The sequence below is a fragment of the Pygocentrus nattereri genome, chromosome 30 (assembly GCF_015220715.1).
Source record: "Pygocentrus nattereri isolate fPygNat1 chromosome 30, fPygNat1.pri, whole genome shotgun sequence".
NCBI classification, from domain to species: domain Eukaryota; kingdom Metazoa; phylum Chordata; class Actinopteri; order Characiformes; family Serrasalmidae; genus Pygocentrus; species Pygocentrus nattereri.
In genome coordinates, this window is record NC_051240.1 from 10,114,020 (window position 1) to 10,166,295 (window position 52,276).

General features: G+C 39.3%; 2 protein-coding genes across 4 annotated transcripts; both read left to right on the plus strand.

The window, feature by feature from the left end:
- The first annotated feature begins 6,076 nt into the window (after positions 1 to 6,076).
- Positions 6,077 to 43,389, plus strand: zgc:92360 (uncharacterized protein LOC436988 homolog). Of its 3 annotated transcripts, none has more exons than XM_037536352.1 (11): positions 6,078 to 6,454; positions 16,418 to 16,548; positions 18,596 to 18,687; positions 23,352 to 23,434; positions 23,618 to 23,730; positions 32,399 to 32,545; positions 33,564 to 33,647; positions 33,945 to 34,007; positions 39,330 to 39,401; positions 40,324 to 40,516; positions 42,723 to 43,389. In XM_037536352.1, the coding sequence occupies exons 1-11, from the start codon at positions 6,367 to 6,369 to the stop codon at positions 42,749 to 42,751; spliced, it is 1,095 nt and encodes a 364-aa protein (XP_037392249.1). In that variant the 5' UTR covers positions 6,078 to 6,366; the 3' UTR covers positions 42,752 to 43,389. The 3 variants fall into 3 exon arrangements, with proteins under 3 accessions (XP_017557630.1, XP_037392249.1, XP_017557629.1); XM_017702140.2 differs by having other exon boundaries at positions 6,079 to 6,454; positions 40,285 to 40,516; XM_017702141.1 differs by lacking the exon at positions 40,324 to 40,516 and having other exon boundaries at positions 6,077 to 6,454.
- A 2,545-nt stretch (positions 43,390 to 45,934) lies between these two features.
- LOC108429992 (urotensin-2 receptor) lies at positions 45,935 to 46,987 on the plus strand. The gene has a single exon (XM_017702115.1). It carries the CDS (start codon positions 45,935 to 45,937, stop codon positions 46,985 to 46,987), a length of 1,053 nt encoding a protein of 350 aa, XP_017557604.1.
- Positions 46,988 to 52,276: the final 5,289 nt, after the last annotated feature.

Here is a 52,276-nt window from a genome sequence, read left to right on the forward strand (position 1 = left end):
TGATCAGTTGCTTCACTATTTTTTTACTGTGATCCTTTTATATTGTTTATATTTATGATTTATTGATTGTTCTACTTTAGTCTGCTTATTCATTTATGAGATTCCTCTTCATGTGTACTTCGGCCTGCTCCCACCTGTGGTGGACTGGTTTCCTGCCCGCTCCCTCGCACAACACTGGAAATTAGTGCCGTGCCGCAAAATATCGTGGTGAGTCCCACAGGTCCTGTGGGAATCTGAAGAAGTGCAGACCTCTAGCACTGCGCATTTGATCACCACAGACCACAAAGACTTTTTCTGTACATTAGAAAAGAACAGAAAGCCGCTTGATGCTTGATACTCATTAATACAGGCCTAATGGCAGTTGCTGAACTGTTGTGTTAATTTTTCATTTTTTGTGAATTGCGTTAATTTTTGAAACTGCTGCATGTTACACTTGCTTGATCAGGGCTAGTACCACACCTCCGATACCAAAACATCTGCATGAATTAGAATGTGCTTCATGTAAATGATATGTAAATGAGATGCTGGTAGGGTGGTGCTTGATTTCACACACTGAGTATGGTTCATTAGTTGTGCTCCAATCTCTGCTTTTTTCCACATTGTACAAAAGTATGCAGAGTAGTCAGACGAGTCAACAGAGTTGTTCATATGTCATTAAGGCGAGCAAATCTGATCTTAGGTTTGATGAATAAGGAAAAAAAAAGAAAAGAGAAAAACAAAAACGTGCTAGTGAGTCACTGACAAAAGACAACCAGGCCACTGACTGACTAAATAAAACTAAGCAAACCCCTGCGCCCCTGCGTGCCCCCATGCAGGAGAACATGTATTATTAAATACCTCATAAAGTTTTTTTCAAACTGTTAAACTCAGGAACAACACAAAACAAAGCTGTTCAGATTACTTCCCCTTCTCTAAGAAACCTGTGAAAACTATGCTGGTAACATATTAGCAGAAATTCTTCTATGGAAAATGAGTCTCTAAAAAGAACTAAAGATTCACGACTTCATTTACAAATCCTTTGCATTTTTCAAGACTTAAAAATATATCTCTACTGTCGGAAGAAAACCTTGTATCTCCATTTTTGTCTATTTTTCAGCTTTTGACATAATCAGAAAGTGAACCACAAAAAACGGCCCAAAATGACTTGGAAGAGAGTTTGGTTCCATTGACTTACATCAAAAGGTAAGTATGTTTTTTCATTCTCCTTTAAACTTACCATTCTGGAGATTTTCTTCTGACATCAGCGAAATGTTTTACTGACAGAATTCAGTAACTGCCCAGTGACTTCTTTTATAAAGAAGTTTCACGTCAGTGGGTTTTCTGTCGTTTAGAGGAAATTGTGTTGGCATTACCTTCTGTGGTAACTGACCATACATTACAGACACAACGTAGGACATTAAGTTGAAAGACGCTGTAGAATTCCTTTAATAGAACATCACGTTACTATAACATAACCAATCAAACCATTTTCTGCTGTTTGAACGCTCAGCATATCGCCACGATCTGAAGCATTACAATCAGATTTTCAGATTATTTTACAATCAAAACTTTAAAAACAGAGAATTGCAGCCAACATATGAAACAGAGAGAAAAACAGAGGAGTAGCTGTCCATTTTGAAATGTTTTAAATACAATTTTCAGCTAATTTTGCCAGAACGGAATGGAAGTCACGCATAGAAGACAGCATATGTGATGCGGCACAAGCATCTTAAAAGGCCATTTCCACTAATGGCCAACCTAAGTGCTATTATATATCTGCCATGGCTACTGAGCTTTAAAATGTCACCGTCTATTTGCATATAAATGATATGCGGAGCTTACGTGCGCATTTCATTATTTATTTGCTCATTCACTTCATTTCAGTCACTCAGTATCAACTCCTCTTGGCTGGCGTTAAACAATGGCCAATGGCATTACTGGGCTCTCTCACTCACTCTCTCACACACACACACACACACACACACACACACACACACACACATAGTGAAAGTGCCTTATCCCCCCAGTTCTCCTTGTTGCTTATCACATAGGTGGGGGGCACAAATAATTGCACTAGAGAATTGTTCTCGTTTTGCTTCCTCGTGGAGGGTGGCTGGATGTGTGAAGGGAGGCTGCATCTCTAGGAGTTGCTATGGAGACAGTAACCTGGTCTTCTGCATCCCTCTGGTGTAGTTCTGATCACCACAGGACCAAACGCCACTGATTGGTCTATATGCAGTCTAGTTTAATACAAATTAGCATATGGCTCATGGTTTGGTCATTTCTGAGGAGAAACTGCACAGTGACTGGTGAGATTCATGTACTCATAACCACTGAATTTACTTTTTGCTATTTAAATGTGTACATAATTTCATCATCATCATCATCATCATCATCATCATCTTAAACCATTCAGTCCAGCTCGAGTCACGTCCCCTGCAGACCCCAAGTCATTTCCCTGCCAACTTGGAGATATGGTCCCTCTAGTGGGTCCTAGGATATAATTTCTACATTAATAAAAATATTACAGCTACACAATTTGTGCCAGTAAGTCAGTAAAACTGAAAGACAGAACTGAGTGGATGTATTTTTGACAATTTGAAATGATGTTGAGGGAAATGGGAGCAAATGGCTCCTTTAAGGAGTCCATTGTAGAGGCATACAGTACGAAGGAGGATTAAAGTTGTGTTACTATCTATAAATGCCTATATTATTATGCTTATTTGTAATAGGATATGACATATGATATGAAGTGATCTACTGTGGAGAAACTTATAGACTCCAGAAACCAGGGGTCCCAATGTCTGCAGCACAGATATAGGCATTTTATTTACGCTTCCAAACCAACAGTAAACCAATCAATCAATCAATCAATCAATCAGCCAACCTTTATTTAAACTCAGAATACATTGAGGGAGACCCTCCTTTACAGTGTAGCCGAGTAATGCAGGAATCAGGGATTGAGATGTTGTACAGTACAAAACAAATAAATCAAAGGCTATAATTAAATAATAAAAATCATAAAAGTTACATTTTATAATAAGAAGGCACCAATAAACTGTTAAATCAATAAACCATTAAGATTACAATATAACATCTTATCAAGTAACAGAGCAGATAAGGCTAAAATAAATAAAAACATAAATTAATGATATAAAATAAAAATATATGACAAATTGTCAACAATAAAATAAACAAAAAGAATACCAATAAAAGAAATGCAAAGAATAAAGTGATAAAAAGTAAAGACATAAAAGCACAAAAGTAGAAGTAAAAAGTTTTTGTGACTGTTTTGCCTCAGAACACCTGCAAAGTTTGAATTACATGTTGTGTTGATTGTCTAAGTAAAACTAGCACATTCTCTCCAGAGAACACACTTAAATATGGCATTTCTCTGCACATAGACAGGCATAGATCTTTAAAAATACATTGTAGTCTGAAACCTTCTCTAAACTATTATAGAACAATGTCTCCAGCATCAGGCAGCGTATCTGCAACCATCTCATGTATCAGCATTCCGAGATGCAGCTATTAGAAGTATTAAACTCTAATGACGTGTGGTTCCTATCACCACCACTGTGTAAGTTTAGACTAGATCATTTCACACCAAACCACTCTGAGTGAGGGTTTACATCTTAACGATTGTCTTATGGATATTTTTATGAAAACTTGGTGGAATTATGTTTTAATTAGTTAGTGCCATGAATGCCCTCTCATACAATCTTACCTGCAGCAAGATGGTTCAAAGTGATGAAGCTAGTGATGGCTTTGACAAGCATTTAATAAGTGAGATAAACACAATTCCCTATTATCCAATGACAAAAAATGAGATCACTGACCCCAAAACAATGTTTTATGTTAATGTGGACAATAAATCCCAGGAACGCAGTGATCCGGATGAAATTTCAGAATTAATTAGATCATAGCCACCCAGTAAATGTGTTGAGACTTGATTGATCAGGACAGAAAATAAGATGGAGGATGGTGCTGCCCTGGGGGGCTTCTCCCCCCAAGTCACATATGGATTTTTTGTTTGTTTGAGTGTCTGGCTTTGACCTACAGGGGCCTCAAAGATGAAGCAGTAAGAGAAACGCTGCTGCAGTCGAAACAACAAATGTGCTGCGCGGTGTCAGGCCTCATTTGCCCACTCGGGTGTTAAATAAGAGCGATTCATCTTATTTAGCTGACATCAGCTGCCTAACATTTTCAATAAACAGCTACCTCCCTCTGTGTGTGTGTGTGCATAGTCCAACATTTGGGAGTTGTTCCAGACAGTGTCTGGAGAGCTACACTCTATTTACACATAAATCTAGAGTAAATTTGTTTAGATCGCACTATTTCAGCAATCCACCTTTCAGTAACACGATGAGCTCACCAAGCTCATGAATATCCTCAGTTCGTCCTTCAGCCTAAGGCTGCCCAAAGTGTAGCACACGGGTCAATGCTGGCCTGTTTAGACCACCAGAAAGTTACCGTATGCCATCACTTACTGAAAGAAAAGAAAAAAAAAACACTTCCATAATAAATACACCTTATTCATTTATAATTTGTCATATAAAACTTTTTTTGTGAAGAAGCAGTAATATAAATGTTATAAAATATGTGTATTGGGTTACCTGTTTGGCCCTCAGCCCACCACAAACATTTCATTTTGGCCCCCCACAACAAAAAACGTTTGGCACCCCTACCAGACAGAGACTTCATAGGCATGCGCACCATGAATGAGAGGCTAATCTCAACACTTTTTGTTATAGGCTTGCAGGGGATCTCCACTAATTTTTCAAAAATTCTACACAATTAAAAGGCCGAGATGTGAACGGAGCCATTCAGAGTGGTTTGGTGTGAAATGCTCTGTTCTAGAGGATGTTGCGGAGTCAGAATTGTTTACAGTGGTGGTGACAGGAACCAGACGTCTGAAGAGTTTACTGCCACTAAAAGTTTCCTCTCATTTACATTTACACTTACATTTACAGCATTTGGCTGACGCTCTTATCCAGAGCGACAATTTGATCACTTTATACAGGTAGGCGAGGGTGGTGTTAGGAGTCTTGCCCAAGGACTCTTATTGGTATAGTGTAGGGTGCTTGTCCAACTCTCAGAGAGTTATTACAAGAAATGCTCCTGAATATGTGGCCTCATGTCTGAAACAATGTTCTACGATAGCTCTGTGATGAAGCTTTGGCTTAAAATATATCAGAATATATTAATTTTAATGGTGGAAGGGTACGCAAGGCATTGTAAGGCAAATCAGCCCCCAAAGAAAACTTTTTTCCCCTTTTTTTCAGATTTATGACCATTTTACCACCATTGACATTCCATATCAAAACTCAGAAGACACGTGTAGGTTCACTTGTGGCTCTGGATAGTAAATGAAATGGCTTTATTTGAGCTCTGGTTCCTACCAGCCCCATTGTAAAGAAATCGGCGTCTCTAAAACGAACCGTTTCTCGTCAAACCACTCTGAATGCTTTTGTTTACAATCCAAGAACTTAATTATTCAGAACTTTTAAACGGTTGTTGGAATTCCCCTGTTAAAATCTATCTATCTATCTATCTATCTATCTATCTATCTATCTATCTATCTATCTATCTATCTATCTATCTATCTATCTATCTATCTATCTATCTATCTATCTATCTATCTATCTATCTATCTATCTATCTATCTATCTATCTATCTATCTATCTATCTATCTAACCGCATAAATCAGTGATCAGTGGTCCCATGATGATTTGCTGCCCCCTAGTGTTCACACAGCGACAAATACGCCACCGCTCATTGTGTCCCTTTAAGAAAACGCTGTGAATGAACCCAATACACTAACCTAATACTTGGGTTACACTTTGGTCTGTAACGTGTAACTAAACGAAATAGCATTAATAATTAATAAGATAAGTTATTATTTTTCACCTTAATATACTCGGATGTAACTGTGTGGAAGTCGTTTATCTTCCTCAAGTATGTCGATACAATATGTAAGCAGCGAAATCCCACACTGTGGATGATCCGACAGAAAGGCTCCTCCGCTACTGCAGGGCCTGATAACGCCGCGCTCAGGAGGAACAGCAAGTCAGAACAAAACCCGCTTCTCACTTCCGAGTGTCTGAGCCTCGCTAAACACTCCCCTCTACACTTCCGAGAGTGTTTGAGCCGCTCCATACACTCCCTACCTTCCTCTACCCCCTCCCTCTCTCCGCAGCGCGTACCTGCCGTCCCGCCTATCCGAGCAACTTCTCACGTTTGTTTAGAAGACTTTCTCAAACTGCTAGGATTAGCCCGTTTTTGGACGCTGAAGGGGTTTAAAGTGTTCTCTTCCCCTCTAAACGCGTGGCCAAGAGCTGCTCGTCCTCCCAGGTGCTGCAAGGAGACTTTGGAGACTTTGGAGCATGGCCGTGAACGAGAGAGCTGCCAGGGCTCTGAAAGAGATCCTCAAACGGCCCGGGAACCATACATGCGCCGACTGTGGAGCTCCAGGTGAGGAGATCAGAGCAGTGATTACGAGTTAAGATTCTAGCACCGATGCTGAGTTTGGTCATGGAGTTTAGATGATAGCAGTGATTGTGATGTGAAGCATGGACTTTAGAAAATAGTGATTATGAGTTGGGCCAAAGAGTCTGGATTGGGCTATAGTAGTAAATGTGAGTTGATCCATAATTTCGTGTCCCATATGTCAGTGAATGAGTTTGGGTGCAGCAGTTATCATGTGTTGAGTCAGAAGTTTAGTTATGAGTTGGGCCATAGAGTATAGGTTACACTATAGTAGTGATTGTGAGTTGGGTCATGTAATTTAGCATAGTGTATTTCAGTGACTGAGTTTGGGTGCAGCAGTTGAGTCAGAAGTTTAGTTATGAGTTGGGCCATAGAGTACACTATAGTAGTGATTGTGAGTTGGGTCATGTTAGTTTAGCATATTTTAGTGACTATATTTGGTTACAGCAGTCATAAGTTTACTTATGAGTCAGGCCAGAAAGTATAGGTTACTAAATAGTAGTGATTGTGAGTTGGGTCATGTTAGTTTAGCATATTTTAGTGACTATACTTGGTTACATCAGTCATAACTTTAGTTATGAGTCAGGCCAGAAAGTATAGGTTACCAAATAGTAGTGATTGTGAGTTGGGTCATGTTATTTAGTTTAGCATATTTTAGTGACTATACTTGGTTACAGCAGTCAAAACTTTAGTTATGAGTCGGGCCAGAAAGTATAGGTTACCAAATAGTAGTGATTGTGAGTTGGGTCATGTTATTTAGTATCGCATATTTTAGTGACTGAGTTTGGCTACAGCAGTTATCAGGTGTTGAGTCATAAGTTTAGTTATGAGCTGGGCCATAGAGTATAGATTGCACTCTAGTATTGATTCTGAGTTGGTGTTTGTATCTTAGTATAGCATATTTCAGTGACTTAGTTTGGCTACAACTGTTATCAGGTGTTGAGCCATTATTTCAAGCAGTAGTTATGAGTTGAGACATAGAGTCCAGGTTTGGCTGTAGTAGTGACTGTAAACGGGATCATGCAAATGAATGTAGCACGTTTCAGTGACAGTTTGGTTACAGCAGTTATGATGTGTTGAGTCATTAGTTTAGGCAGTAGTTATGAGTTGGGCCATAGAGTCTAGATTAGGCTATAGTAGTAAATGTGAGTTGAGTCATGCAATTTAGTGTCACATATTTCAGTGACCATGTTTGATTACAGCAGTTATGATGTCGATGTCGAGTCATAAGTTTAGTTATGACTCAGTTAGCAGTGATAGTTAGCAGTGATTATGCATCAAATAGTTGTGAGTTGGGCCGTAGAATGAAAATAAAGTATAATGTTATAAAATACATTATAAAATCTATTTAAAACGTCATTTAAAGCCTTCTTTCTTTGTTTGTATATTGTCTTTTTGACCCTAAGCTGACTGCAAACATTGAGGTCAAAAAGTTTTGGCAACAACATTTCAATTAAGCAACTTACCATATAAAAGTGACAGATTTTGCTGATGTAAATTAGCATACAGTGGTTGTCCAGTAGATCATATAACTTAGTTTAGCATATGGTAGTGACTGGTTTTGGTTACGTAGCGTATGAGTTAGTGCTGATTTTCAATGATGATGTTTCAATTACGAAAGTGAATTAGCTGGATCACTGAATGGAGCTCGTGTTAATGTTGGAGAGGGACAGCATGTTGGTGAGTTGGGTTAAATTTATGGAATTGATTGAGTGTGGAGTTCCTTTTATGGCAGTGTCAGAGTTTCATGGGGCCTATTATGCAACTGTGGGCTGAAATGTGCAGTTTGGTTTTGGCCAATAAATGAGTTTGGTCATGTTATTCACTTCGCGGCAGTGTTTGAGTTTGATCACAGAGTTTAGCTCAATACAGCAGTGCTGGCTGCAAGGCCAGACAGAGGCGGCTCCCTGCAGCAAGCACCAACACGCCAAGGAGAAAATACCTCCACTCCGATACGAACCATACAGGAGGAGCCACAGATCCTCAAAGACCACGGCTTTGCAGCTTTCAGACGTCCCAGAAATGTTGCAGAAATATGCACGTTTGTTGAGTTCTGTTCTCTTAATTGCTCCTAGGGGTTGAAATACTAGTGAGCTATATAATAACAACATATGGCTGGGAAGAAATGCAATTTGTTAACCTACACAGCTATAAAATGTTCCTATATTTGCAATAAAATCAACTAATCATTGTATGCTTTTATTTCTCATAGGATTTAGAGACGCCTAACTCATTGTAAATGTTGGATATAAATGGAAAATCCGATGAGTTTTCAAAATTTCTGAATAATGAATAAATTAAATTGACATTAGGATGTATGTAAACAAAGTAAGAGTGCTTTGATGTGAAATGCTCCATTCTGGAGAAACTTATGGAGTCAGAATTGTTCACAGTGGTGGTGAACAGTGGCACAAGAGGTCTGAAAAGTTTAATGCCTCTGAAGACTCCCTTACCGAAAGCTATCGCATGAAATAGTTATGAATATGCTGCATGAAGGCTTAAACATTGCTTTATGATAGATAAGATTTTGGAATAAAACATAAAATACTCCCCAAAAAATCTTCTTATTTTCAGATAGAACACTTTTATCATCATCAGCATTACATATAAAACATTTAGCTTCACTGGTGGTGATGGGATAGTAAATAAAACTGTATTTGGGTTGTGACTTCACTACCACAGTGAGGAAATCTTGAGTTGGTAAGGTTCTCTATAATGAAGCATTTCATATCAAAACACTCTGAACAACTTTGTTTGCATCTAGTTTTTTTTCCATGGAATTCTGTTTTAACTAAGCGCAATAAATCAACTTTGCTCTTAATTCCGGTATTAAGATTAAGAGACCCTTATTAGACCCCTAACGGTGAAATTTCACCTCTATAATCTAACCCATCCATGCAGTGAATCACCACATAAAAACTAGTGGGCAGTGAGCACACTTGCCCGGAGTGGTGAGCAGCCCCATCCACAGCACCCAGGGAGCAGTTGGGGGTTAGGTGTCTTGCTCAAGGGCACCACAGTCAGCTTAGTGGGATCAAACCAGCAACCGCAAAGCTGTTTCCCCAGCCTCCAGCCCACGACTGCTCCCATGCTTATAATGGACAAATTTCTCTGTAAACATTTGGGACCGATTATATTATAATTGTTGGACTTGAAACAGTCAAGCTGGCTGAATGCTTTTAAACTTGGTCAACATGAAGACAGCTGACGGGTTCAAAGCTGCATACCTACTGGCGCAGAGATTCTTTAAACTCGCTCTAGCTGAAGTAAACCTACCTTAGAGGTATGACAGGGACTCGAGAGTTATGTAAGTATATTTAGCCTGAAGGAGACTTTATGAATGAAGAGAAAACAAGCACTTCTGGGTATTTGTGCATGTGTGAGAGAGATTTGGTGCCTCTTTGGAACACAGTGGTGCAAAAGAGCGTGCAAGATAAAACTCATAGGTGTGGCCTCAGTAAGATAGCAGGAAACTGGTTCACACAGCAAAAGTCAGAGGCCTGTCCAAACAGCCTTTAAATGTTATTAATTAAATGTGGAACCTTTAATGCCTGGAAAAATAGCAGAAAACATGTATTTAATGATAATTTTACTGAACAACTATATATATATTTTTTAGTATTTAGTGTTTCCACCCTTTGCCTTTTATTAGAACTTGAATTCTTTTTGGGAGAGTTGCTTAAAGAAAAATGGAAAATATTGTTCTACTACTGCAAAGTTCAGTCTTAGAATTTGGTTACATTCACTGCTTCTTAGGATGTAAATAATGCTAGTCCGTAAAGTCTTACCTGTCACACATCCTCCAAGTATCCTCCTAGATTCGGACTCAGCATCTTCTGGGAGATTACCTGACTGGTAATCACACAGACTACAGGCAATGATACTTATCTGGACTCAACTTCCCAGACCTCCCCGGGAGGTCACCTGACTCCTCATGTGACTGAGCGCTTCTATTAACGATCTCGCCCTCCTGAATACTAATTCTTATCACCTGTGTTAATGTTCACATGAAAAACTTAGCTCGGGATTTAAGCCCAGGCTTTAGTTTGGGTCATTGTGATGTATTGCCTCCTTTTGGGGAGCCTACTGAGCGTTTATTCTGTTCTGATTACCTCGTGTGACCTTTGCCTTGCCCTTTTGGGTTGTTTGCCTGATTGGTGTTTTTTGGATCTTGACCCTCTGCCTGTGTTTTTGACTGTTTTTTCCTTTCCCTTATTGGACTGGTCACCATTGTGGTGTGATTGTGTTTTTCTTATTTTTAAGCTTTCTGGAACTGGCCCATGCCTGTGTTTTGACGACGGCCTTGGATTGTGTTACTATCAATAAATCCTCTTGTTTTTACATCTGCGAGTGTTTGAATCTGTTTGACATGTTATGTTGCCCCATTACAAGCTTTCTTGTTTCTATCTATCTCCTTTTCTCAGTGAGGCTTCTTAACAGCTACGCATTCTTTCAGACCCATAGTGCTGAGTTGTCTTCTCACAGAGGAAGGATGGACAGAAAAACCTGTGGTTTTGGTGTCTACCAGTTCTTGCACATTGTTAACAGTCTCATTTTCCATGTAGTGTTTAAAGTTTTAGCAGTTTTTGAATTTCGAATTTGCCAGCTTGCGGTCTGAACAAGGCCTTTTTGATTTCCTCCTTCCTAATGCAAGTGGACCGGCTTACATCTGATCACAGAAATATCTCCTTTAGCCATTTTAGAAGAACACAAGAAAAATATGTCAGGCAGGTCAGGTGAGTTTGCGTAGTTGCTTGTGTGAACGAGTGTCTTTAGAGGGGAGCATGATGTCACTGCCTGCTTTGAGGAGAGCTTTTGTTGGGAGGACTTTTATGCAGTGGATGCCTAAACAAGTGGTTGAATTAAATAATTCCATATTGCTATTTTTGAAATTATATTTTGGTTTAGATATTTATGATTTTCCACTTAACTATATATTTCTATAAGCAAATATGTAAGGATGGTCTCTGAATTTTGCGCAGTACACTAGATAATAGAGGTGGAAAACTAGTCACCTGAGAATTTTCTTCAGGGTTCCAAGATGTGATTTTTAGGATGTTTTTGAAGTTGTGACTGCAACCTGTACATTCGTGGCTATTTCTTCTCTTGAAATCATGCACAGTAAAGGGACTTGAGTGCTAATAGGTTCTCCTACTGGTGAAAGTTCAGATTGCAACACAAGCTCTTGTAAATGAGGTTCCAAGCCATGTCCAGTCCATGTGCTTCACAGAAGAGAAAGCGAGGTGTTTTCCATTGTTGTAGTGAGGGCACTCTGGAATTGAGTTGTAGGTGTCTCTGGGAGACCATGACGTGTTATATTTTCAGGACTTCACAACTCATCTGAACACTTGCTGTAAGGAAAATGCAGAGAATTTTCCTCAGGTTGTCAAACTCTTGATTAAAACCTAAATTTGAATAATACAAGAGTAGCCGGTGAGCTGGTTCTTATATAGAGAACATTTACAATGTGTTCAAGCTTTCTAATTCAGCTAAAGGACATTTGAGATTGGAACTGTGTGTATATATTAGTAACAATCTTGCATTTTCTTTCCCCCTCCAAGCTAGGCTACACCAAAGTATCCTCCTTTACGAAGTCAGGAACCTGATTATGACATGTTGTGACCCGATTCAGAATCTTTTTTGAAAGTACAGTCTTCTTCTGAGTTGACGCCACAATATATATTAGGGCTGCAACTACCAGCAACTGTATAATTCATAATTGACTAGTTGGCTCATTATGACTTTGATTAATCGATTAGCTGGGAACAGAAATCCTAAAGTTGGGATAAATCCCGTGGTTGGTGTAGTGTAGTGGTTAACACCTCTGCCTTCTACACTCTAGACTGGGGTTCAATCCCCACCTGGGTGAACACCCTACACTATACCAATAAGAGTCCTTGGGCAAGACTCCTAACACCGCCTTGGCCTACCTATGTAAAATGATCAAATTGTAAGTCGCTCTGGATAAGAGCGTCAGCCAAATGCCAGAAATGTAAATGTAAAGATGACTTGATTAACTGATTATTTGGGAACTGAAATCTTGCAGATACAGGCAATAATGTTTCATTCCTCAAATTAAGATACAACAATTATTCTTCTTTAATATGTAAAAACATATCATGTAAAATCGCAGCGACCGTGCATATGATGGTATTTTTAAGTAAACTCATTTTTATCAGGTCAGAAAACAGAGTTGCACATCTCACTGAGCAAAGCTGATTTTATGCAGACGAGAGGCTAAAGTGTGGAGAGAAAGCTAAAATGACGCTGACGACCGTGTAGTTTAGCCAGTTTCGAACGGTTTTGATGAAGTTTTTAAATACGGCTCTTCCCTTCAACCACCACTGCTTTGCTTAACTAAACAAGATCAGCTGCAGTGGGTGCAATGTATAGTGTCTCACATACTTGCACATGACACTGGCACTGCCCACCATGCCCACCTGTCTTTTTTTTCTGCACGGATGATGTTGCAGTCATGTTTCCATAGTTTTGGGAGTTTTTTCGGTTGGGGCCAGACCTTGACCTGCAGCATGTATAAACAGTCTTTGCTTTTTCCTCCTTTCAACCACATGATGTAAATAAGAAGTGGAAATGTCAAGTCAAATAATCAATACATTGATCTAATTTTATTAACAATGTAATCAGTAATGCCACTTAGTGTGTGTATATAGTTTATATGTATATGTATGTATATAGTAATTATTTATAGTGAATAGACAAGTATGTATAGTTATACATGCGCAAGTATATATATTTACACACAGTGGTGGACCATGAATATTAGAGCTAGGCTTCCGTGTAGGCCGGAGGTCTTCAAATCCGGACCTTGAATTGTTTCCGGTCCTGGGTTTTGCGGTCACTGGTAGGTATATCCCATTCAACTCCATCAGCAGTTCAATTAACTACCAGTGTTTATAAAATACAGGACTGGAAACTGGGTTCGATGTCCAGATTTGAAGACCTCTGGTGTAGGCCATAAATGTGAGGAAAACCCTCCCGCTATCTGCACAGTGGGATTGAACATGTTTTTGGCCATTCTATCTCATACACAGACATTTGAAACTTCTAAAAGGCATTCCTTGTTTATTTTTCCTTGTAGCAGCTTCACAGTGATTCTTTAAGTAGAAAGGCTGGTATAGAGCTGCTGCTGCTTATGTTCCATCAGTGATGTATCTGGGACTCCTAGAAGGCCTAGAGTGTTTTTTTCTTTTTCTTATGTAATCGGCCCTGCCTATTGGAAATCTAAACATGGGTAGTTGATTAATCTGTCACTGGCCGCTCGTGGTTCCCCTTTGTTCTACACACACACACACACACACACACACACACACACACACACACACACACACAAATTTTCAAGATTTTCGACCTTGGTGCGTTTCAAGGTTTAGGGGCTTTACAGTCTTGCAGGCTCTGAAAGGGGCTTTACAGTCTTACAGAAAGTAATTATTGCTTAATAGCACAGACTGTATTAGATACTCGTTTCTCTTCCCTGTTTTGTGGCTTTTACTGTGTGACGTGTCCCATTTTGGCTGAGTCCAACTTTTCTGCAACACCTCTGGCAGTCTGCAGTGTTTTTGGGCCAGGCTTGCTGGGAGCTGCAGAGCAGTGAGACAGGCCTTAGATCTCATGAAAGCCTGCAGCTTCACACCTAATTAAAGCTGAACACTGTAGTTGAACATCAATTGTACTCACAAAAAAACAAAATGACTTCATTCTCAGGGATACAGTGTGGGAAAGCAAAACTAGTGAATGTATGAAATTATGACCGGCACCTGTTGCAACTGTGCATTTAATTTCTAACATGATAAGCTGATAAAAGGTTACAATAAAAATAACTTTGTACACATGAAACTAATATAGGATTAACCCTGCAAATTGATGCTTATTGTAGAGTAATTCATTTTAAAGGAGAATTCCGCTGAATGTTCGAAGTCGGAGTGGTCGGATGTGAAATGCTCTATTCTAGAGAAACTAGAGTGGTGGTGAAGGGAACCAGACCAGAATCCGAAATAAATACTGTCTCCAAGAACTACATCACAAACGGGCATCACACATTGTTACTGGATACAGATATGTTGCTTGATGCCTGAAACACGTTTAATGATAGTTCTGAGATGTTTTTGGGCTAAAGTGTATTTTAACTCCTTTGTGGCAGAGAAGTGCATGCAGGCATTTGTATAGCAAACTAGTCCCTGAATTAACATTTCATATTAAACTTCACCCCGACCGGGTGACTGGGGTCCTCTCTGTGTGGAGTTTGCATGTTCTCCCCGTGTCTGCGTGGGTTTCCTCCGGGTTCTCCGGTTTCCTCCCACAGTCCAAAGACATGCAGTCAGGTCGATTGGACATGTTACATTGCCCCTGGGTGTGAATGTGTGAGTGACTGTCTGTGTCTGTCTGTCTGCCCTGTGATGGACTGGCGACCTGTCCAGGGTGTATCCTGCCTTCCACCCGAAGACTGCTGGGATAGGCTCCAGCATCCCCCCGCGACCCTGACGGAGAAGCGGATTAGAAAATGGATGGATGGATGGATGGACTTCACGTGTAGTTTTTTTTATTGTTTTTTAGCAAATAAAATAGTCATATGTGGGTTGTAAACATTGTAACGCCTGGGTCCCATCACCACCACTATAAATACATATATTATAGGGAATTATAGGAAAGGCCAGAGCAGACCTTAGGGAGACTGAGGTCATTTGGAGAGTTGGGGGCACTCCTGAGGACCTTCTTTGACACTGTTGTGGCCGTATTTTATGTAGTGGTCTGCTGGGGCAGCAGCGTCTCAAAAGATTTGTTGCTTTTCTATTTTTAATGTTAATATTGTTAACTATAACGGCACTTTAGGGTCACTGTTAATAAAAATAGTATACATCTAGAAGTCGTAATGTTTCGAGAGAAAAAAAAGTTTTACTATTTCCAGGTAAAAAAAAAAAAAAAGTCATAATATTTTGAGGAGAAAAGTCGTAATATTTAGGCAGTTTCCTCCGAGTCCTTCTGGCTCTTTCGTCTAGATAAACACAGCCCTTTCTGCTGGTTCTTATACTAATACTAGGCTGGTGCTGATGTGCCAGCAGAGACATGGAGATTGAGTATTTCTTTATGGGTGTAATCGATATGAAAGTATAGCTCCACCAACTCAATGCCCCTCATTTTAACACAAGGAGGTGCTGCCTTCCCTTTGCAAAGTCTTTGGCCACAATATTATGACTTTTTTCCCAAATTATTACAACTTTTTTGGTCTCTTTTTTTTTCCTCCAAATAATACGAGTTAATTTTCAAAACATTGATTTTATTCTCGAAGTCTACTATTTTTATTTTTATTAACAGTGGGCATAAAATGTGGTCTTCACCATCCCAGCTGTGATATAAACCAGTAACATGTGTGCAATAATGTGCAATTCGGGTAAAAATATCCTTACAGTGTAAATATAATTGCTTTTATTTATTTATAATTTTGAAACTTTTAGTATTGAATATATTGTCTATATAATAACAAGGCTAATTACTTGCTTATTAATTCTCTTCTTGTTACTTCTTTTCTGTTTCTTGAGTGCCTTGCCATCCCTGTAGCTGCTGTAGCTCTGCGAATTTCCCCGCTGTGGGACTAATAAAGGATTATCTTCTCTTAAATCATGAAGTTGCAGTCTTTTATATCAAATCATGATGAATGGTTTTGTTTGCATTTTGACCATTGACCTATACTGAAATAATTAATTCTGATTATAATTTGGAACTAAACTGTGGCTCCACATCCAGATCAGGGTTTAACGGGTTTATATAACAGCTTGATTTTAACATTACATGATTATAGGTTTTACAAGACCATTTCTCATGTACTTTATTAGCGTTGGGGGTTTATAACATGGAGCCATGTTTGTTTTGTGAGGAGATAGAGTTTGATGCATTACTGAATCATAAATATGTATTATTTCTCTTTCTTATTAGATCCTGAGTGGGGATCCTGTTCTTTGGGCGTGTTCATTTGTCTGACTTGTTCTGGAATCCACCGGAACCTCCCAGATCACGCGAAAGTGAAATCTCTCCGACTGTCCCGATGGGAAGACTCAGAAGTGCAGGTAAGTCTCACACTCTTCAGTCCCTTAACAAATAAATGTTTTACAAATATTACAAAGTGAAAGCCACAGATCAACTACACCCAGAAACGCCGCCGGCTTCTCTGGGCCCGAGCTCATCTGAGATGGACTGACCGACCACGGAAACCCCGGACTGTTGAGCAACTGAAGTTGTACATCAAGCAAGAAAGGGACAGAATTCCACCTGCAAAGCTTCAACAATATATATCATTGTTAATTAATATTCTATAATTTTAAAATATAAGTTAAATATAAGAAAAAAAAAACTTTTAATGTAAGTCAGTGGAACCAGACTTTTTTCCAAGTCATTTCAGGCTGTTTCTTTTGCTCCTTTCATCGTGACATTTACACACAATGTAAAGGACAACAGGCATTTTCATATTGTCAAAAATTGAAAAACAACAAAAATGGACATACGAGGTTTTCTTCTGCCAGCAGTGATATGCATACACTATAGATAGAGATGCATATACAATACACACACATGCATTTATTTCTGTAGGGTTACAGATGCAGTGAAATGAATAAAATGCTGATGGTTAACTCAGCGTCTTGATCAATTTAATAATTACTTAATGTATTAATATCCAGAAATCTTATGAGTCAAGAAAGTCAAGAGGCTTTTATTGTCGTTCCATCTATGTACAAGTACACAATGGAGTGAAATTGCATTCCTCCAGGAACAAAATGTACAAAGTGCAAATGTGCAGACAAAGTGTGCAAACAAAGTCTGCAAACAAAAAAATAAGCTAGAAACAATAAATACGATAAATTAAACAGACATTAGACAGGACAGGACCGACACAGCACTCATTTTGCACTTGGTCAAAAATGCATTTAAATCCCACAATGTAATATCTTGCCCAATACACAGATCTTATCTGGCAATGTAATAAGATTTTTATGGACAATTTAATACCTTAATGTCTTATTACATTATTGAGAACAGATGGCACCAGTGTTGCCGTTCGAGTTGTGTTCTGGTCAAATTTGACTGATTTTCTTCTTTTCTCATAAATATGATCACTTTCATTTGTTTTTCATTAGACTTTATTACTTTTTCCAGACTAGGAAAGTTAGGCAAGACTTTTGATAACGGGCCTTAAAGTATTACATCATCCTTTTAAAACAAACTAACTGAAAACTAACTTACAGCATATATAATGCATATATACATATATAATTTACAAGACATTATAAATGGTCAGCCTGAAAATGTAACAAATTCCCAATAATGTATTACATTATCGGTAAAAGTATTAGTATATCATCAGTTAAGACGTATTAAATTATTGGGCAAAGTGTTACATTTATGACCAAGCTCCATTTTTTTGAAAATACTATTACATAATCATATATTATTATGTTTGTTTTTTATTAAACATGTACAGTATTGGGTTTTATAATTGTCTAAATGTTCTGTGTACAATAAATGTTTCAAATTTAAATGTGAAATACATTTTTCATCACATCTAAACATCTGTTTGATGCTTATAATATAAGAAATAATCTGCAGATACTGATATGGTTCCAACACTGCTGTACAGTGTTTCACATACTGTCCAGCTCATGTTACATCTGTCCAATTAAAGTCCAATTACAGAGGACTTTATGCTCTCTTTATAACAAACCCAGCAATTGGTCACTTAGAATATCCATGATATGCTCAGAAAAGAATATTGTGACGTAATATGATACAATTAATCACAGAGGTGATAATAACAATAAATATGTTTTTCCATTGCCTTCAGAATTGCTTTTAAAAATACACTATAAAGACTGTTAAAAAAAAAACACTAAGCATTTAGCACTTTGCCCAAAACATAGTCCCACGCTTTATTAAATATTATGTTCTAGTCAATTAAACTCATGCTACCACTCCAAAATCAGTGGTGTTGATTTGCTACCTTCTTATTACTGTATCATGATGCACTGATGCTAATGTTTGTGTTTCTGTGTGTTCCTGCCTCTTCAGCCTTTATTTGCCATATAGCCATATGTTCTGAATGATTTCTTCTCTGTGTCGCAGTTTATGGCAGAGAATGGCAACGAGGCAGCCAAGAGTAAATACGAGGCTCAGGTGCCAGTGTACTACTACAAACCCACTCACAAGGACTGCCAGTAAGTCACCATAGCAACGCTGCCAGCCTTAGTCGTGGGACAACTCATGCTTCAACTCCAGATACAGCAGAAGGCTGCGCTGGTCTGCAGAATAATATCCACTCTCGACCCTCAAATCGAGGCAGTTCTCCGAGCAGATTGAAATGCTCTTTGTTGCCAGCTTTGAAGCAGGTGCTTTAAGTGTTTATGAAGTGCCAGGTTGGGGGGTTAGGTTGGGGGTTAAGGTGGCCATCTGCTGGTGCTCAGCTGAGATTGGAGTTACAGCAAGTGTAACTAGAACTGTTGCAAAATTCATTAAAGCTGTAATTGGAAAAGAAAGGGAAAACTAATATGAATGGGAGTCATTAGGCCCTTTTTACTGCTGAATAAGTTCCTGTCCTAAGCTACATTTTCATATGCTCTGCCTTCCTCTGAATCCTTATCAGCCCTATTTTAAATCCTTTGAAGTCGAGAATTGTCATTGCCCTTTTGCTGTTCTTTCTACACAAAATCTCACATAAAATATCATAAAATACATGACTATCTCCCTTTATTGTGGCATTGAATGACAGTCTGGAATCTGCATTCTCGGTCTGTAAGTATAAAAATAGTGTTGAACCGTGACTGTTAGAGCTAGGCCTTCGGTTTGGACCTTTAATGCCATTCTGGATTAGTCATGGATATTTGAAGCTTGGAAAAAAAACATGGAAAAGATGTTCCGTCCCAGCCATTGTAAGTCAAAATGTGAGTGGTTGATTCCATTGTGAGTTTCTAAGTATGTTAGCTAGTCTGACATGGAAGATCGTCTGTCCAGCTCCTGAAGGCCTAACCAATGGGAGAACTTGCTTGGCTCTGTCTGTGAACATACCACAGAGAACAGTCCTGACTGGACAGTGTTCTTGAGGGCATTTCAAGATTTTTAATCCTTCTGTTACCAAAAAAACCCAAAAATAAATGATAGCTGTTGCTATTTAAACTCATAAGGAATAATGGCCTTGACCAGATACACAGTTGAGACCAAAAAGGGCTTTACTGTAATGTATTAAACTATTCTTTCTTCTAGTGACATGTTAGCTCACAGCAGGTCAACGCACTGCACACCTCTTTAACCAGCCTGATCCGCATATCGCTGCTGTCGGAAGAAAACCGCCATTATTGACGTTTTTCAGTTTTTGACATAATTTGAAAATACCTGCTACCCTTTACACTGTGTGCAAAATTCATGCTGAATAAACAAAAGAAATTACCCAAAATGACCTGGGAAAAAAGTTCCACTGACTTACATTAAAAGTAAATTAGGTTTTTTCTTTCTTCTGTAAAGTTACCATTTTGGAGATACAAGGTTTTCTTAAGACAGCAGCGATATGCCTTATACTAGAGGAGGACCGGTCATGAATTTTTACAACTGATTCTGATATCTTTACTGCCAAATGGGTCAATAGGCGGTTATTTTTTTCTACATTTTTTTTTTTTTAAATAAAGGAGTTCAGAATATGTAAACACATATTAAAGTATAAAAAAGTGCCATTCAGTCCCCAGTCCATACAGCCCACATGCTGCAAAAGCAGCTTGTTTAGAATGAAGTGTTTCTAAAATGTCATGAGAACCATATATATATATATATATATATGTGTGTGTGTGTATATGTGTGTGTGTGTGTGTGTGTGTGTGTGTGTGTGTGTGTATACAGGGGTAGGACAATGAAACTGAAACACCTGTCATTTTAGTGTGGGAGGTTTCATGGCTAAATTGGACCAGCCTGGTGGCCAATCTTCATTAATTGCACATTGCAGCAGTAAGAGCAGAGTGTGAATGTTCAATTAGCAGGGTAAGAGCACAGTTTTGCTCAAAATATTGCAATGCACACAACATTATGTGTGACATACCAGAGTTCAAAAGAGGACAAATTGTTGGTACGTGTCTTGCTGGCGCATCTGTGACCAAGACAGCAAGTCTTTGTGATGTATCAAGAGCCGCGGTATCCAGGGTAATATCAGCATACCATCAAGAAGGACGAACCACATCCAACAGGATTAACTGTGGATGCAAGAGGAAGCTGTCTGAAAGGGGTGTTTGGGTGCTAACAGGGATTGTATCCAAAAAACATAAAACCACGGCTGCCCAAATCACAGCAGAATTAAATCTGCACCTCAACTCTCCTGTTTCCACCAAAACTGTCCGTCGGGAGCTCCACAGGGTCAATATACACGGCCGGGCTGCTATAGCCAAACCTTTGGTCTGGATCAGGGGGTGGATCAGTGATGGTTTGGGCTGCCATATCATGGCATTCCCTTGGCCCAATACTTGTGCTAGATGGGCGAGTCACTGCCAAGGACTACTGAACCGTTCTGGAGGACCATGTGCATCCAATGGTTCAAACATTGTATCCTGAAGGCGGTGCCATGTATCAGGAAGACAATGCACCAATACACACAGCAAGACTGGTGAAAGATTGGTTTGATGAACATGAAAGTGAAGTTGAACATCTCCCATGGCCTGCACAGTCACCAGATCTAAATATTAATGAGCCACTTTGGGGTGTTTTGGAGGAGCAAGTCAGGAAACGTTTTCCTCCACCAGCATCATGTAGTGACCTGGCCACTATCCTGCAAGAAGAATGGCTTAAAATCCCTCTGACCATTGTGCAGGACTTGTGTATGTCATTCTCAAGACGAATTGACGCTGTATTGGCCGCAAAAGGAGGTCCTACACCATACTAATAAATTATTGTGGTCTAAAACCAGGTGTTTCAGTTTCATTGTCCAACCCCTGTATATATTTTATATATATATATATACACTGTGTGCACAATTATTAGGCAAGTGAGTATTTTGACCATATTATCATTTTTAGGCATATTTTCTAACTCCAAGCTGGATAAACTTGAATGCTAAATGGATTTAAACATAGCAGGTGATGTGTATCTGTGTAATGAGGGAGGGTGTGGCCTAAGGAGGTCAACACCCCATATCAAGGTGTGCATGATTATTAGGCAGCTTTTTTCTTTAGGCAAAATGGGCCAAAAAAGAGATTGAACTGACTCTGAAAAGTTAAAAATTACCTAAAGTCTCTCAGAGGGATGCAGAACTCTTGAAATTGCTACAATATTGGGGCGAGATCACAGAACGTTTTGTTGCAAATAGACAACAGGATTTGCAAGAAACGTGTTGAGAAAAAAAGACGCAAATTAACTGCCAAGGATTTGAGAAGAATCAAGCGTGAAGCTACCAGGAACCCATTATCTTCCAGTTCTGTCATATTCCAGAACTTCAACCTACCTGGAGTATCAAGAAGTACAAGATGTTCAGCGCTCAGAGACGTGGCCAAGGTAAGGAAGGCTGAACCCGACCACCACTGAACAAGACACATAAGCTGAAGTATCTAGACTGGTCCAAGAAGAATCTGAAGACAGATTTTTCAAAGGACCAGATGGATGGGCCTGTGGCTGGATCAGTAACGGGACAGAGCTCCACTGCGAGTCAGGCGCCAGCAAGGTGGAGGTGGGGTACTGGTATGGGCTGGTATTATTAAAGATAAGCTGGTTGGACCTTTTTGGGTTGAAGATGGGCTCAAAATCAACTCCCAAGCCTACTGCCAGTTTTTAGAAGACACCTTCTTTAAGCAGTGGTACAGAAAGAATCTGCATCTTTCAAAAAGACAATGATTTTCATGCAGGACATGCTCCATCACATGCATCCAAGTACTCCTCGGCATGGCTCGCCAGTAAAGGTGTTAAACATGAAAACTTATGACATGGCCTCCTTCCTCACCTGACCTGAACCCAACTGAGAACTTGTGGGCAGTTTTTAAACGGGAGATTTACAGTGAAGGAAAACAGTACACCTCTCTGAACAGGGTCTGGGAGGCTGCGGTCGCTGCTGCACAAAAAGTTGAACGTCAACAGATCAAGAAACTGACCGACTCCATGAATGGAAGGCTTATCACTGTTATTGAAAACAAGGGTGGCTATACTGGTCACAATTTTTTTTTTTATTTCTCAGAAATGTTCATTGGAAAACTTTGAGTTGTTTGTTTATAATTCTCACTTGAACAGATGAAAATAAAAAAGTGAGATGGAGAAAATGTGTTTTTTTCATTTAGCTGCGTAATAATTCTGCGCAATAACAGTTGCCCAATAATTGTGCACATATAGATATTCTCCTTAGAAAGCCAAAACTTCACTTTTACTTTCTTAAACATTCATGTTTGAGGTTTATTAACATTTTGGATTAACCGAGAGCACTGTAGCTGGTGATTAATAAAATAATCCTCAAAAATAAGACTTGCCTAATAATTGTGCACACAGTATGTGTGCGTGTGTGCGTGTCTATCAGCCTATCCCCGCCCCTTCATACTAAAGTTCAAAGGAGTGTTTAAGCCCAGATAGTGCTTTGAACAAGCCACAGCCAATCAGAACAGAGATCATTTACACAGTATAAGGAGAATAACAAAAGCAGGATGCCTAATCCTGTAGGATAAAGTGAGTGTGTGATTGGGCATATAAAATCATGCAAGTATTGTATAACCAGACCTCAAGGAAAACAGTAAAATATGATAAAGGATAAGATATAATACAAAAAATAACTGTAAAAATCTAAGTCTATGAAAGTCTGACTTTTACATGTGTGAGCTGTGTACAGGGCACCCTGTTTAATGTGTGTGTGTGTGTGTGTGTGTGTTCTCAGAGTCCTGAAGGAGCAGTGGATCAGAGCTAAGTATGAGAGGTTGGAGTTTATTCAGGGTAAGAAGCCGCTGGTATATGAAGAGGGTGAGTGAAGACTGATCTGGAATCAGTTCTTTTAACTGTTACAATGGAAAACATAATTGGTGTTAGATCAGCAGCTGGCTATAACATTTTACCAGTAGAAGCCTTTATGATGCTATGGCGAGGCTTTCATCTTTATCCAGGTTCTTCCTTTTCCTCCTGAAAATGTTTTTTCACCGATCACAGGCACCAGAGATGGAATGCTAATGAAAAGAGGCCGGGACAACGGTCAGTTCTTCAGCAGACGATTTGTCCTGTCAGAGAGGGAGGGGACACTGAAGTACTTCACCAAGTTTGATGTGAGTCACAGAATGCTGTATATACAGTCGTATACAAAATTGTGTGCGCGCCTGGTGAAATGACATGTTTACTTAGCAAAGGAATTGTGTATGCTGCTGTTCTTGTTGTTAAGTGTTTTATGAAAATCAAGTAAATCAAGTATACCACATTAGATTTTGCCAAAATTTCATAAAACTAAGCCTCTCAAGCCTGTGTGTTACAGTGATTTTACCATAGTTTAGGGGGCCTCATTGCAAGGTGGAGTCACTATAATGCACAGCCTCTACTGGCTGTGCATTATAGTGCATTTACATGTAACACATTCTATTTGAATTAATGACAGCTTGTAAAAAACTTAGCAATCAAAATTATCAAAAGTAATTATGGAAAAATACATTTTGGTCAAGATTTGAATAATTAGTCTACAGTTTAAGGGGTCAAAACATGTCCGGACTTGCTTCTGTGTCTGTCTGAGTTCTTTTCTGCACATGTTCAGATGAATATCTATCTAAAATGGACAAGTATGGACGGTTTTGGGGATGCTTTTAGCTGTGTGATGTACTTTTTTTTAGTTCACAGTGTATTATACATTGTCAGAGAGTTGAGATTTCTTAATAACTCAGTGTGGTTTGAGGCAAGTGTGCAATGTATTAGGCATGCAGGTTGCTCAATGCTAATGGGTGGGTAAGAGCTTGCTAGTGCCAGGCCTGAATGGGGGAGCAGGAAGATTGGACAGTGATAATTTGAGTGAAACATATTTTCCAGCTACCCTGGAAAGCCAAGTGAACTTCAAAACAGAGGCATTCCTCTGAACCAAAGCAGGAAATGATGCCCTGTTACATTTTAGTTCTAGTGCGTTTGGCATTCACACTGACAAATTTAACATGGAACCAAAAGATGTAAACAAAAGTCGTACGCATAAAAGTCACCACTGATGATGTAGTTACAATAACTGTAATAATGTCTACCAAACTCTTGGAATCATGCTGTACTTTGGTGTACATGGGCTTGTTGGGTTTTCTGTCTTATTTTATCTGCCTTGTGGTATTAAAGCAATAAGCCACAATACTTCCTGTGTTAAAGTGGTTTTGCATGACATGAAGCAGGGTGAAATCCTTGTAACAGCTTCGAGCGGCTCACTGCTTTCACAAAATGGAGAAAATTTGGCACATTAAGGCCCGCTCCAATTTCACCACCTGCCCGTACCACTTGGCCCTTAGCCCTCCGTTTTGTGCATTCATGTCTAGGGGTAAGGTGTCCCAGTTTTAGTTGAGATAGAGGGGTAGGGTGAAGTGTTAGATTTATATGGGCCTCCAAACGTAGATTTTTCAGAGGCTCACTCCAAACAGAGTGTTATGAGGGGGAAAAAAAAGAAAAAAATGGTAAAATGACTGCTTGAGCGACCAAAGAAACCCACAAATGTGAGTATTTTCTCTGTTAAAAATTACGATAACCATTGTATTATCTTAGTTTAATGTTGTTTCAATGTATTATGGTTGGTTTCTTTATAACAAGCATAAAAAATCGCTAATAGCATACGAATGTCTCAGTAGCCAGCTAGCCAATTTTCCTGTCCCACCTTAAATAGTCCAGCAGTGGTGACACCTGAAGTGCCAGAATGTAACTGCTGCACTATTTAAGATGGAATGAGAATATTTGATCAAGAAGCTGGTGAATAGCTCACTTTAGCTTTGTATCACAAAAGAAGTAGCAGTGGGTGAAATAATTGTCTCATACCCAATATTTGAAAGCATATGATAACCTAAATGTAACTAAAGTCCAGCAGCAAGGAGCTGAACGTTACCCTCCTCTGCCATCACTGAAGATGGGCCGGGTCGCCTACAGAGCAGCGCTAGTAGCTGTTTGTTTTTTTTGAGGGTTGCACCATTTCATAGGGCAAGATTTCAACCACTACCCCTTTTAACAGTTCCAAGGGGTTAGGGTGACACTCGAAAACCAGGGGTGGGAGTAAAATGGGATTGGGCCTAATCTAATTCATGTCAGAGTTTAGTGTGTATATAAAGTATTCTATAATGGCTTCAAATGTGCCTTGCGTCACTTTAATGGTGAAACTATCCATTTTCTAATGAACAAGCTTTTGAAGAAGATAAAACACAAGCATGTGTCAAAACAGCTTCAAAAACTTGTCTTTTCCCCGTATCATTAAAGATACGCAGGCAGGAGATGGTGATTCATTCTGTCTTTGGTCCATTTGGGTGTTTTTTTGGTATGTTCTGCATTCTCACATCAAATGAACCACCAGAGTTCTGGAGCTGACTGAGACAAGACCTGCTCAGGGGGTCTCAGCCCACTTCTTTGAGGCACACCCGAGGCCTCACTTGCTCTAATGAACAGTAACCGAGCAATCGCACCAGAGTTAATTTTAATCAAACTGAGCCTGCCAAGTCTAAATGCACCCTAAGCCTAGACAAAGGTCTTGAGTGTGCATTTAAAGACATACATTGCATTGCAGTCTCTCTGCAGCCAATATCACTAAAAGGAACAGAGCCTTTAACCCACAGATCACTCACATCACAGCCAAAAAGAGAAGCTTTAAGAGATTCATCTAGATGATATGGAAATAGAAAAACATCATTGTTCCTGTACTTCCGTGGCTACATGTATGATTATTTGCATTTGATGTGGTTGGCTGTTGTGGGAATACTTCCGCTGCTCACTCAGTTAGCAGCCAACAGGCTGTTATCACTCTGCATTTCACCCTAAAGATCAATGGGTTTACTTAATACATTTAAACTAAAGTACTAAATCTAATGAGATAGCAAGCAAGACTTTTTAGCTAGCCAGAGGTAGTAAGCTAATTTAGCCACATATAGGGGTGTAATGGTTCCCAAAAGTCATTATTTGATCTGGTGTGTTCTTTTTCAGAGACAAATGTTGCCATTTAAGTTTATTAGAACATTATTTGCACTATAAAAGTACAGTATTCAGAACAAAAGATGAAACCGATTATAGTGTCCTGATCTAACGCTTTAGCCGCAAGCTAACATGCTAGTCACGATACAGCATGTACTATACCACAGTACGTACTGTAAGATGTTGCTAGACCGTTGCTGTGGTATCCCTGGTGGTTGCTAAGGTGCTGCTAGGCCCTGGTTATGTTACCTCAAGTTATTGCTAAGGTATTGCTAGACCATTGCTATGGCATCCACTATGATTGTTAACATATTGCTAGACCATTACTTGTTCCAGGTGGTTGCTATGGTGTCCAAAGTAGTCTGTATGTGATATCTGGGTCAGTCCGGCATTCATTCCTTTGGGCAAAAAATCATGTTTGAATGGACGCTGTATGAAAACGGTGCCTGAAGTGCTGTTGCCATATAGGCTCTAAGATCGTGCAAAGATTTGTGGTTCCTCTTTAAAACTGAGGCCCATGAAAGGACACAAAAAAGCATGGAATGAAAAGATGATGATGATGATGATGATGATGATGATAGTTAATTTATAGTTACCTGACCGCTGTTCCATTACTTTAGCTGTGATTGGCCTTGCAGCTCCAGCACAAAAACACTGGACATCAAACATGCCTTTGAGTAAGGGGCAAATTGGTTTAGGAACATCAAAATGCAACTTTTTTATATAGATAAACAGTAAATACCCCAGTTTTGGGTTAAATAGGGTTTCCTAGAGAGTCATATATAGCATGTTGTTGAGACTTAAGCTGACGTCCTGTTCTTCTGGGTGGTTGTGTCAAACTGCTACTGGAGCAGAGCTCACTGTGTGAGCAGTATTTGCTAGCAGTCAAGGTGCTTAGCTGGGCAAATCCTGACTGTGGACTCAGAGCTGTTTAGATTTTTCTCTTTACCTCCAGCTGGGAGCACTGACCGTATAGATTGGGGTGAACTGGCCTGAGTGCCCTGCTGTAATAGTGTTTGAAATATTCAGGTGTTGCTGCTGGAGGAGAGGATGTGTGGATGCTGAGAGACAATTTCTACCCTTCAGTCTGCTTACACAACCTGTCCACTGGGTCAGCACTGCTGGACCTCTAGATCATGTCTGTTTGTATTATTAGCAGCTTTTCCTGGTTCTAAATTGGGTGTGGCTAGAATGTGTGTGTGTGTGTGTGTGTGTGTGTGTGTGTGTGTGTGTGTGTGTGTGTGTGTGTGTGTAGACACATATTTAGCTCTTTGTGGTGACCAAATGCACCCTGGGGCGATGGTATTTTGACATGTGGCTGTTTCCCACATGGAAAGCACACACACACACACACACACACACACACACACACACACACACACACACAATAAAAACGCACCCGCAATATATAATCCAATTTCCAAAAAAGTAAATAAGCCCTATATTTAATTGAAAATAGTTCAAGGACAACATATGATATGTCGAAACTGAGAAATGTTATTTTGATGTTTTTATGTTATGTTTTTTTTTTTTTAATATTTGCCTATTTTGAATTGGATGCCAACAACACATTCCAAAAACGTTGGGACTGGGACAACAAAAGGCTGGTAAAGTTGTTAAATGCTAAAAAAAAACTCCTGGTGGTTAATTGGCAACAGGTCAGTAACATGGCTAATGCAATCCCAAAGAAGCTTTTAAAAGTAAAGATGGGGAGAGGTTCACCACTCTGACAGACTATGCAGGCAAATAGCTCAACAATTCAAGAATAACATTTCTCAGAGTAAAATAGCAAATAATATTTGCTTTTCATCATCTTTGGTACATAATGACATTAAAAGATCCAGAGAATCTGGAGAAATCTCTGAATGCAGGGTACAAGCGCTAAAGCCAGTATCTGCTGGCTGTGACCTTTGGGCTGTCATGTGGCATTGAATTAAAACAGACATGATTCTGTAGAGGAAATCACTACAGAGGCTCAGAAAAACCTCTGAAAAGCACTGTCTATAAAACAGTTCATTGCTGCATCCACAAATACTAATTCAAACTCTTAAACACAGAAAGAAACCATACAGTGGGTTGCAAAAGTATTCAGCCCCCTTGAACTTTTCAACCTTTTGCCACATTTCAGGCTTCAAACATAAAGATATGAAATTGTAATTTTTTGTGAAGAATCAACAACAAGTGGGACACAATTGTGAAGTGGAACGAAATTTATTGGATATTTTAAACTTTTTTTAGAAATAAAAAACTGAAAAGTGGGGCGTGCAATATTATTCGGCCCCTTTACTTTCAGTGCAGCAAACTCACTCCAGAAGTTCAGTGAGGATCTCTGAATGATCCAATGTTGACCTAAATGACTGATGATGATAAATAGAATCCACCTGTGTGTAATCAAGTCTCCGTATAAATGCACCTGCTCTGTGATAGTCTCAGAGTTCTGTTTAAAGCGCAGAGAGCATCATGAAGACCAAGGAACACACCAGGCAGGTCCGAGATACTGTTGTGGAGAGGTTTAAAGCCGGATTTGGATAGAAAAAGATTTCCCAAGCTTTAAACATCTCAAGGAGCACTGTGCAAGCGATCATATTGAAATGGAAGGAGCATCAGACCACTGCAAATCTACCAAGACCCGGCCGTCCCTCTAAACTTTCAGCTCAAACAAGGAGAAGACTGATCATAGATGCAGCCAAGAGGCCCATGATCACTATGGATGAACTGCAGAGATCTACAGCTGAGGTGGGAGACTTTGTCCATAGGACAACGATCAGTGGTACACTGCACAAATCTGGGCTTTATGGAAGAGTGGCAAGAAAAAGCCATTTCTCAAAGATATCCATAAAAAGTCTCATTTAATGTTTGCCACAAGCCACCTGGGAGACACACCAAACATGTGGAAGAAGGTGCTCTGGTCAGATGAAACCAAAATCGAACTTATGTTTGGCGTAAAAGCAATACAGCTCATCACCCTGAACACACCATCCCCACTGTCAAACATGGTGGTGGCAGCATCATGGTTTGGGCCTGCTTTTCTTCAGCAGGGACAGGGAAGATGGTTAATATTGATGGGAAGATGGATGGAGCCAAATACAGGACCATTCTGGAAGAAAACCTGTTGGAGTCTGCAAAAGACCTGAGACTGGGACGGAGATTTATCTTCCAACAAGACAATGATCCAAAACATAAAGCAACATCTACAATGGAATGGTTCACAAATAAACGCATCCAGGTGTTAGAATGGCCAAGTCAAAGTCCAGACCTGAATCCAATCGAGAATCTGTGGAAAGAGCTGAAAACTGCTGTTCACAAACGCTCTCCATCCAACTTCACTGAGCTCGAGCTGTTTTGCAAGGAAGAATGGGCAAAAATTTCAGTCTCTCGATGTGCAAGACTGACAGAGACGTACCCCAAGCCACTTGCAGCTGTAATCACAGCAAAAGGTGGCGCTACAAAGTATTAAAGCAAGGGGGCTGAATAATATTGCACGCCCCACTTTTCAGTTTTTTATTTCTAAAAAAAGTTTAAAATATCCAACAAATTTCGTTCCACTTCACGATTGTGTCCCACTTGTTGTTGACTCTTCACAAAAAATGTCAATTTCATATCTTTATGTTTGAAGCCTGAAATGTGGCAAAAGGTTGAAAAGTTCAAGGGGGCTGAATACTTTTGCAACCCACTGTATATAAACAGAATCCAGGAATGATATATACATGTTTTGGGAACATATGCTGCCCTCCAGACAAAGTCTTTTTCAGAGGAGGCCTTGATTATTTCAGAAAGACAATGTCAAACCACATTCTGCACATATTACAACAGCATGGCTCTGTATTAAAAGAGCTTGGGCTCTAAACTGGCCTGCTTTCAGTCCAGAGCTGTCACCACTGATAACATTTGGCACATTAAAAAATGAAAAATACGACAAAGGAGATGAACTGGTGAGCAGCTAACATCTTATGTTAATCAAAAATGGGAAAACATTTAACTTTCAAAGCTACAGCAGGTGGTCTCCTCAGTTCCCCAAAGCTTATAGTGTGCTGTTAAAAGAAAAGGTGATGAAACACAGTGGTAAAAATGCCCCCCTCCCGACTTTTTGGGAACATTTTGTAGGTATCAAATTCAAAATGGACATATATTTTTCAAAAAACAATAAAATTTCTAAGTTTCAACATTTTATATGTTGTCTTTGTGGTTTCATTTAAATATAGGGCTTACATGATTTGCACATCTTTGCATTTGTGGAAATGTGTATGCGTCTTTGTTTTTATTGTTTTTGAAGATAAAATTGTCCTGACTTTGTAAGAGAATCAGACAAAGCTAACCTACAATGTCAGGACGAGCGAAATGATTCTGAAAATTTAAAGCATTTTTACAAAATCACCATGTTTTATTTTCTTACAACTTAAAGGGTAAATCCATTTTATGCTGGTTACTGTGGTTCTCTCTGTCTGCACTTCATTACATATTGGTACTTTATTGCCTTTTTTGTGACCATTTTCCTATTTTTGTGGAGTATAAATATAAGATTACTCATAAAATCTCTTTGTCATCCATTCAGGAGTAAATAAAGCTGTCAACTCAAATGAGACAGTTGGTTGTGGATCTGCACACAAAAGGAAATAAATATAAAGAATGTAGTCAGTTGAAATTACCATTTAAAACAACCAGAGCAATAGAAAAGAGTTTGAGAAGCAAAGAACAATTGATAATTTGCCAGGAAAACTGGCAATGAAAACTGCAGTTCAGTTCAATCTTGGGGTTTTCAAATTTGAAAATCCACTGATTCCACCTCCATGACTGGAAGCTTGATGGAAGAGCTTAATGAAAGAAGCCTTTGCTAGGAGCAAGCCAGAAAATACAGTGTGTGAATTTTGCAAAATGTTATTGATGAACTTGAACTTTTTGGTCTTGTGCATCGTTGTCACTTTTGGTGAAAAGCACCTGGTGGCTGCTGTCAAATATGGTGGTGGATCACGGATGCTATGGGGCTTTTTTGTTGCCAGTGTTCCAGGGACTTTTGTGAAAGTCATAGGCATAATGAATTCTACTAAAAATCTGTTTGCCTCTGCCAGAGGGCTGAAATTTGGTTGTGGATAGACTGCAAGATAATGACCTCAGCAAGATAATGACCCTAAACACACATTACAATCCACACAGAAATGATGACAGGGACACAGAATCAGTTCTGGCCCTCTCATTCCCCAGATTTGACCCATAGTGTGTGTTACAGAGAGCAGTCCACAAGCAAATATTCTGCATAGAGCAGTGTTTCACTTGGTGTTCTCCAACCTTTCTTAGTGCTGTTATTCTTCCCAGAAGAGTGGAGTGTAAATATTTTTGAAACCTATGATTTTTTAAAATGTTTTTTTAAGTCCAGAACTAAAGATGTGCAGCTTACATGCTTAAGCCTAAAATATCAGTCATTGCATATGTGGGTTACTTCCTAGTGATTTTAGCTAATTTAGCTAATTTTCCTAAAGGACGCCAATGATTCTGAATATGGTTGTGTGTTTTCAGAGGTCACTAATGCAGAAAGGGCTTCTGTTTATTAGTTTTGTCTAAAATCTGGGTTGACTGTGACTAAAAGTGTGTTCAAGATTAATTGATTAAATGATATTGTATGTCTCAGGTTTCTAGTGAAAGAAAGGCATTGGTTGAACGGGTCAAAAGTCGGATAAGCTTGTCTTTCTAAACAAATACCTATCATGTGTTGGTGTATGTGTGCATGCCTGTTTATGAATGCTTGTGTGTTTGTTACCTGATGTCGTGCGTGTGTGATTGCATATTTCTGAACCTCCTCGTGTCTCTGTTTTCTTACAGGCTAAGGAGCCTAAAGCCGTAATTAAGGTGGATACCATCAATGCGTCTTTCCAGCCAGAGAAAATTGCCCACCCTAATGGCCTCCAGATCACATACCTTAAAGACTTCAGCACACGCAACATCTTCCTCCACCATGAAAGCAGCAAGGTTTGACACTCCCCAGAGAACTGCTGACAGAGTCGTTTTAGAGACGAGCGATCTATTTATATACTATCTGTTTCTGTCTAAATAGTTCTAAGCAGAAGTGTCCACTGTTAACACCTTAAACCCTAAAGGATGAACATGACTACTGAACTTGCATGAATAGAAAATTACAGATTGAGAGGCCTCAACAACTGAATATCATTTTTATCATTTTTGGTATTCAGTGTGTCCACTCTTTGCCTTTATTACAGCTTCCATTCTATTCAAGAGGCTAAGTTCTTCAAAGAAGTCTGCAGCGATATTTTACATCAGCTCTAAAGTTCAGTCTTAGAAGTTGTTCGCATTTTCTGCTTCTTGTGTTCCAAACAATCTCCAAAAAATTAGCGGCAGTCGTGGGCTGGAGGTTACGGAGCCAGCCTTGTGACCAGAAGGTCACCGATTCGATCACCTGAGCTGATGGGACATGACTGAGGTGCCTTCAGCAAGGCACCTAACCCCCAACTGCTTCCTGTGCGCTGCGGATAGGGCTGTGCGCTCCGGGCAAGTGTGTTCACTGTCCCCTAGTGTGTGTGTTCACTAGTGTGTAGGTGGTGTTTCACTGCATGGGTGGGCTCGATTGTGGAGGTTAAATATCCACATTGTGAGACTAATAAGGGTAATGTGGGACTTAATCTCAGTCTCGCATTTAATGACGTTGAGATTTGAGTTCTCAGAATTCCAAAAAAAAAAAAAAGATGGGAACTTTAAGTACAGTTTTTCTGATGGGGACGATTTTGGTGATCTACCAGGTCTTGCGTGGAAGTTAGAAATTTTGTTTTTATTGCTGTTTTTTCAAATATTTTCCTTCTAATTTCTCACCTGTTATGCAAATTGGTTATTTTATGTCTTATCTCATAACATCACCCGAAATAAGAATAATTTGTACTATGGCAGTTTTGACTTTTGCACACTATTGTGTATATCCATCTCTCTCTCTCTCTCTCTCTCTCTCTCTCTCTCTCTCTCTCTCTCTCTCTTTTAGGAAATAGTGGACTGGTTTAATTCTATCCGAGCAGTTCAGTTGCACTACTTAAAAGTAGCTTTTCCTGGAGCTTCTGACATTGAGGTGAGGTAATGCAGAGTTCTCACACACACTGACACACACACACACACACACACACATACATAGACACATGCCTTCACCCATGCAGTTGTTTATTTTAAAACTACCCCTCTTCTCCTTTTTACTTCCTGTTCATACCCTGAATAGATTCTTTACTCCCCCTAATTTGCTATTGTTTTAAATGCCACAGATGCTAGTCATATTCTGTTCAGCTGAAATAGCCAAAACACCTACTCACTGCAACTGTTCACGCAAACCCAGAGTTAGCAAAAGGCTTCATCTCTTCTTTCCTCTTTTCAGCTAAAACCCAAACTGACACGCAATTTCCTGAAAGAGGGATACATGGAGAAGACGGGGCCGAGGGTAAGACACTCCAACACAACTTACTAATCACTCCTAAATGAGCCTCCGTTCTGAGGTCTAAAACTGTGTGAGCTTTTAGGGGTTTAAAATAACGCATATTTTTATGTGTGAATATTATGTGTGCTTTCATGTATAACTTGGATGTTATAGCCCAGTTTGATATTGGTGGAGTGGGCCCGTGTCAAATCGGCGAGTAATAAAATGATGCGTTTTCACCATCAGAAATATTGCATACACTGTGCAAGACACATGTTCAATTTCATTTATTAAATGAATAACTCTCAGCGTGTGGGGGCCTTTAGTAGGAAGGGTTGTACTATAAGAACGTCATTTAGAGAGCAAACCTTGCACATAATTACTGAATGTTTTTACTGTAAAGGTTTGAGATTACGGATCAGGATTACTGAAGAGCATACAAAACCTGCACTGTATGCAAAAATGCAGTCTCTAAATACCATCCACGCCACCCTTGGTGAAATGACATGTTTTGTTGAATTTCTATTAGAAATTAATTCAACACATCCCCCTCTGTGAACACACTTCAGCACATTTTAATGCATAATTACTATTTATTTACTGAATTTCACATTACTCGGAGGGGACAAAGCCATAAAATATGGCTTGTAGAAAAGTTGCAGCACATTTTACATTTTCTTTTTTTTTTCCAAATATGTTAATTTAAGCAAACAAATATAAATTGTGCATAAAATAGGCAGAAATTTTCTGTGAATTCTCTGTATAGGATGTATTAACTTATGTTCACTTTGAAAATAAACAAAACATGTATTTTGATCAGTAGTGTCTGAACTGCGTATAAGATGAAAACATAAAATATAAAAAATATAACATATAAAGATAGAAGATATAAATTGTGTATATTTTATATATATATATATATATATATATATATATATATATATATATATATATATATATATATATATATATATATATAATAAAATGTGTGTGTAAACAGAAAAACTGAAAGCAGACAAACTTCATTTTTTTAATGCGTATAGTTGTAAAATTTCACTTTGTTGTGAAAATGTTATTTTGGATACCTGTTCATTCAGTACTTTAGCCTTTCAATGAGAGCCTCCAAATGTTTCTTGTAGCCAGCTAACAGTCTTTACTTCATTTTGCACTTGATTGTTTTCCTTGCAGAATGCTTGTCATTCAGAAGTATTTTAGGTCATCTTGAATGTACAGCATTTTTAGGATCTAACTAAATATTGTCAGTAACATTAAAGTCCACACAGCCCCTCGGCATAACAGATCCACCCTCAAACTTAACAGTTGGCAAGGTGTTCTTTTCATCAAATGCTGCTCTTGTTTTTCTCTATACATATCATACAGATTGTAGCTAAAGCGTTTGTAATTTCATCATATTACAGAACTTTCCTCTGGCTTATCTAGATGTTTTACATAGTTAAGATGTTGGCTTTATCTTCTAATGACTCTTACGTGTAGATGATGTTTATACAATAACACTTCACATTAGGCAAGTGCACCACTATGTCCGCACCAGCCAAATCTTCCTGTATGTAGGCAGTGATGTGGGGGTTTTACTTTGCACACCTCAGAGAATTTTCTTGGTTTTTCAAATCTCATCTTGACTTCAGCAGTTCTCCTGTTTATTAATGGCATTTGAGACAGTGACAACTGTAACTTCCTTTGCTTTATAAGAGCCAGTCTATCTTCAATTTCAGATCCCCAGTCAGCCACTTGATAAGCGCATGGCTGATGAATGTAAGAATAAATTCTAGAGAAGTTTTATGTAATTTCTTAGCTTACTGAACTTATTAAGCTCTGGAATTGCCTTCACCCCACTCATGATTAGGGCCTAATGAGTCAAATAAGCTCTGAGATCTTAAAAAAAATGTGCCAAAGAAAGATGAACATGCATCAGTAATGGCTAAAACCTAAAACAGATCAGCTTGCATCTGTCAGAACAGCACAATAGTAGCACTCTATTAACATACTAAATAGTACATTAGAGTAGTGCTGCAGAGCAGTAATGCTAAATCTCACTGGGACATTTAAGTCCTCTTATAGACTAATGACTGCCACTTATAAAGCAGAACCAGCTGAACTCTGCAAGACAGAGAGTTATCAGTTAGGTCCTTGATCTGCATAACAATGTGGTCTTATCCACTGGAGATAGGCCAGGGTGAAGCACTACTGTAGCAGCTTGTATGAATAAGCACAAAGGCAGAGCCAGATTCAAAAGCCAAAGGAATTCTAGAAACTGTGTGATGTTTGTCACAAGACATATGAGTTTCACACTCCTTTGTTACCAAATAATTCATAGTGACTACAGAATAATAGGCCTTAAGATATGTGAAGCGTGCTCAAGGCATCTAGCTTGTTATTCGCCTGTAACGAGCCTGTTATTTGCAGCCTTTAACCCTACCAAGTCTAGCATTTTGCCAGCAATACATTCAGATACTATGATGATGTCCCATGTAACTTGTTGAAATCTGCCACCAAAGGAGTTAGTGTGTTTATTTATGTAAGCCACAATAAAACTTGCTATAGTGTTTCCTATCATTGTCTGAAAAATGCACACGGATTTGTAGTTGAATACGTTGCTCATTCATAGCGCAATTCGATCAGTAATCGTTTACTACTGATTTGATCAGAGTAACAATAAATTCCAATATGTTATGTAGTATTCCGTTGGGTAGCATTGCATTCCCCAGCCTCATCAATTTGACATTTCATGATCTTTTTCATATTTTCATTTATTTATGTTCTAATTTAATCAGACCAGTTTTATCAGTGATGTGGGGGTTTTGCTTTGCATTCCTGGCCAGTCAAAGAGCAGTTCTGTCAGAGAACTTTCTAGGTCCTTTAAATCTTGTCTTGACATTTGACAATTGGACAGAGTTGATAATTGTATGTCTATTTCATGTTTTTATCCATTAATGGTCACTGTCACTTTGTATATTTGCATTATGCAAATCCATTATACAGCCATTGATTATCCCTGCGGTGTCAGCCAATCATGACTGCCAACCTAGCCACTATCTATAGGCTAATGAATGCGATATTACATAAATAAATACAAACTAACATTAGTAAAGCTCACCTCTGTTGCTGAAGTAGATTGTAAGGGAGCCAGCAATTCTATCTCTAGCCGGCACTTTTTACTTTCTCAGTCAGAGAAAAATGAGCTAAACTGAGGTAAGGCTAACTTTATCTTTTCAGCTTTTCATGCTACTCATCTGAAGAGTCATTTCTGTCATATGAGTAACACATTCTCTCTATTTTGAGAATAATTTGAGGAAAGTTATTACAGTTACATGGATATAGTAAGATAGCAGTAACATTTACCTATCTGGCTTCCTTCTGCATTTACCAGCTAATGGGAAAAAAAGCCAGTCCTCCCCAAAAATCCAGTCAAAGCAGCTGTAGTTTTGTAAAAGTTCCTTTTACCAGTTGTTAAACTAGGCAAAATGGCAAATTTTAGGACACTTTTTATGATACACACAATATATATTTTTTCTGACATCAAGTAAGTTAGAACAGACAAAATAGTGCCACATTTTAAAAACACAGCCAAAAACTATGAATCCAAGTACTTGTGTTCAACATTTCACATGTGATGCTGCATTTAATCCAGTTAAACTAATATTGTTCCTTTTATAATGCAGTTGGAAAGTGATTTTTAAGTAGTGACAGTATCCATGACGTGCTCGGAAAAGGAGATTGTGACACATTGTGATGTCATTTAATATAATTTAAAAAAATCTCTAGAGACTCAAAATCTCTAGAGACTAGTGCAGCACTGCTGTAAGATGTGAGTAGACATTTGGCTAGACTATCTTAAATGTCTAACAAATGCAACAGTGTAATATTGGTGATTAGACTTTGTGCCGAGTAAATTTGTTATCTTACAGTATATATCAGTTCCAGGTGTAATAAACCACAGTGCCCCATGTACATCTAAGGATTTATGAGTGTTAACCTGAAGGTTGTTAGTTTACTACACTGAGACACAACCAACAAAATGAAAGCCTCTGAAGTTTCAACTTTGTTAGCTCACATTCTTCATATTTCACAATAAATACAACAGCATTGAGAAATCATGTTACTAAGGGAAACGTACAGTCATATGGGAGAAAAAAGAACCCAAACCAGCCAAACCAGGGCACAGCCCTTATGTCTGGGAAATCTAATCTTAATTTCTTGTGAAAGTACCAGACATTTTGCCAGCCCATTGAACAGTGGACAGTCACAATTATATAGTCTGGACTATTATCAAGATTAGGCCCAGCCTATATTTGACAAGTGACAGGTGTGACAGATGTGGTCATGTAGGCATAGACAGAAATAGGCAGAACAGAATGTTCTAGATACGGTCACATGCATGATACAGCACACAATGCTGAATATAGTAAAACCGTTTAGGCATAACATTATGACCTTGTTTCTATGCTCAATGTCCAGTTTATCAGCTCCACTTACTGTATAGGTGCACTTTGTAGATCTACAGTTACAGACTGTACTCCATCTGTTTCTCTGATACTTTGTTAGCCCCCTTTAACCCTGTTCTTCAGTGGTCAGGACCTCCATGGACCCTCACAGAGCAGGTGGACTACAGTCCTAGATAGTAAGTGGAGCTGATAAAATGGACAATGAGTGTAGAAACAAGGAGATGGTTATAATGTTATGCCTGATTGGTGTATAGCACAGCACTAAACACATTACATAGCAACACATTCCTTCACTACAGAAAGCAAAGGTATAAGGTTTGAGGGTTTGGAAACCTCGTTGATGGAAACTGCACAGAACATGCAGAAGAACAATTTTATTATGTAGGTTGTGCTTCAAATTCTCCCTCTCCAGCTTTAAATAAGCTATTTTCTCAAAATTGTAGTGCACAAATTCTATTAATCTGCCGAGTTTAGTACATTGGAAAGTAATAAAACATTAAAACCTAAAATGTGTACCAAAAAATGTTACGGCACATTACGTATTTATAGTTTCTCAGTATGTTAAATAAATGAATAAACACTCATTAATATGTCCAGAAGCATGTTCTCTGTAGAAGACGTGTTAACATCTTTTCACATAGATAATCAACAAAACATGCCATTTGACCAGGGTGTCCAAACATATGCACACCACTGTAGCCACTTTTTGCCCCATTGCATTAAAAGGTTAAGTCAGCAGAGTTTATACTGTCTAGTTTATGGCGTGCTTGCGGTGTTAGAAGTCTGAGATAAAGTTCTAGGTGAAGATCTGATTTACAGTGCTGAACTGCAGCATGTGTGCAGTCATGAATTTTTCACTCTGTTTCTCTTTCTCCTTTTGCAGCAAACCGAGGGTTTCAAGAAGCGTTGGTTCACCTTGGACCACAGGAAGCTAATGTACTTCAAAGATCCTTTGGTAGTATCTGTTTATTTTCCTGTTCTCAGAATTACATGCAGATACACACACACCACACACACTTAAATTCCTTTTTTTTTTAAATGTTTCCTGGTGAGACAGAAGTCGGTATGCTGTGGCATATTGCCACTGATCTTGGAGCAGCTTTGTGAACCAGTGCTTACTGGACAAGTACATTTGGACTGATAAAACTGACCACAGATCAGCACTCATGGGCAGCTACTGGCACCTGTTACAGCAGTGCCAGTCAATGTGTTAATTTCCTACTAGCAAGTTGTTACTGGTGCTTGTCCAAGTCCATATGGTAAATCAGTGCCCTCATGCCTAATCAGTTTAACTGCCCCCATGTGGCAGTGATGGTGAAACCTGCATCAGTATTACCATGCTATCGCTAAGATTAATAAAACATTCACTGTAAACTACAGCCAAATGTTGTATTAATATACACACACTGACTGAGTGCTGCTTTGCTGGTGTGCAGTTTGAGTTAGTCATCCTCTAGCCCTTCATCAGCGGTCAGTTTCTGACTACAGAGCTGGTCTTGGACCACTCTGGTGGTGGACCACTCTTAACCTACCTACATGTTACTTGAAACGTCTTCTACAAGGTGCAGTTTGTAGCTCACCAATTCAAAGTTTAACACACTAGTAGGTAAAATAAAGTATAAAATGTGCCATAACTTCTGCCCAGGACACATTTTAAGTGTTATAAATGTTAAATTCAGCAAATAAACACAGTGATTGTGCATTAAATTGTGCAGAAGTGTGTTCTCTGTAGAGCATGTTTACTCGTTTTCACTTAGAAAATCAGTGTCATGTAATGGGGGTGCCCAAACCCTGCATGCGACTGTAACTCCTTGTTGTGCTGTGTATTTGGATGGCAGGATGCGTTTGCTAAGGGTGAGGTGTTCTTGGGTCACCAGGATTTGGGCTACAGCGCCAGCCTGGGCTTAACCCCAGGCGCCCACTGTAACGGTGCCTGGCAACACGGCATCACCATAAAAACACCAGAACGTAGCTTCCTGTTTACCTGTGAGACGGAGACGGAGCAGCTAGATTGGTTCAAGCACTTTAATGAGGTCATCAACACACCAATGTCACCGCAGGAGTACAGCAGTGAGTGGAAAAATGGACATCTTCTGCATCAGATTACAATATAATGAGTCACAGCCGAACTACCAAAGTATCTTGAGATTTCATCATCTGTTTAAAATGCACATGAATAATCATTCTTTTCATCACATATATGCATTTAATAGAAATACCTCCCTTGTAATTCCACTCACTGGCCACTTTATTAGAAACATCTAATTCATACTTCCACTTAGTGGCCATTTTATTAGAAACACATCCTTTATACTTCCACTCACTGGCCACTTTATTAGAAACATCTACTTCATACTTCCACTCACTGGCCACTTTATTAGAAACACCTCCTTTATACTTCCACTCACTGGCCACTTTATTAGAAACACCTCCTTTATACTTCCACTCACTGGTCACTTTATTAGAAACATCTCCTTCATACTTCCACTCACTGGCCACTTTATTAGAAACACCTACTTCATACTTTCACTTAATGGCCACTTTATTAGAAACACCTACTTCATACTTCCACTTAATGGCCACTTTATTAGAAACACCTCCTTTATACTTCCACTCACTGGCCACTTTATTAGAAACATCTCCTTCATACTTCCACTCACTGGCCACTTTATTAGAAACATCTACTTCATACTTCCACTCACTGGCCACTTTATTAGAAACACCTCCTTTATACTTCCACTCACTGGCCACTTTATTAGAAACACCTCCTTTATACTTCCACTCACTGGTCACTTTATTAGAAACATCTCCTTCATACTTCCACTCACTGGCCACTTTATTATAAACACCTACTTCATACTTTCACTTAATGGCCACTTTATTAGAAACGCCTACTTCATACTTTCACTTAATGGCCACTTTATTAGAAACACCTACTTCATACTTTCACTTAATGGCCACTTTATTAGAAACACATTCATACTTCCACTTAATGGCCACTTTATTAGAAATACCTAATTCATACTTTCACTCACTGGCCACTTTATTAGAAACATCTCCTTCATACTTCCACTTAATGGCCACTTTATTAGAAATACCTAATTCATACTTTCACTTAATGGCCACTTTATTAGAAACATCTCCTTCATACTTCCACTTAATGGCCACTTTATTAGAAATACCTAATTCATACTTTCACTTAATGGCCACTTTATTAGAAACATCTCCTTCATACTTCCACTCTCTGACAACTTTATTAGAAATGCCTACTTCATACTTTCACTTAATGGCCACTTTATTAGAAACACCTACTTCATACTTCCACTTAATGGCCACTTTATTAGAAATACCTAATTCATACTTCCACTCACTGGCCACTTTATGAGCTCCACCTGCTTGTAGGTTCACTGTATAGGTGCACAAATACAGATACATCTGTTTCTGATTGTGAGCTCCCCTCTTGACCAATTACTATTTTGATGCTGGACCTTTCTCGGCATGGCAGTGACACTGACATAGTATGTGTGTAGAGGTGGTTCGAGCATATCAGGCACAGTTGTGTTGCTGGGGGTTTTTTCAAATGTCAGTGTCACTGTCACCTTAAATACTGTCTTTACCTCAATTAAGTATCCAATTTGTGGCCATGCAACCTTAATACGGCACTCAGATCGGAAGTCATGTGCATTTTTTTCCACTGCGCGTGCGCCGTCATTCAGCGTTACCATGGCAGCAGTGCAGAACAGACGTTAAAGCCTGTAAATAGTGGAAAAGCAACATTATTTCATCTTTGTCTCACTGTAATAATGAACAGCTGAGAGCTGATCAGAGTTAGTCATCTTCTCAGAGAAGCTTCTTATGCTCGTTAGTTTGTGCTGATGATGCATGTGATTCATTCACGTGAGACGAGTAGGATTGTGCGCATGCGGGTCATTTCAGGATTGCGGTTTGTTCACATTACTTACTTAAACGAGTGTGAACCATTGTGTCAGAGAGATCGGATTTGAGCAAAAAATCGGATGTGAGCCATTAGGCTTGTAATGTGAAGATTTATTTTCATTTGAAAATCAAACAACAAAACGTAATTTGACCAGAGGTTAAAGCTTTTGCATACTACCATGTTTCTTGTTTGCATTTATTGTAATATTGCAAAGCCTGGTTAACACGTACTTACAGCCTAGATAAAGGGCTTTAAATTATTTTGCTGTTTATACAGTATTGTGTGTTTGGAAATTTCAGTGTGTGAAATAATTATGTACTATTTTTTTTTCCCTCCCAGTGGAGGCCCTCTTCAAGCACAGACACTGATGGAGCGCACCTCCCCTTTCATCTCAGTCTCTGCAGCTAAAGGCTTGAGGCTTAAAGGCTAAGGGACAGAACACTACATGTTTCAATCCATATCTGAATATTTTAAATTTCAATAAGTACTTTTAGAGCTAAAACTGTAATTATGTAGGGCAAACACGAGTCACAATTAGAAAAAGTAGAAAGAAAGTAACAGTTAATGTAAAATGTGTTTAGCCTGTTTACTGGATCACACTTAATTTGTATATTACTGTTATATACTGTAATGTGGTTATGTATTAGTTTAAACTACCAAACTATTGGTCTCACATCTCTTGTTCTACAAGTGGCACATCTTTGTAGATCTAGCCTCTCCTGTAGATTTTGAATAGTGTTTTAATTGCTTGTTTTCACTTATTGAAGTGCATCCAAGTGGTGACTTTTGTACTATGTAATATTAGGCCTTTAACTTGACTTGTTATTTGATTTATGCATCATGCCAACCCAAGTTTGTTTCTTAATCATTTAAAAAAATGATACAATATCATGGGTCACTTTAGTAATATGGAATAACAGTGCCTGTAGTACTTGTGACATTAAATGCAAGAATTAAACACAAACAGTGTCAATATTTGTAATAAATACGACGCACATTAATACACGTCTTTCTGTGTATGCTTGTTTATGTTTCTGCATAAAAGACAGTCTTAGTATTTTGGTATATACACTCACTTGCCACTTTATTGGGTACACCTTACTAGTAAAAGGTTGGACCCCCTTTTGCCTTCAGAACTGCCTTAATTCTTCATCGTATACTTTCAACAAGGTGTTGGAAACGTTCCTCAGAGATTTAGTTTATTTATTTGAGTGACTGTTGTCTTTCTATCATCTGGAACCAGTCTGCCCATTCTCCTCTGACCTCTCACATTAACAAGGCATTTTCGTCCACACAACTGACCGCTCACTGGATATTTCCTCTTTTTCTGACCATTCTCTGTAAACCCTAGAGATGGTTGTGTGTGAAAATCCCAGCAGATCAGCAGTTTCTGAAATACTCAGACCAGCCCGTCTGGCACCAACAACCACGCCACGTTCAAAGTCCCTTAAATCCCCTTTCCTCCCCATTCTGATGCTCGGTCTGCACTTCAGCAAGTTGTCTTGATCACCTCTACATGCCTGAATGCACTGAGTTGCGGCCGTGTGATTGGCTGATTAGCTATTTGTGTTAACAAGCAACTGAACAGGTGTACCTAATAAAGTGGCTGGTGAGTGTATGTGTATGCAATGTAAGTACCGTACATTATATTAATACATACATTAATGACTGTGCTTTCTCACAGAGGGAACTACCTGATTGCATTATGTTTGACGGTGTTCGTCGTCTCTGAACGCTGTTTCCTCAAGCAAATGAACAGCAGTGGTAGTAAATAAGCCTAATCTGAATTACTAAGATAAGAAATGGTGGAAAGGTGTTATTGAGGACATTATAATCCCTGACAAATGTGGAGATAATCTGAAGGGTGGTGCTGTTTTTATTTCATTCCTGAAGCTAAGATCAAACTCAGCTCTGTATCAAAACCATTAACAGGCAGATTTATGCTGGATCTAATTTAAGATGAACCTTTTCTGACTTACTGTATTTGCTAAATCATTTTTATGAAGTCTATCAAAAAAGGTAAAATCAGTTAGTTTACTAGTTGGCATTTCTTAACTTCTGCTGCTGGCATTTTGATAAATCAGTCAGATTGAACGGAATGATAAAGCCCTCACATTTGTGATCAAAATGTATTCATGCACGTATACCTTTTGTATAATTTCATTTAAGGTTGCTCAAATAAACAAAAATACAACAACATATTCAGCATCTAATATTGCCCTGACTAGCTTTACGGTTAGCTGTAGCATTATCTCATTTGAAGGCATACCTTTTAGGTAAACTATATTTAGGATGGTTTACTACCCAATTTATGCCTTTATCAATGGCTCTGCTGCTGTCTTGTTTAAAATTCAGTGAAGTTGATGAGGGCCCCCCAGTGGCAGAGTCAAAAGTTCAGGGAACCTGGAGTCATGCAAACCTGGAATTTGCCTGATTGTATTAATTTTGTTGGGTCTCAAAAATGCATGTTTGGTCTAAAAATCTTGCCAGTTTATTTTATAATGAAAAATATTTCACAAGCAAGACTTTGTGTAATTGTAAATTTTCCTTTGCGCTACTGAACTTTTTAGCTCAAGTGTTATGGAAGCTGTCAGGTAACCTGAGTTGAAAGTTTGATACGGCACACTAGGGTTTGATTCCTGCTCTGACAAGACTGCCTCATTTCTCCTTGGGCAAGACACCTAACACTGCATTCAGCTCCCAGTGATTAAAATTGTAAGTTGTCTGATATGTAAATACAGTGTAAATGGTGCATTTTATGGAAAGCAATATGTATAGTACCTACAGCATGTGCATATCATACAGTGGAAATGCATGTGTGCTTGTATCGCTGATGTCTGAAATGGCACCCTGGTGTTCAAAGCTGGGTCAGACAGCCTAAAGTGAGCATCTCATAAATCCTACACGTCATGTGCATTTGCACCTATGTGTGAGTGAGCAAGTTAAGAGGAGAGAGAGAGAGAGAGAGAGAGACAGAGATAGAGAGAGTGAGAGGCAAAGAAAAGGACAGAGAACAGGAGAGGAGTAAAGGAGGAGAGGAGAACAATAATTGTGCAGGAGAACGCAACACCAACTCTGATACTCATTTGCAGGATCGTACCTGAAGGACACAAAAGTTTAAACCTTGTATGGAAGCATTGATGGCCATCCGTATTATGGAAGAGGGTGAGAAAGGAATGCAGAACAAGAAAAGCCATGTTTGGATTTCTAGATATTCCCATTCAGTTTATAGGCCACTGAGCTTGGACACGCCAGCAGGACATTGCAAGCTTTCTACAGCACAGAACGGGATCATGGCTTTGTTTAAGACTTGTTTCTCAACATCTCTAAGAACTTGTCAACCATTCTCAAAGTTCTGTCACTGTTATTTTCACGTTTGATTGAAAAACGGGAATCTTATCCAAAGGTCAGCATCCTAGATGCCATCTGTTGGGACTCTCCATCCATTCCAAGGACTTCTGTTCCTCGAGTTGAAGGGGTGCAACTATGGACCTGTTGTAAATCTCCTGAATCTATTTGGTCTTTTCGACTGATCTCCATTTTTGTGGATCATGAGCCTGGCAAGCAACAGCAGCATCTCTGGCCCTTCAGGTTCAAACTCAGGCAGCAGCGGTGCAGGAAGTGGCTCAGGTGGAGGGAGTGTAATATGGGTAACTCCTCTTTTGGGTGCCACCCTCATCATCATGTGCATCCTCGGTGTGTCGGGCAACCTGTACACCTTGGCCATAATGCGTTCAGCTGCACTGCGCCGTGCAGGCTCGATGCATGTCTTTATTATTAATTTGGCAGCAGCTGACCTGCTCTACCTGGCCACCATTCCATTTGTGGTGTGCACCTACTTCGCCCACAACTGGTTCTTTGGTGAGACAGGCTGCCGGGTGCTCTTGAGCCTGGACCTGCTCACCATGCATGCTAGTGTTTTCGCATTAGTTGCTATGAGCCTGGAGCGCTACCGTGCTGTGGCTACCCCATTCCGTGCCCGCCGCCATTCTACCATCCGCCGCCACTGGTTGGTGGCTCTGGGAATCTGGGCTGCAGCCTTTCTCCTAACACTACCCATGATGGTGATGATCCGGTTGCGAGAGGGCCGTGCTGGACCAGGAGGCCTGGTCAAGCGCATCTGTTTCCCCACATGGAAGCTGGAGGCCTTCAAAGCTTACCTGACCGTGCTCTTCTTCACTAGCATGCTGGTGCCTGGGTTGGTCATGGTGGGGCTGTATGCCGGGTTAGCAAGACGCTACTGGACAGCACAGGCTAGCCTGACCCAAAGAGGAGGAGCAGGAGCTGGACGAAGGACAAGGCTCAAGCACAAAGTTGTGGCCATGATCTTCAGCATCGTGGTGGCTTACTGGGCCTGCTTCCTACCTTTCTGGGGCTGGCAGATGGCCAAGCTCTTTTCATCGGAGTCGCTGCGGTCGCTCTCGCCTGCTGCCCACACTTATGTCAACTTCTTTGTCACCTGCCTGACCTATGGGAACAGCTGTGTGAACCCACTCCTATACACCCTACTTACTCGCAATTACAAAGACTATTTGGCCCAAAGGGGTCAGCCCTCAGGCTCTAGTCGAGCTGACCAGGGGTCAGCTGCAGTGGTCAATGCATGAGATAGCTATAGGTAATCTTATTTGAACTTGATGGCCTGGACCTTGACATCTACCTAAACCATGTAATGCTGAGGTTTTAACATTCCCAGCAGATGTAGTATGATTGGTCCTTTGGAAGAGATGCTATAAGTTCTCAACCATATGACTGTTAACTTTTTAAACATAGTACTTTATCATTATGGTGCTGGCACATGGCCAAGTTTTCCTTAGTTAAAAACCATGTCCTCTACACTCACCCAAAACTATCTGACCCACAGGGAAAGTCCTCAGGGTTTCGATGCTGTCCAGGCATTCACAGACAGAGTGCAGTGGTCCTGGTTTCAACTTTGGGCAAAGATCTTGTTAAGATTGCAGCAGATACACTGTAGAACTATCCAGGGAGATAAAATGTTTGGGACGACTTGAGCTTCTTTCAGAGCACTTTGAGTGGATCTGACCTTTTTTTAAATGTCAATGGGCCCATATCTAGTTTCCTTCATAAATGGTGCTTCAGTTGACTGCAGTTGAGATGTCATGTCAAATGTGATGGACGTCTAAAATAATGGCATATAATGGATTTTCAATTTGATGAGGATTCGAATAAGAACTGGAACTTGTTACAGACTTCTGAACTCACTGTCAAGTTGCCATGGATTCATTTGTATTTCCATAGAGACAATGTACCCAGAATTCAGGGCTTTATGTTCTCTTTCTGAGCAATTACATAGTGGTTTTGTAATGCTTGAAGTCCTGTAGTAATTGTAGCACATCTGTTGCAGATCTGATCCTGATAGAGATAAGCTCACTTAAACATTTGTAGGATGCTGTGATAATTCTTTAGCAATACTCTAAAACTCATAATAATAAATGTCCTCATGCTGTTACCACACATAGTGAAATGTAGGGATGTATCTGAGAATGGATATTTCCTGGTTGTACATGTCTGTACTGCCCCCCTCTCTGTGGAATGTTTCTCCGGGCCACTAAATTCCTCACTCCCAGCCCCAGACTTTTTCGAGTAGCTGTGCAAATTACTCCTGGGACTGTGGATCTTCCTAGGCCAGCAGAAAAGGACTAATACAAACCTAATTACCTGGACGATGCTCACTGAACCTTGTGGCCTTTTTTAAATGCAGTGATTGAAAATAGAGTGGATGCAGCCTCCTGACTGAGTCTGGAACTGGTACATATGATGGCTGTGGATATATATGGTTGATTTGGATCTCTAATATTGTACCTGTCATGCTGAGACTTATAATTTTCCAACAGATTAGATCTGGTGCTGTCATAGAGTTTAAAGAAATGTTCAACCTGAAAAGACGTGCAAGTAACAGTTAATGATTTGTGTGCAAAGGTTTGAGCAACGTTTTCAATTGATCTCCATTTTTGTGGATCGTGAGCCTGGCAACTTAACCCTCCTATCGTCCTCAAATATAATAACAAATTTGGTCCTTGGGGTCAATCTGACCCCAGGGACATTTACCTCCAGAAAATGATTTACACAATATTGTTGACCACGTTTGTGTGACAGGCACTTTGTTTATTTGTTGAATACATAAATAACCCCTTGAAAATCAGTGAGTTGACCTGTCCTCTAGCGCCACCATCAGGCCAAACCTTTAAATTAGAATTAATTTATCTTGAATTTTTCATACAAATCTTCTCAAATTTACTTCTCAACATTAATGACCCCAAGTCTTGTTTTGGTGATGGTGGATAGGACCTTTACTGTAGCGCCACCATCAGAAAAACTTTCAGGTTGAGAGCACATTCATGACTCTCACAGAATGACCATGTTGATTAATGTTGGTGACTCCCCCTTTTCCTCTCATAAACATATTTATTTACTTCTTTTTTTATTTACATATTTTTTATTTACTATTTTTTGTAATATATTTGTGTCTGGTTACTTTAAGATCTCGCTCATCCCTCCTCTTTTGTTATCTGGGCTTGGGACCGGCAGTGGCAGAGTTTTTTGTTTGTTTGTTTGTTTGTTTTGTTTGTATGGGGGGGGGGCATTTGTGAGACAGAAAATGGATAATGAGAACATGTCAGATACTAGTGAAAACATGGAATAGGTTTTTATGCCCTCAGTAAACTTTTAGTCTTTAGAGACAAACAACATGAAAACAACATGAAAATACACCCATTTGCGAAACAGTGTGAAAATGATAGTAGTCAAAACATGAAACAGTTCTTTATGCCCACCGTAAAGCTGTTAGTCTGCACTACTGTACACAGGATGTGCAGAGTGTATGCGCACGCTCCTTGCTTACATATTTTTTGCGTTTTGAACAGGTTATGCTGGTCTTACAATCGTTTTGGGTCGGACAGACCTGACACCTGCCACGTTTCATGATATATATCAATATATTTCATATATATTCATATATATATGAAATATATCAACTCAAATGTATCAACTGCACCTGCAGGTGTGGTCATGTTAGGTCACACACACTGACAGACAAGTTTTAACAGCTAAAACAGCTTGGGGTCAAATTGACCCCTGGGGATGACCAATGCGTGCAATATATGTCCAGCACATTGAAAAAATATCATCATAACAATTTTATGCTTTATCAGTTGTCCCCATCAAATTAGGAAAAGTCATGAAATATGAAGCAAAAGAAAAAAAGTTAACTACTATTTTTTGAATGATAAACATTGAATGGGGTCAAATTGACCCCAAGGACGATAGGAGGGTTAAAGAAGCATCTCTGTCCCATCAGGTTCAAACTCAGGCAGCAGCGGTTCAGGAAATGGCTCAGGTAGAGGGGGTGGAATATGGATAACCCCTTTCTTGGGTGCCTCCCTCATTATCATGTGCATCCTCGATGTGTCAGGCAGCCGGTACACCTTAGCCATAATACGCTCAGCTGTGCCATGCAGGCTCCATGCATGTCTTCATCGTGAATCTGGCGGAAGCCAGCCTGTTCTAGCTGGCCACCCTTCCATCCATTTGTCTTAACTCTAGCATGATAGTGATTATATGGCAGTTTTTTCTGCAAATTTTAGTCCAATTTCATTAGTAAAATTTTCACTGGAAACAAAAACAAATATAAAATGTACCAATGTTTTTACACAGGCGACATTCTGTTTTTCTTTCAATATGTTAATCAAATAAATGATATGTGTGCTTTAACATGCAGATGTGTATTCTGTGTAGGCTTTTTAAGCTAACATATCATTGCATTTTTAAAGTGGACTTTTATATACCTGCATAATTCAGCCTTTAAGATGTACACAGTGTCGCTCAGATTGGTCTGATCTGTAATGGTGCATTGTTGATTTCTTTACAGGGGTGGCAATGTCTAAAATGCAAATATATGTCAAACAACAAGTAAACCTACATGTGTCTTCTCACACTTTTTTAGATGTAATATAAAGACAATGATAATTCTAAAATAGTGAAAAAAAATCTGAAATATTTTGGGGGACTAGTTTGCCTTTGAGCACACAGCATGGACCTTTCCACTGTAAATTAAAAAAAAAAGTTCCAGACCAAAATCTTAGGTCAAAACTACCCTAAAATACACATAACCATGACCATTTCATGTAATAACTTTCTGTAAGGTAGCTTTTAGAGGTGGATATCTGACCCTGTAAGTTTTCTTTGAGTCATTATTTGTTCTCACTTTGTTCACATCTTAACCATTTAATTATGTAGAAATGCTGAAAAAAATGATGGAATTCCCCCTTAACTGTTCTCTAAGGCCAAGACAGTTGACTTGAGAGACACCTCAGGACTGTGCTGAATAGTCTGATTAGACTTTCACCTTTGGATCAGATCAAATCATGTACAAAAGTTCTAATCTGGCCCCGTAGCTTCTCTATTAAGGAAAAAAGCCTTAATGAAATGGTCAGTGTTGCCAAGACCCAGTTAACGATGACAGTAAAGTAGTTTGTTCTTTTCTGAGTCAAACATTACTTGGCCTCTGCTAACACGGCTGCAGCTGTTTGCTTCTGCTCTCCTTTTTTTATCCGATGATGGTGTGAATTCAACAGAAAAGTACAACATAGAGACCCTAGCTGTTTTTTTCTTTCTTGCTTTCCTACAGACTTGGCAAACACTGAGGTTAACACCAGTGGTCCAGCGCTGGAGAAGGGGTGGGGGATGTGTGCAATTGTGTAAGAAAATACATTTCCTGCTCAGTGGCGAGTCCAGTCGCCAGTTCTTTGCGCAGTAGGCTAGAGTGAAAGCCTACTTCTCAGGTAGATATCTATGTCTTAAGCTTACTCGCATGTAGCATCTAGGATTTAAGCTGAAACGCTATAGCAGGCAAATGCAAACGTTTAAGCTCCCCTGGTCAAATGACAGGTTGAGTTGATGCAACCCTGTGCACCTAATGAATATGAGCAATGGGTAAATCTAAATCTCTTATCTCTAGCTCCACCCCAAGGAAGACAAAAGACAGCAATTATTAATAATTTGATATGTTTGTGTGTATAGGTAATAAATCTCTAAAAGAAACTAGATTACACTCAAATGTACAAGCTTTCACTCAAACGTTGATTTTAGCCACTAATTTAGATTTCGTTTATGTAACTACAGCATATTCCTGAGGAGACCTATTTTAAGAAGATTTTAAAGCACAGCATGTTGAAAGTTATAATGTCTCTACTGTTACAGCAGAAACGGCCTCACCACAGTTAGTTCCAGCCACACAAGCTGATTGGTTGAGAAGTGTTCTAACCCGGTGCTAGGCAACAAGTTTGACAGCTGTTTTCACTTTAACGTTTTTACTTCTTACTTTGCCACAAACAGAAAATGGATGCTTTTAAGATCACATTTGACCAACAGCTGATTTGGTCAGACTCTGAAGTTGAGACTACGCTAAATTCCCAAACTGTCGTCGGCACTGAGCAGCTGTGACAGCAGTCGGCAGCTGTGACAGAGAAACAGCTAAACATCACTCCAAAAGTGTTTTGCTGCCAACACTGCTTGCTTAGTTCCCGGTACCACAGTCTGTTTCCGCACATGCACAGACTGAGAAAACCGAAAGAAATCAGAGTAAGAGTCCACATATACTGAGAAGTCTGATCACTGAACTAAAATCCAGCTCTCTTTATCGGATTTATGAATCGGATTTCTAGACCTTACTCTGATCTAAGAAATCAGAGAGTGCAGTTTACATGGCCATTTGAAAAATCGGATAGCATCAGAAATCTGATTATCAGCTGATTATTAAGTGTGTGTAAACTCACTCATTGGAGTAAGTTAGCATGTCTTTTAGAGGCGACACACTTCTGCACGTTTTAATGCACGTCACTTTCTTTGCTGAATTTAACCAGTGGAGAACTGTGACT

Coding starts and splice junctions, on each gene's coding strand:
- zgc:92360 (XM_017702140.2), top strand. CDS start 6,367: ATGGCCGTGAACGAGAGAGCTGCCAGGGCTCTGAAAGAGATCCTCAAA. Junction 16,549..18,595: donor GGGAAGACTCAGAAGTGCAG/GTAAGTCTCACA, acceptor TCTGTGTCGCAG/TTTATGGCAGAGAATGGCAA. Junction 39,402..40,284: donor TGTACTTCAAAGATCCTTTG/GTAGTATCTGTT, acceptor TTTGGATGGCAG/GATGCGTTTGCTAAGGGTGA.
- LOC108429992 (XM_017702115.1), top strand. CDS start 45,935: ATGAGCCTGGCAAGCAACAGCAGCATCTCTGGCCCTTCAGGTTCAAAC.